The sequence below is a fragment of the Adiantum capillus-veneris genome, chromosome 22, assembly GCF_014529385.1.
Source record: "Adiantum capillus-veneris isolate H3 chromosome 22, ASM1452938v2, whole genome shotgun sequence".
NCBI lineage: Eukaryota > Viridiplantae > Streptophyta > Polypodiopsida > Polypodiales > Pteridaceae > Adiantum > Adiantum capillus-veneris.
In genome coordinates, this window is record NC_140952.1 from 83,892,001 (window position 1) to 83,964,089 (window position 72,089).

General features: G+C 41.5%; 3 pseudogenes; 2 read left to right on the forward strand and 1 right to left on the reverse strand.

The window, feature by feature from the left end:
- The first annotated feature begins 34,610 nt into the window (after positions 1-34,610).
- On the forward strand, positions 34,611-35,276 carry LOC147429698 (geranylgeranyl pyrophosphate synthase, chloroplastic-like; annotated as a pseudogene).
- A 926-nt stretch (positions 35,277-36,202) lies between these two features.
- Positions 36,203-43,693, forward strand: LOC147429699 (uncharacterized; annotated as a pseudogene).
- Positions 43,694-44,966: 1,273 nt separating this feature from the next.
- On the reverse strand, positions 44,967-48,706 carry LOC147429700 (uncharacterized; annotated as a pseudogene).
- Positions 48,707-72,089: the final 23,383 nt, after the last annotated feature.

A 72,089-nucleotide genomic window follows, 5' to 3' on the forward strand; every position in this document is an offset into this window, starting at 1 on the left:
ATGTTAATATTTTAACATGAGAAAATTATTTGGGTTGGTTAGATATTAGATTTTATGACATACTTTATATTCTAACATGAGAAAATTATTTGGGTTGGTTAGATATTAGATTTGGGTTGGTTAGATATTAGATTTTATGACATACTTTATATTGCATCACTGGTGTCTCATCTTGCATAAAAAACCTAAATTGAAGTGGTTTGGATGGCCAACAAGTATGTCTTGTCCATCACAAAGATAACCATCACAATATTGCTTAAAATCAGGGACCTTTGTAAGCACAAATGGAGCTGGAGATGAAGATGAGCTATTTCGTAATATATCCATCAAATGCGGCAAAGTATATGTTTGAGTCACTCCCAGCTTCTATGAAAACCTATTGAACATGGCATCTATGTCCTTGTATATGCTTGACCATCAAAAATCCTAGCTAGATGGTTTTGAAAATCCCTCTTGCAACAAGCATTGACAAATAGGCAAACAGATATTGATTTTTGTTTTCCACTGCACAATTATCTAGTTGTAGTAGCAAGTTCTCTGGTAGCTTTTGAAATGTTGACCTTAATTCCTCTTTTTCAATTTTTGATGGTTGCACAATGGGCTCTTTTCCATCACACAAATTGTGGTAGTCCAAAGCATCCCTTGAGCTCAAAGCATGTAGTAGTTGTGTTCCTTGAAAGTCCAATTGTTACTAGATCACCAACAAGATGCTTATCTATCCTCTCTAGGTTATGTAAACATCTAACAATTGAGCACAAACCATTGAAGACAAAGTGTCCGTAATGACCTTCTCCATGTCCATAAGTTATCATACCTATCAATGCCACCTGCAAATTGTATCGTGAATCCACACACTTAGGAACAATACGTAATTGAGGAATGGTAGTCTTCTTTTGTCCATCTTATCATGAGTTATACACACATAATTTTGTGGTTGAGTTTTTGAATATGTAGGCCATGCATAATGTAAGCTCCTACAGCTCTTCTATTGCGCCATGTGAATTTCTCTCTCTAAAGAGAAGAGCTCTCTCTTCAACAGAAGGTTTAGCTTCTAACCTTGCTTTGTTTGAACTATCAATATTGCACTTATAGAACTCACTCATCTTCGTTAAAGTGATGTGTGGTTATTCTTTGTTGGGGATTCTACCGAAGAAGACTGGGATAACTTCTTCTCACAACCCATTTGGTCAAGTGTCGTGTTGTTTTTGCTTAGAATGTCTACGTGATTGTACGTTGATGGAATCACTAATTGCATCTCTCTTGAGAAATCTAGAAGTGTTCTACTTCTATGTGGCATCTTTTGAGAGTTTTTATCCACAAACTCATTTAGCAATGCTCTTGCTAAACTAGTATGTTGAAGTCCTCTTCTCAATGTACATGTGTTTCCATGCACATATTGGCACACGCCAATTTCAAAATTTTCCTTGTAGCGGTAAAATGATGTCTTTGGTATTCCGTGTAGCTCATACCATGCTCTACAACAAACAATAGAGCCATTTAGCCTGAATTGATATCGCATCTTCTCATCTTTCCGATAGCAAATAGAAAGAACATCATAAACATAGTTAGTGCGTGCTTTTTGAGACTGTCCCCAAAATTCTTTGTGTAACCCTATCACCATATCACGATCTGCAATCTAAAAACATTTTTGTCCACAACAATCAATGCATGCAACCCTTTGAATTGACTCGACTGATAGATAAAAGGTAGCAGCTGGTGCTACTTTTGCTTTTTGAATCCTGTTGATGAAAGTGTATCGTCTCTTCCTTGACAAAAGGACAATGTTACTCCCATCAAGATTTTTACCAACATTATCATCATCGGATACATTCTCACATCTATCATGCATACCATTAATAGGAACAAAGAGTTGTAATGGGCTCCGATTCAACATTGTCGTTTGCTTGATGGGCCACTTTAGCAAAGTGATGCTACCCACTGCAACCATATTCTTAGTGATTGCATTTTCCCTTTCAATAACCACACCCACAAAGTCATTACCAAGTTCTTCAAAATTGACATAATCATGTGGAAATACGTATAGTATGGTCCCTTCATTCGCAGTTTGCATCATTGTGTCATCCTTTAATAGGACCCTTTGATTTCTTCAAGATTCTCGAATCAATATTTCAAATTTTTGGCTTGCTATAGGTATTGCATCTGTAACTAGAGGATAAGAATGATTCCCTTGTTCATCACCACTATAGTTTTTGTTTTCTTCGATTAAATTATCACTTATTATGAAAGACTGCAAGAGAATCTTAGGCCATCGAACGCAACTCCATAATGAACCGTGGAGAGATGTAGTATCCATTGTAGGAAAAGGTAGAACCACATCCTTCAAGCATTCCTCCATTAGTATAGATACATTTTGTTGTCCTATCTTTGTACCCCCGCAAGTGGAATTTGGATCTATTCTACACACACAACCAATACCAACAATTTCATCATCAAGTATCATATGCACTTTCTCCCCATATTCAAAATCCATCCTATAAGCTAAAAAGATGGCCTTGTCAAGTTCATAGTCATAAATAAATTCTCTTTGAACCAAAAAATTATAATTTCCATTTTACAAAATACATGAGGGTTATAAGCATCATAACTCCACTTAGTCTCAAAGCGATGAGCCCAATAAATTCTAGCTTGGACAAGTGGTTGACCTTGCTTCTATCCCTACATCAATGGGGCGTAGCTTGGGCTAGTGGGGGATCTCAAGTTCAAATTCTCCATGTTACAACATGTAAAAGATCTAGGTAGGTTGGACAAGTGGCAGCATATATTGTGATTAAATCACCCTTAATACACCAATAGATGAAAATCTAGCAATGGAATCAATGTTGAACAAGTGGTGGTCCAACTAGTTGTTCTTGAAACCAAGACCCTCTTTCTTTGTTAGACTATAGCTTGGACAAGTGGTGGACCTAGTTTTAATGCCATGTGCTTTTAATTTCAATACCCAAGGTAGACAACTAGAGGACCTTTCTTCTTAATGTCCAGTACTTGCTTCTCAATGGAAGCAAGGTTTGACTGGAAAAGTGGTGGATCTTGAAACCAAAAAACCTTCCCACCAATGTACAAGTAGCCCTTGCTTCTTACAATGGAAGCAAGGTTGAAAAAGTGGTGGAGCAAGTGGTGGATCTTGAAACCAATAGCCCTTCTCTATATTAGATTGTAGCTTTGACAAAGTTGTGGACCTAGTTTTAAGAGCCAATGCCTAAGAAAATTTATTGGAAATAGTGTTGAAGTAGGGGTTGGACCTGTGATGAATATTGAAATCAAAAGCCCCTTGGTATATTAGAATTTAGCTTGGACAAGTGGTGGACCTTGAAACCAACAGCCCTTTGCTATATTAGACTATAGCTTAGACAAAGTTGTGGACTTAGTTTTAAGGGCCAATGCCTGAGGCAAACAATTGGAAATAGTGTTGAAGCAGGGGTTGGACCTATGATGGATATTGAAATCAAAAGCCCCTTGGTATATTAGAATGTAGCATGGGCAAGTGGTGGACCTTGAAACCAATAGCGCTTCACTATATTAGACTGTAGCTTAGAAAAAGTTGTGGAGTTAGTTTTAAGGGCCAATGCCTAAGGCAAACTATTGGAAATAGTGTTGAAGAAGGGGTTGGACCTGTGATGGATATTGAAATCAAAAGCCCCTTGGTACATTCGGATGTAGCTTGGACAAGTGGTGGAGCAAGTGGTGGACCTTGAAACCAATAGCCCTTTGCTATATTAGACTGTAGCTTAGACAAAGTTGTGGACTTAGTTTTAATGGCCAATGCCTAAGGCAAACTATTGGAAATAGTGTTGAAGAAGGGGTTGGACCTGTGATGGATATTGAAATCAAAAGCCCCTTGGTACATTAGGATGTAGCTTGGACAAGTGATGGAGCAAGTGATGGACCTTGAAACCAATAGCCCTTCACTATATTAGATTGTAGATTAGACAAAGTTGTGGACTTATCTTTAATGGCCAATTCCTGAGGCAAACTATTGGAAATAATGTTAAAGAAGATGTTGGAAATATTGTTGAAGAAGGGGTTGGACCTGTGATGGATATTGAAATCAAAAGCCCCTTGGTATATTAGAATGTCGCTTGGACAAGTGATGGAGCAAGTGGTGGACCTTGAAACCAATAGCCCTTCGCTTTATTAGATTGAAGCTTAGACAAAGTTGTCGGCGTATTTTTAATGGCCAATTCCTAAGGCAAACTATCGGAAATAGTGTTGAAGAAAGGGTTGGAAATAGTGTTGAAGAAGGGGTTGGACCTGTGATGGATATTGAGATCAAAAGCCCCTTGGTATATTAGAATGTAGCTTAGACAAGTGGTGGAGCAAGTGGTGTACCTTGAAACCAATAGCCCTTTGCTATATTAGACTGTAACTTAGAGAAAGTTGTGGACTTAGTTTTAATGGCCAATGTTTAACGCAAACTATTGGAAATAGCATTGAAGATGGGGTTGGACCTGTGATGGGTTTTCAAATCAAAAGCCCCTTGGTATATTAGAATGTAGCTTGGACAAGTGGTGGACCTAAACTCCCCATGCCAATGCCTTGCTTGGAGACCCCTTCCACCCCCACCCAAAAAAAGGAAGGAAAAATACCATAGAATTGGAGGACTTTCAGAAGAATTCCATCAGGAGAATGTCAAGATTTAAGCTTGGTCATGTGCAGGAACAAATTTCAAAATGATTGAATGGATCAATGGTTGATAATAAAAAGAGAAATCCTCTTGCTAAAAACGTGCAATGAATCGACAAATTATGCATGTTAAAACCACACAACTACAATCAATGTATTTTCAATTGCCTTCACTCGAGGAGTTCACTAAAGTCAATGTAACATAGCACATGCGTCAAACAGAAGGGATTTTATATTCTTGTGGAGTTACAAAAACTTGTGTGCATAAGGTGTGTGAGGGGTACATATAATTTGTTTCGGTGGACAAAGCTCTTGGGGGTAGTTTTTGATAATGAACTTTTTTCTTTAAAGTGCATGTAATAAATGTTTAAAAATGGTTTTTAGTCATTATAAACACATGGAAAAATTATAGTTTTTATAAATTTTTATACTCTCTCTCTAAACATCTTCGAGTGCACCTTTTGTGTGCCAATTTTGAGAACATTAATGAAAGAATTAAAAAATGTTTCGTATGTACGAAACATAGTCCACCTAATGTAGAACAACTTTGTCTCTTTGAGCGTCAAAGGAATTTTTTATTTTGGGCTCCGTTTGATGCTCTAAAGTTTAGTGAAAGCAAAAAAATGCTTGTATTTTCTTCTCTCTCTAGACTTTTGAAAATTGCGGGCTAATTTTTGAGAAAGGAAAGTCAAAACAAAAAAGTTTGATCTCTCGATGATCATAGAACTTTTTTCAAGATGAACGTTTTAAGTTCTCACAAGCCTCTCCAAATTCTTGTTAAAATTTGAGTTATGGGCTCTGGAAAAGGGTCATTTTCCATGCCTTCAAATTTTTTTAAAAAAAACTCTCCTTTCTAATTTTATATTCGATCATGTTTTTTGTCGATTAAAACGTGATTTGTGCTATTTAAAAGTCACACGATCAAAAAATAAAAAGCACAAAAGCTATCAATATCAATATTACTATAAAACTGGTTTTGAAGCTTACGTAGCATTCTAGTAAGTAAACCCTATAGACAAAGAAACATGAGCACACAAAAAACACCAAAACACAAAAGAAGCACACAGACATCGCACGCGGGTACAACATTTATGCGCGCATAGGAATCGGCAAAACAGACCGCGTGCAACGCAAGTACTAGGCCATCATCCCGCACAAGGTACAAAATTGTCATCGCGGACAGGAGGCCATCAACATACAGCTTTGTACTAATGCGTGTAGTCAGGAAGACGCAACAGCTTCCTTAAAGGGCCATCCCTCTCTCTCTCTCTCTCTCTCTCTCTCTCTCTCTCTCTCTCTCTCTCTCTCTCTCTCTCTCTCTCTCTCTCTCTCTCTCTCTCCCCATGTATACTTAAAGGTTCTCTATCATTCTTTCTTGTGTTCAAAGAGACAGAGTTTTTGAGCAAAATTTTTGAATGTTGTTTGCATCCCTAAGTCACTCACACACAAATCAGTCAAATCTATCATTCTTGCTTACTATCTCTCTGGAAAATCGGAAAATTACATAGTCATAAGATTACTCTCTTGCTATCTTCATCCTTTTTCCTCTTGCATATATTCATCAACATGCAGATGTGTGTTATCTCATCATAATAGTGATGCATAATATTCATAGACATTTACATCTAATCTAAGTAGTAGACATAGGTATCTACATAAATAGCAAAGATAACTAAACCATTATAGTACTTGTAAATTTGAATCGACGGATGACTTACTTGTGTGATTTGTTGAGGCCAATTCTTGCCGCGAGTGATGGAGATCTCTGGAGTTTCCTTTCCTCTAATTCGTTTGTAAATCTGATTGTAATGTGGTTTTTCAATAGAATATTGTAGTCTACTAAAATTCCTACTCAACATAAAGAATTGAGACTAGGCCAAGTAAACAAACAATAGTAAGTGGATAAAATTATGATACGTTTTTGGAATGCAAAAAAATGATAGGGATGGGCTAGGGATTCCTCCCTTTTCAAGAGCTTATGATATACATGTGGTGGGTGTATGATACTCACATTTCTCTATGGGATATAGGTTGGACAAGTGGTGAACCATTGGACTTTAAGGACATCCAAAAAATACCTTGTACACTCAATCATTCTTGGTATGTAGGTTGGACAGGTGGTGTACCTTGTTTGAATACAACTTGCTCTGATATTGTACCAAATTTTAGGTAGGATAACTTGAAATCTATAAAGACTAGTATCAATTTAGACTCATTATTTTCAATTTGGGTGAGATTATCCAAATTTAAGTGACATAATTTAAATTTAGGCGGTATTGTTTGAAATTAGGTTCAAATATGTGATTCAAGATTAGCCACTTTGAATTTAGGCGGGATAATTAGTTTAAACATGGTTTAAATTTAGGTAGGATATTTTGGATTTGGGTGGGATAATCACATCTTCTTTAGCAAATTACTTGAATTTGAATTTGAATCTGGGTGGGATATTTTAAATTAAGGCTATCACATTTTAAACCTCGATAGAAAATTTCAAATTTTGGCGGTTGAATTTAAAATTTGCATGGAAAATGTTAAATTAAGGTGGCTAAATTTGAATTTGGGCAAGAAATTTTAAGTTTGGGCCATTAGATTCGAATTTGAGTGATAAATTCTAAGCTTGAACAAATATTTAGGTGGGAATGTTTTGATCTCGAACCAAAATCTCCATAATATAATGTAGTGTAGGTTGGACAAGTGGTGGACCTTTAGGCCAAACCATTTATGCTCCTAGACATAATTGGTGGAGTGTTGTCTGCATCTATGTTTAAATGGAGCTTGTCTCAGCAAAGGGTTGGACTTACAACTTGGATGAGTGGTTGATGGTGAAACAAAGCTCAACATGTACAACATATATTTGGGTTTTCCATGTTTCCCTCAAGCTTAGCTTAAAGAGATAATGAAGCCTTCTTCTCTCTAGGTTTACTTGCAAACTAGCTTGTCCAAGTGGTGGATCTTAGCTACTCTCCATGCTTCATGGAGCCTACTTTGGACAAGTGGTGAAGCTTTCTTCTCTCCACGTTTCAATGGAGCATGGATGGAGTAGGTTATGGATCTTTATATAGTCTTATAGGTTGGACAAGTGGTCAATGTTAAAACTAAATTCTTCATATTTTAGTAATGTATAGGTCAATTATACCTTGATACCAAACCACCGATGCTACAAGATAGTAAGTGGTGACTTTCTATTATTTCCCCATGTCAACCTTACAAAATGCGTTCATCTTTCATCTATAGGTCAATGGACCTTCAGTGCAAACCACATATTATCTATGTACCCTACCTTGAAGAAGTGGTTGGGAGTTGCTTCTCTCCATGCTCGAATGCATCCTAGCTTGGACAAGTGGTGGACCATGGAACCAAATTCCCATGTAGAATAAAACCATCATGGGGCTTACCTTGGACAAATGGTTAAGCCTACTTCTCTTTGTCTTTCAGTGGAGCTTGGCTTAGACAAGTGGAGGACCTTTCCTTCTCCCCATGTTCCAATGGAGTTAAGTTAAAGAAAAAAAAATCCTTGATATAGAAAACAACTAGGTTTTTCCATGGTTAGTTGGAGCTTTCTTCTCTTCATGTTTCAATTGATCCAAGCTTGGATAAGTGGTGGAGCTTATCTTCTCTCCATGTCTCAATGATTCTTGAGACCAAACATCCCTATCCCTAGCTTAGATAACTAGCTTTCCTTGCACCTCTCTCTAGCGGTTAGACAAGTGTTGGATCTTTGAACTAAATGAACTACTATCTATGAAGTTTAGATTGGACAAGTGGTAGAGCTTTTCTTAACACCGTGTTTCAATAGAGATTAGGTTGGACAAGTGGTGGATCTTAAAATAAAACTCCCCATGTACAATATATATCTTGTTTTTCCATGTTTCAATAGATCCTAGCTTGGACAAGTGGTGGACCTTGAAGCAAAACTCTCCATGTACAACATTTGTCTAGTTTCTCCATGTTTCAATAGAGCATAGCTTCGACAAGTTGTGAAGCTTGAAACAAAACTTTCCATGTACAACATATATATATATATATATATATGGTTTTTCTAGGTTTCAATCAAACATAGATTTGAGAAGTGGTGGAGCTTTTCATTGTCAATGTTTCACCAAATTCTAGCTTGGACGAGTGGTGGATCTTAGATGCTCTCCATTCTTCAATGGAGCCTAGCTTAAACAAGTGGTGGACCTTAGACCCAAAATCCCATGTAGAATAAAACCATCATGGGATTTTCACGTTTTAATGGGGCTTGGCTTAGACAAATGGTTAAACTTGCTTCTCTTTGTCTTTCAATAGAGCTTGGCTTAGACAAGTGGTAGACCTTTTATTATCCCCATGTTCCAATGGAGCTAAGTTATAAATAAATAAAATCCTTGATATTCAAAACAGCTAGGGTTTTCTATGGTTCAATGGAGCCTAGTTTGGACATCTCGTGAAGCTTGCTTCTCTCCATGTTTCAATTGATCCAATCTTGGACAAGTGGTAGAGCTTATCTTCTCTCCATGTCTCAGTGATTCTTGAGACCAAAAATCCCTATTTTTACTTTATATAACTAGCTTTCCTTGCACCTCTCTCTAGAGGTTAGGAGAGTGTTTGATCTTTTAACTAAACAACTATCTATGAAGCTTAGGTTGGACAAGTGGTGGAGCTTTTGTTCACACCATGTTTCAATAGAGATTAGCTTACACAAGTGGTGGATCTTTAAGCAAAACTCCCCACGTACAACATATCTCGTTTTTCCATGTCTCAATAGATCCTAGCTTGGACAAGTGGTGGACCTTGAAGAAAAACTCCCCATGTACAACATATATGTGGTTTCTCCATATTTCAATAGAACCTAGCTTTGACAAGTGGTTGTTAGCGGGTACACCGCGACGGACGATGGAGCACAGCGAGAACACAGACCAACAAACTGTCAATCCGAGGACGTAGCTAACCCGACTAGGGCATGGAGGCAATCTCTGGGTTGTCAACCCTGAGCTAGACACGAACAACACTCTACAGTCACTAATCCTACCACAACACTACCGTAAAGCAAAGAAACAGACAACGCATCCTACGAAACACTACAAGCTCGAAACAGTCTCAAATCATATCAGAATGACTCAAAATCGGAGGGCAAGACTCACAAGGACATATCCTATATGGCCAAACACCTAAACCCTGAAAATAATAATTGTAAGACCTCTAATCGTTGTCGCGATAGACTCAAAACAGCAATTTCCAAAGTGTCCGAAACTGATCTACAAAGACATCAACACGAAGAGCTTCTCGCCCTGATTCTAACGACTACTCGATCATTCAGAACGGATGTCGTTTGAGGTACTTACGACCAAATATAGCTCGTAGCAAGCGGGCTCACGATGTGGTCCTCGGCTTGCATTGCTTGCGTCGACGCGGAGAGCTCCTCGATGCTAACACGCTCCTACTCTCATATCTGCAATGTGATTAGTGTGCGCGACGGTGTGTGTGCGTGAAGCTCACTACTGTGTGTTGCAGAACCCACGACTGTATATTATTTGAGATAACATAATGTGTCCTTTACAAAGCCTTAGGTTTTAGCTTATATACCAAGCCTTCAAACCTAATGTCCGGCCAAGTGACCTGAATTGTCCCTAGGCTTCTATAGAGCTTAATTACAAGAAACTGAGTTGGCTTTACTCATTATACAAGCATCTGTGGCCAAAATACAAGTGCCGACTTAAAATGTGAGATTCCCGTAAACATTACAAAAGTGGCCGTAATGGCTCAGAATGATAATAACGGGATATTCGATGACATCCATGAACTCGTATCTTCATGTTGCAGCATCTATCTTCATCTTCATTACTTCATCACCATCTTCATGTGGAATCTTTATAGAATCTTTGAGGAATCTTTAATGGAATCTTTATGGAAACGTTGTTGAAAGGGCGTCCTTTCAACACTCTCCCCCTCCGGATTCTTGCCGTCCCCGACAAGACCCTATGTCTTTGCTGGCCTTGACGAGTTCTTGATGTCTTGGTGTTGGTTGAAGTTGTTGTGGCAGCCTCTTCTACAATTGGTTGCCTTGCGTGATGTTAAAGCTGCCTTGAAGTTGTACCTGTAGTGTATCTGAAGCCTGGAACTCTCCCCCTCCGATTGGTTGTTGTATCTTGAATTGCATGAGGTTAACTCGACTTGTTGGTGCAGCAGTTCGTTGTCATTGTAGCTCGAGTTTTCTTTTCCTGTGGTTGTTATTTGCAATTCGTACCTGTAAGTTGACTTGAAGCTTTGTCAAGCTGTTATTTGGCCTCTTCCTTTTGACTTGGGGATATCGTGGTTCTTCTTGTTTTTGTTGTTATAAAAAATAAAAGAGTAAAAGTAAAATGTAGCGTATATACAAAATGAAGGTCTTGGATACCTGGATAAGACTAATGGGAAAAACCCAGTGGGAAAAAATGTCTTTAGTCATAATTAAATGTGAGGCTATATGTACTTAGGTTCTGATGTTATAGAGTTATGCTGAGTTAAAGTACATATGGCTATATGGCTACTAGTATGGGCTTGATATACATGGATAAGTGTTAGTAGCTTGAAGTCCGAGTCATTGTTGTTGAGCAAAGGCTCATAAAACATGTTTCTGCTTGGTCATTGTCATTTGTTTGTGTAAGTGCATGGGTGGAATAAAAAAGAGTGCCGAATGCATATGTCCAATGATGGGACATCTATATGCTTGCACAGATTTATGCATGTTAAACAAGATGCGGTGCGAGAGAAGAGTATTGATGGGTTCTTCATGGAGTTAGTGTAGCAAGCAAAACATATAGCATGAGTGCTTCAAAAGCTTTCACTACTCACAAGAAGGGTTTTTGCTGTCGAGGTTTCTCCACTCTTCCTCACTGTGTCAAGTGCGTGAGTGTTTTTGTTTTGGACTACTCCGCCTTCTCCACCTTATATATTATATGGACTTTGACTCTTATGCTCACCTCTTCCAACATGAGCGACATGACTTTATGTATGCTCAACTCTCCAGCTTGAGCTTATACCTATTAGCTAGACTCATAGACCACAGAAAAATATTAACTTGAAGCTTGGGTCTGACACTTCGCTCATTTAGTGGCTTAGCTGCCCGACTCTAGAATCTTATGCCATGTAAGTTTAATGGTGACTTGGACTTACCTGATCGCGGCCTGAAATCCAATTCCATATGCTTTTGATGTTTAGGCCTTTCTCGTTAGTTTCTGTTTGAGATGCCATGTTGTCCAATACATTGGCATATATCTGCTCTTCATTCCTTGGTAGCAAATTGTGGTTGCTTGATGAGATAGGTAATGATGTTGAAGCAATGGTTGATGAAGTCTTCTTCTTCCAGATAGTGTTCTTCAAAACTGTGACCTCCGCATTTACCGTTGCTTTCTTTTTGTTGTTAAGAGGCTGTAAAGGATTTGTGTATCTTTCTTGTTGTTGAGCCTCAATCGCGGATTTTGGAACCCACATTGTTCTTGGGCCTGGTGTGATCTCCTTTGCCACTTGCCTTGTTTCTTCTTTGACTTGATGGTACCTTGTCTTTAATTTCCCAATATGGCTGTTACTTTTGTAAAATCCGTTCTCTTGTAGTAATTGACAAGGGATCCATCTATAGGTTGTAGTACTCTTGGGTGTAGCGGGTGGTTGCTCTTGATTTCTTGATGTTTCTTGCTTTTCCTGGGTGATTCCTTGATAAGCTACTACCTTAGGTAACCAGATTTGAAAGTTACCCTCATAGAATCCTTGTGCTTCGAGTAACTCGACTGGAATGAATCTTTTGACTTTCTTGGAGGTGATCTTCACTTGACTTTGTTGGGTAGTCTGGTAGAATTCTAATTTCATTACCCAGACTTGTCGTATGGTTTGTCCAGTGGAAGACCTTCTCTTTTGCTTTTTGTACCTGTCCTTTCTCTTGGTTGAGTTATGTGATTGACGTTGACGGCTTTGTTGATTCCTGACTGAGTGGTTGTCATGGGATGGATATCGCCAGGCTGTTATCTTGGGCTTGTTGACCCAAACATCTGAATTTCCTTTCTTGTAGCCTTGTGCAATAATTGACTCACTTGATGTGATCCATCCTGTTACCTTTGCTTGTTGAGGTTGTTCCTGTGATTGTATCCAAATTGGATCATTAACTTTAATATGTGCCTTGGATAGTAGCACTTGGTTGACCTGTTTTGACTTCCTTTGGAGACTTTCGGGCGATGGAAATTTCGGTTGATAGACTTTTTGCTTGGGTTTCCATTGTTTTGTTGATGGTTTGGCTTTTGATGTAGAGGCTTTGTCTTGCACTTGCATTGGCTGGGCTAGAGACTGTGGGCTTACTTTAGCTTTGCCTTTTTCAATAGCCAAGAATCTTTGAACTGTTGTAGGCTTGACCTCTGTTGCCACTTGATAGCTTGTCGTGATGACCATTGTTGAAGATTTAGGCTCGTTTTCAAAGACTTGTGCCCATGGCTTGGACAAAATCAAGTGTTTTACCATTTGTCGAGAATCTACCACCAAGAATTTTTCTTTGACATTCTGTGAGTGTAGTTGGAGAGTAGCTTCTGCAATCCCCATACTTATAACATCTACTTCAAGTGAGAGATTTACCTTTATCTGAATATCATAAAGCTTTGGCTTACCTAGAAGTAACCACATGACATTAGTCGTGGAATTTGTATCAATTTCTGCCCTAAAGTTCATCTTGACTCCGTCTTGTGCACTTAGCAAAACGTTGATCTTCTTTGGTACTAGATTGCCTGTGTTCTCTTTAGTGACTTGAGCAATCTTTGGCCTGGACTCCTTGTCGTCTTCTTCTTCATTGTTCACACTTGTGAGTTTGTCTGTGTGTTCTACCTCCAGCTTGACCACCATTTACTCTGATATGTCTTTTGGAGAGACAAAATCAGCATTTGGTTCCTGTAGAGTCATAGGCTCTTCTTCCTCAACTTCAGCTGTTGAAATGTCACCAATAGTGTCTGAACTTCCTGTCACTTGCTGCACCTCTTCTTTGATTGATTCCAAGTCTTCATATTGCTCATTTGTAGGCGCTGGACCTGAAGCATCTTCTTTGGATCTTAGCCCTTCTTCTTGCAACTTTTCTTTGTTGACTTGCAGCTCCTCCTTTGTACTATGCATTCGAGTTGGACAGTTTGTAATCAAGTGTGTTATCACACACTGAACGCAAAGAGCACCTATTTCTATATGACCAGTATTCGGGCTAGGTATCTGGTTTTGTGCTATCCCCATAGCTGATAACTCTGTTTCGAACTCATACTCAGATTTGTCATCTGTCTCACCCATAACCCTTAGCATGTAGTAGGGGACTGTGTCATTCCCATTCTCATCGCAAAATTTTGTTGGTGTGGTCTCATTAACACAGACATCCAAAGTAGCCAATATCTGAGTCCCCTCTAGCGGTTCTAATGCCTCTTCCGGAAAAGGTTCTCTTATGTAAGCATCATCTTCTAAGACCCTCTCTAAGGAATTCTCATTTCTCCCAAAGTCACTACACTCCGATGCTCCGCACATCCAGATTTCTTTCTTTTTTCCCATCCATGGATGGTCTGTTGATCCCTTTGTGTTGCAGAATCAAAATCTTCCACGGGCGTTCTAGTTACATCTTGGTAGCTATGATTTCTCATATTTACACGTGTTGTGGTTTCAGCATGTCTCAAGTATAGATAATCATAACCCCAATCTTGTACCATCTTGAGTTGCCTCATGAATGGTCTTCCAAGGATGATTTCATAGTTATTTTTCTTGCCAAAGTCAACTATGGCAAAAGTATGCGCATACTCTATACCACAAGAAGACACCACTATCGCTTCTAGCAATCCCATGGGTCTTTCCACATGGCCACCCGCTAACTTTAATTTTATTATAGTTGTTCTAAAGGCAGGCCTACCCCATTTCTCCCATATTCGTTTTGTTGCTATGGCAATTCCTGCTCCGCTGTCAAGTATAGATTTCGTTTCAAACCCATTGTACTCGACACGCAAAGTGGCATTACCATCTTCTCCTTCACAGTACTCTCCTACTTTGTTCAGAGGTACCGGTCTTACATTTGATCTAGGCTTCTCGATCTCATCTAGCTCTTTTTCCAGGAACCTTAACGGGGTTTTGATCCCAATTTTTTCCAAGCATTTTCCTATATCCGTCCACATACTTGGCCTGATTTTCAAAAGTTCTGCCAACGTAATTGTGCACTTCACTGGCGTGGATAGCAAGTCAGTCAAAATTTTTGTGTCCAATACTTTTGTCCCTCCTAGCCTCTGTGATGGAACTCTCACAATCTCAGACTTTGCCTCAAAATCTCCCATGTACTGTGGCAAAGTTCTTAACGATGCAGGTCTACTGTCTTCAGAGGCTATCGATCCTACGTCACCATGATATGACCTCGCATCAACACTCATTTGTGGTCTATCTAATGTGATTTCAGGAAATGGTGCTAGTCCAGCATCTTCTTCTCTTTTTTGGGCATCTCGAACAGCCTTCCATAACTCCTATGGCCATTGCTCCTCAACTATAGGAACATAGGGTGGGAAATCCCTCATTGATTCATCTGTTGTATTTTGGACTACCCTTGAGTCTTGAGACCTTGGCAGTGGTTCTTCCCTATGATCCACCTCTTCTCTAGGAAATTTGTCTACTTTAATGCTCTCATCTTTGTGCACTGGGATGACTATCCTATCCTTCACTTTTGGTGGAGGTGGTTCTAGCAATGCTTGAGCAGTTTCAATGAGCTGCTTACACATTTCTAGCCTCTACTTCTCTAGTTCAGGATAAGGATAAGTCATCCATCTTTGTTCTAAGGTCTGTCTATTTGCCAATCTAGCCTCATAAGCCTTTAAAATCGTGTCTAAAGGCTCATTCACTTTGTCCACTAGGACAGATCCTCCTGAACTAGCACTCTTGGGTGCTTCAGCTGGTTTAAGGGTTTCAGCTTCCCTTTGCTATGTCTGTTGCTCTTGAGTTGTTTCCAACTGAGCTGTAACAGCCTTTTCTTCCCCTTTTTCCCTTTCTAGTCTCGCTTTCATTCTAGTCCTTCTTGCTCGTCTAGAGTTTCTACGGCTTTTGGAACTCTTACTAGTCTCTCCATCTGTAGGCTTCTGCTCTTGCACTTTTTCTTGTGCTCTTGTGACAACATTTACTAGAGCAACTTGCTTACTTTCATCTTCTTGTTGTTTAAGCACCTGCTCTTTTGCAATGGTTTCTTGCTCTGTTGTTGTTGTCGTCTCTCCTTTTGTTGCGGCTCGTTCTTTCTCTGATTTTCTGGTAGAAGGAAAGGTAACATGTGGTTGCATTTTACCTTTCTTTCTTGGATTCTTAGGACAATCCAAAATCATATGTGTGACTGCACACTCATTACAATATACATTTATCATGATATCATGGTGTGCACAATCCTTAATCAAGTGATCACTACTACCACATCTGTCACATGGATGTATTGGTTGTTGTGGCAATACTTGATATTGACCTTGAAGTGGCCTCTGATCTACCACATTTCTTTCTATTTGAAGCTCATGACTCACATATGCATTTCTAGCAGCTATGGGTCTTTCACTTAAGAACACTTGTTCCGCTACAGGATGATATCTAGGAGGTTCAGACATAACATGCTCAAACCCTGGTGGAGTCTTAGGTCTATAGTCAAGACAATGTTGCGTCGGTTGGTCCTCTCCACATGTCATGCACCTTCGTCATTGAGAAACTCTATAGGCTGGTACTCTGTCAGAGTGGTTGATGCGTTGCATCACATTCTCTATGATTTACTCCTCAACATTTACTTGGTTTTGTTCTAGATTCCCTCTTTGATCCTCAAGATCAGCGGTTTTCTTTTTCTCACTCGCATCATTCATCTTCTTATGAACATCTTCATAGAATTTGCAATTCTCAACTAGGTCAACTGCCGCTTTGGTCACCTCTTCCAAGGTTTGGTATCTTTTCATGTATAGGTCCTTTTGGAGATTCTCATTCCTAAGCCCTCTGATGAAGCATAGGATCTGACGTTCTAGCGTGGGTAACTCTTGGGTAGGACATCTAGCAACATATTGCTTGAAACGCAGTATTGCATGTCGTAATGTTTCTGTTTCGCCTTGTTTAAATTCCTAAATCTTAGGAAGGGTGTTATGTTTTATGTCCCTCTTGGTGAATTCTTGAACAAATTGATCCAACATTTTCTCAATGGTTGTGAACTCTCTTCGTTTCAATAGTTCAAACCATGCTTGTGCATTGTCCTCCAATGTAAGTCCGAAACCCTCATACTGCGTGTGGAAGTCCTCTACTCATTCTGCTCGTAGGACTTGCTTGAAAGCCGAGACATGGGCGTATGGGTCTCCTATGCCATTGTACTTTCTATTTACCCATTTTCTTAGCTGAGATGGTCTGAAACTTTGGGGTGTAAAGTATGGAACCATACTCCTCTCTGGTATAGTTTCATCTCTCGTTATCTCTCTAGGAGGAAATCCAGGTGGTGGTTCCCTCTTTGGAATTCTCTTAGAGGTTCCTGTGTTTGGTGGATGTATCTGAGGTCCTTCATTGACCAAATATCCACTCATCTCTAATTTGGTTCGCGGATTTGTGCTTTTTACAGCTCTATATTCTCGTCCATACTTGTCAACAAATAAAGATGTCCATTGTCGGTCGACCTTGTACGTATAGACATATAAGAGCTTGTATTCTGTCAGCTCATCTGGGTAAGACTCTAAGCAACTGTAAAGGTTGAATTGATCTCCATTAATATACCTATATAGTCCTTCACTTTCATGGCTGTACGTCCAAACTCTCTCCACAAAATTGGTCTTTATGTATTGTAGGTTTGGAAGATCTATTCTGGGTGGGTGCTCATCTATCCCTGCAATCCATGTGCTTGTATAAGCTGAGTCTGAGTCTGATGTAGACATGACTTCTAGGCTTAATAGATCTAGCTTGTTGTAGTAATACCTCTCTCAGTGTGTTCAAGTGTTTTGGTCGGGGAAAATCCAAAACTATGTCCAAAACCGTGAGCGTTTCCTCACAATTCTCTCAAATTGTCGGGTTTAGACACCCCTGACTTCCGGATGCATTTTGAGGCCTTAAACAACGTTTTTTTCAAAACTGAAATGTATGCCGTTGGCAACCATTTTGGTCAATATACTCTAAGATCTGTAGTGTTGCTCTCAAGCTACGTTTTGATAAAAAAAAGTTTTGGAATCGGAGTCCGTATGTGAAAGTTATGACCAAAACAGTGAGATGTAATTTGGAAAGTTGCTCTATCTGATGTTTTTGCAAGTGATCAGTTTGAGCCCAAAATTGGTGTGTGCACTCCTTAGGCAATGATAAACCCAGTGGTCTACTTGGTTTCAAAAATTCTCTCAAAATTTTTTCCTCAGTTGTCTATCGCGATAGACTTACCAAGTACCCCTTGCAAATGTCGAAATGCACTCAAACTTTGTGAACCCAAATGGGCCTTCTGAACCCAAATATGAAGTCAGATTTGAATTTTGATTTTTCTACAATGAATTTCTGAGTCTATCGCGATAGACTCACCAGAGTGTTACTGGGATACAGTTTTTCAACTGTTTTTACAGATTTGAGTTCCCCCTTCTCTTGAGATACTACTCACCAAGTTTCAAGCAATTTGGAATACTTTTCCTTTGTAACTTGCATCAAACAACAGTTTCTTTTCTGATCTTGTGAAGTAATCCTCTTAGATGCACTTACAATACTCCAAATTTACTCAAATTTTAACCATAGGCTCACAACAACATGTAGAACAAGGCCCTAAGGTCAGTTTTCAAAATTTTCAATTTTTGTGAAAAAACCCTAGTCTATCGCGATAGACTCAACAGATTCTTCAGTTTTAAAAATTTTCCAGATTTCTCTTCACCATTGTGTTCCCTATGCTCTGTACACCTTGCTCACCACTTTTCACTTGTTTTGGACTTTTTCTTAGGTCTCTAACTCCAACTCTAGAATTATGAGTCTATCTGATCACTAGAAAATAGACATAGGATGACTTCCCAATGTCCAAAATCCACCAAATTTTGTGTGTAACCTCTTGAGAGGCTAAACAAGCTATGCTCCAGAGGGTTTTGAAAAATTCAGTTTCTTTGGCCCTGCTTTGAGTCTATCGCGATAGACTAAGCAAGTACCCCTTTTATAGGTCAAACTTGAACTTTGACTATACCACTGTGTTCCAACACCTCTCCTTAGTCCTCCTACCAATTTTCAAGTGGTTTGGACTTTTACTTTGTCAGTTAGACCAAATCTGGTGTTTTCTACAAGCTGAATCCTCTCAAATAGTATTAGACCCACTTTCTGATGTCCAAATGACTTCAAAATTTTTATGTGTCCTTCATAGCACCTTTCCAAGCTATGCCACAGAGGTTTTTGAAAAATTTGGTTTCTATCACTGGGTTCTTAGTCTATCGCGATAGACTAACCAAGTATGTCAAAATGACACTTTTTTCAAATTATCTCTTCACAGATGTGTTCCCTACCCTCTGTAGATCATGTATACCAAGTTTCATAAGGTTTGAAAATTTGGTCAAGTCCCTTTACCCAATTTGTCTCTGAAGTCTGACTCAAAACACTAGACAAGTGCTTTGGTGGTCTTCTTGATGTCCAATTTCAAATTTGAAATGATGGTTAAGGTCTAGGTGAGGAGTGGATTCAAGCTATCTAGTCACAATTTCCAAAAACTGTCCCACTCAAAATGTCATGAGTCTATCGCGATAGACACAGCAGATTGTGCAGGAAAAGTCAACTCAAAATTGTGACTTCACTTTTAGATTCCCCTTACTCTCTTGTGTCTATCCCTCAAATTTCATGCAATTTGGACACTTGTTTTGTGTTTTGGGCCATTTTTAGTGTTTTTGTCAGAACCTGAATCTCTATCTGGGCTTTAGATTCACTTCTAGTGATCTAAACACCTTGAAATTTGGTGTGTATGCTATGTAGGCTCTGCTTAAGCTATCCCTAGGAGGGATTTGCAAAATAAGGTCCACAGCTAAATATCCCCAACCTATCGCGATAGGCTCATAAAGTTTCCCAGTTTTGGTCTGTTTACAAAGTTCTCTTCACAACTAGTTTCCTTATCCTCTGTATAGTGAATACACAAAGTCGTGCAATGTTTGGACTATTGGTCAAGGTCTTTTTACCACTGTGTCTCTGAACTTAGACTCTAAACACCAGACTTGAGGTTTGGTGGTCAAGCAAGTGTCAAAGTACACTCATTTTTTGGGAGCAGCCTTGTATTGATGTGTTTTACCTGTGGCATGAGGGGTTTTGCCTGATTGTGAGTCTATCTCCAATTTATCAGTCTATCGCGATAGACTGGGCAGAGAGCCACTGGAAAGTATTTTTTTCTCTGTTTTTGGACAGTTTGGTTCCCAATGCCCTTAGAAGACTATCCCCAAAGTTTCATTGAATTTGGACTTCTTTTCCTTTGGATTCAAGTATTTCACAGTTCAGTTCCTTACACTCGGAAAAAGCAAATTCCCACTTAGATACACAAGCACTGATGCAAATGCTTTGAAATTTCACATACAAGCTCTAGAGCATATGCAAAACAAGGTCTTGAGGTCAAACTTTTTGTTTTTTGAAAATTGCATATTTGGTTTCATATTTTTGTTTTTTGGATTTTTTAGAGTTTTTTTTTTTTTGGTGGATTGGACCAAATCTGTGTTTTTCCCCTACCTTAAGGTCTCCAATGCAAAAACAAGCATTGATATCGGCTTTCAAACGACCATTTTAGAGCACTTTTACCATAATCAGCACAATTTCGCCTTTTGTGTTTTCGAGCACATTTTCATGTCAAAATTTCTCTAGATCAACATCAGATGTTCTACACTACCTAAAGTCCTACTTTGGATGGTTGAATGGTTGTTTTTGCTTTTTGGCAAGCAAACAGCCTTCTGCTTACCTTTAGCATTTTTCTTTGCGTTTTTTCTCTTTCAAGTTCTTCACAACCATAAGTCACAACCAAACACACAAACCATAAAACCTAATCTAAACACACAACAAAATAATATAACCATACCTCAACCTCATGGTGGACCACCTCGGCGAGATGCAGGCTCCTTGGCTATCCCTTAGTCAAGAGATCCACTCTCTGACTTCCCACTAAGAAGGCAAATGGTGACAACACTTTAGAAAACTCTAGAGAAACGCTATACTATCAAACACGAGTGATGCGGTCTACGCTAGTTTAGGCGCTTCGTCCCCAGCAGCGGCGCCAATGTTAGCGGGTACGCCGCGACGGACGATGGAGCACAGTGAGAACATAGACCAACAAACTGTCAATCCGAAGACGTAGCTGACCCGACTAGGGCATGGAGGCAATCTCTGGGTTGTCAACCCTGAGCTAGACACGAACAACACTCTACAGTCACTAATCCTACCACAACACTACCATAAAGCAAAGAAACAGACAACGCATCCTACAAAACACTACAAGCTCGAAACAGTCTCAAATCATATCAGAATGACTCAAAATCGGAGGGCAAGACTCACAAGGACATATCCTATATGGCCAAACACCTAAACCCTGAAAATCATAACTGTAAGACCTCTAATCGCTGTCGCGATAGACTCAAAACAGCAATTTCCAAAATGTCCGAAACTGATCTACAAAGACATCAACACGAAGAGCTTCTCGCCTTGATTCTAACGACTACTCGATCATTCACAACGGATGTCGTTTGAGGTACTTACGACCAAATATATCTCGTAGCAGGCAGGCTCGCGATGTGGTCCTCGGCTTGCATTGCTTGCGTCGACACGGAGAGCTCCTCGATGCTAACACGCTCCTACTCTCATATCTGCAATGTGATTAGTGTGTGCGACGGTGTGTGTGCGTGAAGCTCACTATTGTGTGCTGCAGAACCCACGACTGTATATTATTTGAGATGACATAATGTGTCCTTTACAAAGCCTTAGGTTTTAGCTTATATACCAAGCCTTCAAACCTAATGTCCGGCCAAATGACCTGAATTGTCCCTAGGCTTCTACAAAGCTTAATTATAAGAAACTGAGTTGGCTTTACTCATTATACAAGCATTTGTGGCCAAAATACAAGTGCCGACTTAAAATATGAGATTCTCGTAAACATTACAAAAGTGGCCGTAATGGCTCAGAATAATAATAACGGGATATTCGATAACGTCCATGAACTTGTATCTTTATGTTGCAACATCTATATTCATCTTCATTACTTCATCACCATCTTCATGTGGAATCTTTACAGAATCTTTGAGGAATCTTTAATGGAATCTTTATGGAAACGTTGTTGAAAGGGCGTCCTTTCAACAGTGGTGAACCTTGAAACAAAACTCCCCATGTACAGCATATCAACATATATATATATATATATATGTTTTTTCATGTTCTAATAAAACTTAGATTTGAAAAGTGGTGGAGCTTTTGTTTGTCAATGTTTCAACAAATTCTAGCTTGGTCGAATGGTGGATCTATTACTCTCCATTCTTCAATAGATCCTAGCTTAGACAAGTGGTGGACCTTCAAATCAAAATCCCATGTAGAATTAAACCATCATGGGGTTTTCACGCTTTAATGGAGCTTAGCTTAGACAAATGGTTAAACTTGCTTCTCTTTTTCTTTCAATGGAGCTTGGCTTAGACAAGTGATGGACCTTTTCTTATCCCCATGTTCCAATGGAGCTAACTTAAAAATAAATAAAACCCTTGATATTTAAACCGGTAGGGTTTTCCATGGTTCAATGGAGCCGAGTTTGGACATCTTGTGGAGCTTGCTTTTCTCCACATTTCAATTGATCCAAGCTTGCACAAGTGGTGCAGTTTACCTTCTCTCCATGTCTCAATGATTCTTGAAACCAAAAATCCCCATTCCTACCTTAGTGAACTAGCTTTCCTTCCACCTCTCTCTAAAGGTTAGGAAAGTGTTGGATCTTTTAACCAAACAATCTGCTATCTATGAAGCTTATGTTGGACAAGTAGTGGAGCTTTTCTTCACACCATGTTTCAATAGAGATTAGCTTAGAAAAGTAATGGATCTTTAAACAAAACTCCCCACATACAACATATCTCTTTTTTCCATGTTTCAATAGATTCGAGCTTGGATAAGTGGTGGACCTTGACACAAAACTCCCCATGTAAAACATATATCTGGTTGATCCATGTTTCAATAGATCCTAGCTTGGACAAGTGGTGGACCTTGAAACAAAACTCCCCATGTACAACATATATATATATATATATATATATATATATATATATATATATATATATATATATATATATAGTTTTTCCATGTTTCAATAAAACTTAGATTTGAGAAGTGGTGGAGCTTTATGTTGTCAATGTTTCAACAGATCTTGCCTTGGATGAGTGGTTGATCTCAATGGAGTCTAGCTTGGACAAGTGGTGGACCTTGGAACCAAGATCCCATGTAGAATAAAACCATAATGGGGTTTTCATGTTTTAATGGATATTAGCTTGGACAAATGGTTAAACTTGCTTCTCTTTGTCTTTCAATGGAGCTTGGCTTAGACAAGTGGTGGAGCTTTTATTCTCCCCATGTTCCAACATGGTTCAATGGAGCATAGTTTGAACAATTGGTGGAGCTTCCTTCTCTCCATGTTTCAATTGATCCAAGATTGGACAAATGGTGGAACTTATCTTCTTTTCATGTCTCAATGATTCTTGAGACCAAAAATCCCCATTCCTAGCTTAGATAACTACCTTTCCTTCCATGTCTCTTTAGAGGTTAGGAAAGTGTTGGATCTTTAAATTAAACAAATAATTATTTATGAAGCTTAGGTTGGACAAGTGGTGGAGTTTTTCTTCGTCCCATGTTTCAGTAGAGATTAGCTTAGAAAAGTGGTGGATCTAAAAAAGAAAACTCCTTGCATACAACATATATCTCGATTTTCCATGTTTCAATAGATCCTAGCTTGGAGAAGTGGTGGACCTTGACACAAAACTCCCCATGTAAAACATATAGCTGGTTTTTCTATGTTTCAATAGAGCCTAGCTTGGACAAGTGGTAGAAATTGAAACAAAACTCCCCATGTACAACATATATATGGTTTTTCCATGTTTCAATCAAACGTAGATTTGAGAAGTGGTGGAGCTTTTTGTTGTCAATGTTTCAACAAATTCTAGGCTGGACGATTGGTAGATCTTAGCTAATCTCCATTCTTCAATGAAGCCTAGCTTAGACAATGTTTCAACAAATTCTAGGTTGGACGATAGGTAGATCTTAGATGATCTCCATTCTTCAATGAAGCCTAGCTTAGACAATTGGTGGACCTTGGAACCAAAATCCCATGTAGAATAAAACTATCATGGGGTATTCATGTTTTAATGGAGCTTGGCTTGGAAAAATGGTTAAACTTGCTTCTCTTTGTCCTTCAATGGAGCTTGGCTTAGACAAGTGGTGGACCTTTTCTTATCCCCATGTTCCAATGGAGCTAAGTTAAAAAAAATAAAATCTTGATATTGAAAACAACTAGGGTTTTCCATGGTTCAATGGAGCCTAGTTTGGGCATTTTGTGAAGCTTGCTTCTCTCTATGTTTCACTTAATTCAAGCTTGGACAAGTGGTGAAGCTTATCTTCTCTCCATGTCCATTGATTCTTGAGACCAAAAATCCCCATTTCTACCTTATATAACTAGCTTTCCTTCCACCTCTCTAGAGGTTAGGAAAGTGTTTGATCTTTTAACTAAACAAACTACTATCTATGAAGCTTACATTGGATAAGTGGTGGAGCTTTTCTTCACACCACGTTTCAATAGAGATTATCTTAGACAAGTGATGGATCTTTAAGCAAAACACCCCACGTATTTTTCCATGTTTCAATAGATCCTGGCTTGACAAGTGGTGGACCTTGAGGCCAAACTCCCCATGTACAACATATATATGGTTTCTCCATGTTTCAATAGAGCCTATCTTGGACTAGTGGTGGACCTTGAAACAAAACTCCCCATATACAACATATATATATATATATTGTCTTTCCATGTTTCAATAAAACTTTGATTTGAGAAGTGGTGGACCTTTTTGCTGTCAATGTTTCAAGAGATCCTGCCTTGGATGAGTGGTGGATCTCAATGGAGCATAGCTTGGACAAGTGGTGGACCTTGGAACCAAAATCCCATGTAGAATAAAACTAGCATGGGGTTTTCATGTTTTAATGGATATTAGCTTTGACAAATGGTTAAACCTTCTTCTCTTTGTCTTTCAATGGAGCTGAAGCTTCCTTCTCTCCATGTTTCAATTGATCCAAGCTTGGACAATTGGTGGAACTTATCTTATTTTCATGTCTCAAATATTCTTGAGACCAAAAATCTCCATTCCTAACTTAGATAACTACCTTTCCTTCCACGTCTCTCTAGAGGTTAGGAAAGTGTTGGATCTTTAAACTAAACGAACTACTATCTATGAAGCCTAGGTTGGACAAGTGGTGGATCTTTTCTTCTCACCATGTTTCAATAGAGATCGGCTTAGACAAGTGGTGGATCTTTAAACAAAACACCCCACGTATAACATATATCTTGGTTTTCCATGTTTCAATAGATCCTAGCTTGAAGAAGTGGTGGACCTTGACACAAAACTCCCAATGTAAAACATATAGTGGGTTTTTCCATGTTTCAATAGAGCCTAGCTTGGACAAGTGGTAGACCTTGAAACAAAACTCCCCATGTACAACATGTATATGAGTTTTGCATGTTTCAATAAAACCTAGATTTGAGAAATGGTGTAGCTTTTTGTTGTCAATGTTTCAACATATCCTAGCTTGGATGAGTGGTGGATCTAGCTGCTCTCCATGCTTCAATGGAGCATAGCTTAGACAAGTGGTGGACCTTGGAACCAAAATCCCATGTAGAATAAAAATATCATGGGGTTTTCACGTTTTAATGGAGCTTGGCTTGGAAAAATGGTTAAACTTGCTTCTCTTTGTCTTTCAGTGGAGATTGGCTTAGACAAGTGGTCGACCTTTTCTTATCCCCATGTTCAAATGGAGCTAAGTTTTAAAAATTAAAATCCTTGATATTGAAAACAGCTAGGGTTTTCCATGGCTCAATGGAGCGTAGTTTGGACATCTTGTGGAGCTTGTTTCTCTCCATGTTTCAATTGATCCAAGCTTGGACAAGTGGTGGAGCTTATCTTCTCTCCATGTCTTAGTGATTCTTGAGAGAAAAAATCTCCATTTTTGCCTTATATAATTGGCTTTCCTTCCACCTCTCTCTAGAGGTTAGGAAAGTGTTTGATCTTTTAACTAAACGAACTACTATCTATGAAGCTTAGGTTGGACAAGTGGTGGAGCTTTCTTTCACACCATGTTTCAATAGAGATTAGCTTAGACAAGTGGTGGATCTTTAAGCAAAACTCCCCATGTACAACATATTTCGTTTAACATGTTTCAGTAGATCCTAGCTTGGACAAGTGGTGGACCTTGAGGCAAAACTCCCCATGTACAACATATATCTGGTTTCTCAATATTTCAATAGAGACTAGTTTGGACTAGTGGTGGACCTTGAAACAAAACTCCCCATATACAACATATATATATATATATATATATATATATATATGTATGGTTTTTTCATGTTTCAATCAAACTTAGATTTGAGAAGTGGTGGAGCTTTTTGTTCTCAATGTTTCAACAAATTCTAGGTTGGATGAGTGGTGGATCTAAATGGAGCCTAGCTTGGACAAGTGGTGAACCTTGGAACCAAAATCCCATGTAGAATAAAACCATCATGGGTTTTCATATTTTAGTGGATATTAGCTTGAACAAATGGTTAAAATTGCTTCTCTTTGTCTTTCAACAGAGCTTGGCTCAGACAAGTGGTGGAGCTTTTATTCTCCCCATGTTCCAACATGGTCTAATGGAGCCTAATTTGGACAACTGTGGAGCTTCCTTCTCTCCATGTCTCAATTGATCCAAGCTTAGACAAGTGGTGGAATTTATCTTCTTTACATGTCCCAAATTCTTGAGACCAAAAATCCCAATTCGTTATAGATTTCCTTCCACGTCTCTCTAGAGGTTACAAAAATTTGGATCTTTGACCTAAAAAAACTAGTATTTATGAAGCTTAGATTGGACAAGTGGTGGATCTTTTCTTCGTACTATGTTTTGATAGATATTAGCTTAGACAAGTGGTGGATCTTTAAACTCCCTGCGTACAACATATATCTCCGTTTTCCATGTTTCAATAGATCTTAGCTTGGAGAAGTGGTGGACCTTGACACAAAACTCCCCATGTAAAACTTATAGCTGGTTTCTCCATGTTTCAGTAGATCCTAGCTTGGACAAGTGGTAGACCTTGAAACAAAACTCCCCATGTACAACATATATATGATTTTTGCATCACATGGCCTATTTTTTGTCTTGTAAACTTTTCAATTATAATTTGAAGTTTTGTTAACATTAGATTGTCCTTGTTTAGTTTGGGTAAAAAATTCAAAGATTTGTGTATTTTGTCTTTGATTAATTCATCGATTGCCTCATTTTTTTAGAGTTCTACTCCATTGAGAAAGTTAGAATCTATCATAAACCAATTAAGACTCTTTTGGAGCCTAGATTAGATAAGTGGTGGACCTTCCAAAATTTATGATTGAGCTAAAGATTAGCTTAGACAAGTGAAAAGCCTTCAAATCAACACTTGAGTTTCCTACTTAGATCGTTTATTTGCACAAATGGAAGCTAATATTCAAAGTCCATGTAGGCTAACACATTAGATACCTACTTATTATGTAGGCTCACTAACTTGGATGATTAGTGAGTGATTCTTCTCATTATGTTTGGGTAGGTTCACCACCTATCCAAACCCTAGTCCATTGATGCTTGAAGAGAAGCAAGGTCCACCACTTGCCCAAGCTATGCTTTCTTAAAACACATAGAAACTAAATTCCATAACTTCTCCAAGCTTGAAGAGAAGTAAGGTCCATCATTTGTCCAAGCTATGCTTTCTTAAAACACATAGAAACTAAATTCCATAACTTCTCCAAGCTTGAAAAGAAGTAAGGTCCATCATTTGTCCAAGGTATGCTTCTTTAAAACACATAGAAAGTAAATTCCATCACTTCTCCAAGGGTTTTACTATGAATGACTACAAGATACACCATTTTTCCAAACTATCATCTCTAATAGAATGGCTAAGCGACTAATATACAAGGTCCCCCACTTATTGAATCTTGTCTCCAGTGAATAGAGAGGAGAATGGTCTACGAGTTATTGTATCTTGTTTCCATTGAATCATAGAGAGGAAAAAAGTCCACCACCTATCCAAGCAAAGCTTCATTGAAACATAGAGAGAAGAAGAAATCCACCATCTATCTAAACTAGTTTTTAAAGAGATACTCTACAAGGTCCATTACTTTTCTAGAAATCCACTCTATCTTGTATCATGAAAGAGGTCGGTTTCAAAGTCTCGCACTTGTCAAGCTAGGCTCTAATGGAGAGTGGAGAGAAGTGAGAGCCACCACTTGTCATGCTAAGACCTATTGAAGCATAAAAAGAAGAAAGGTCCACCACTTGTCCAAGCTATAAGGAAAATCACTTAATATAAGGTCACACACGGAGATGGGAATGGAGGGATATTTTACTACATTTTTGCTCAACTCATAATTTTATTTTTTTTAAGATCCCTCCAAAAGATCTATCCTAGAGCCAGCTTTTAGGAGGGAGAATTTTTCCTTCTCTCTCTCCATCTCTCTCTCTCCATCTCTCTCTCTCTCTCTCTCTCTCTCTCTCTCTCTCTCTCTCTCTCTCTCTCTCTCTCTCTCTCTCTCTCTCTGAGATCAGGCAATGGGAGACATTCATAGAGGGAGATTATAGACTTCTTTAGAGCAAGGACTCAACAGCCAGATGACCATGCCTCATAGAAAACTTCAAAGGGTACTTATAAGAGAGGTATATTAGTTGACACAGAGCCATTGAGCTCAGGAGAGCTAGATGCCCATGTCTACAAGGAAGACCGTGACATTAACGAAGGCTCCATCGGAGGATCAGGACTATTCTAGCACGACATGGGAGACATCCAGTATGACTATTTATAGACGTGAACATTGACGAAGCTCTTTAGAAATCGTTGCAGTACTTTCTCGGACAATGTTGGATGCTAGGCATCTTCAGGCAGTGATGATGATTAGGATGATGATTTTTAGTCTTTGGCTTTACTTCACTTTCACTCTTTTTTTTTTTGTACCCGGACATTGGATTAGATCCACCAACGTTGAATTAGTTTGTTCTCATAGTTCATTTTGGCCTTTTGAAGCCGTTTAATATAACATTTCATTTCATTTCATCTCTCTCTCTCTCTCTCTCTCTCTCTCTCTCTCTCTCTCTCTCTCTCTCTCTCTCTCTCTCTCTCTCTCTCTCTCTCTCTCTCTCTCTCTCTCTCTCTCTCTCCCCCGGAGAAGATGAATATGATTACTTCTTATCAAATTGCCTTGTTTTTTGGCCATCAATGATTATGGCAACTACTTCTCAATCCAGTATGCTTCTAGTGATTCAGATAGGAAGTTACATGCAACAAATCACATCAAACAAGTTAGCATGTCCTATTCTACTTCAGTTTGTAGCCACCTTTTAGGAATGTTTGAAGGGGCTCAAACACTGGCCTTGGGATTGATGACCATTGTACCCACTCCCAGTCATGGCATTTATCAGGTTCAAGGTTCTCAAGCTCTTGTGTTGGATCCAAGAGCTCTCCTTGCATGAAGATAGCAACATAATGGCAAGGCCTCGTTTCTTTCAACATGACAATGTTGGTAACACCTGCGAACTGGACGTTATGGATGACCAGACCGGTCTCTTCTAAAACCTCTCAAGATACGCATTCCTCCCACGTCTCTGATGGCCACCATGGAGGGCATATTTGGAGATGCCCATAGAGAATCGATGACGTCCTACAACAGCAGATGAATAAGCCTTGTTGACCACCAGCACGCCTACCCCCACTCTCGGAACTGGCCCCTCTGTTGTTGCCATGTACTGATCCTCTGCACTTGTTGTCTACGCCATTTCTCTCTATCTCCTGTAATGTTGTGAGGCCTCTTTACTATCCTCTCTCTCTCTCTCTCTCTCTCTCTCTCTCTCTCTCTCTCTCTCTCTCTCTCTCTCTCTCTCTCTCTCTCTCTCTCTCTCTCTCTCTCTCTCTCTCTCTCTCTCTCTCTCTCTCTCTCTCTCTCTCTCTCTCTCTCTCTCTCTCTCATCACCTGTCATAGAGGGCATTGACTGCATAGGAAGCACCTCTAACTTTGACTCCGCTTTGCCCTTCTCACGTGCCATGAACTCAATTCCAACATCGTCGAGCTCCTCCTCATCATTTGGCCCTTCAAGGTCAATAAGCACAACCTGCTTGTTCGCTTCAATTACCTGCTCTTCTACCATTGCATCCTCAAGCTCTGCCAAGGAAGAGAGAAACTCGTTCTCTATCCCATCCTCCTCGTCCTCTTCCATAGGTACAACTGCTCTAACCCTTTTGGAAAAATTTTGCACCTGCTGCACCACTATGGAATATTCCACCGCTACCTTCACCAACATGGCCATTAGCATGGCACCACACACCAGCTTTACCTGCACATCATCACCTGTAGTTCTAAACTGTTCCACTTGGTCTCCACCAAGCACATCGGCTTGCACTTCATGTTGCTCTTCACACATATTCACTGCCTCTCTACCCACATGCAAGAGGTCAAACTCATCATACCTGGATTGAGACGACTCCGTCTCCCAACTCGTGTCTGCGTCCATAGAACTACCATCACTCGACACAGTCTCCACTTTGGTTTCAAGCTCGAGAATCTCCTCTAGCTTCACCGCTTCGACCTCGTCTGCAAACCGCACACCTTGCTCTTTACCGCACTTCAATGGAGCTTCAACAGCTTCACTCGAACTTGGCAGCACATTCTTTGTCCACTCTGGAACCACCTGCACTTCTTCCACAATTGGAACTACTCTAGCCGGCATCTTCGGCATAGGAACCATTCTCTCTCTTTGCAGCCAAAGAACCCCTAGTTCTTCTCGCACGTGCACTTCACTTTGTACCACCTGCAGCTCCGCTACCACCGCATCACATTGCTTTGGCATCACTGCACCTCGCAAACACCGCCTAGCCTCGTGCTTCTTCAAAATCTTTTTGGTTCGCCCTCTCGCTAGAGCTACCGCCTCCTCATACGATGTTGGACCATCTATTTCCACCTTATCCCGCACCTCCTCATGCAGGCAATCCATGAATTTACCCAATTTCAAAAAACTGGCATTTTTTGGAGCAGTTACCTTGATCAATTTCCCCCAAAGGGCCTCGAACTCCCACTCGAACGCTTGAAAATCTCCCTCCAAGCTTTGCTTCAAACTGTCTAGCTTCCGCTTTACTTCATCTAGCTACGCATCCGCTACAAATCTTCTTCGAAAAGCCGCCTCCAGGACTTCGCAATCTGCCTTTTCTTCTTCACCAAGGCCATCGAACCATAGCTTTGCTTTACCACGAACCAGGAGTGGGAACACCTATACCGCACCATCTTCTCTCGATAAACCGCTTTCTAACACGAACAATCCGTAGTCTTGAAGCCAAGTTTCCGCACTCAACCCCAGTGAAAATGGGAAATCCCGCCCAAGCCATCACTAGCAGCACCTGCTCTTCAAAGGCCGCACCTTTGGTATCACCAAAATCACCACTTCAACCTCAACTAGGAGCATCAGCACCAGAAGATGGAGAGGGGGAATGGGGGAACACACCCGGCACAAACACAAGGGCCTCTCTATAGCTCAGGGTATTCACAGCACCCCTATCCTCTCGGAAAACACCTTCAAACACACAACTCACACTAGCAGACCACCACCTGCTCGGTTGCCACTGCTCACACACTCTACAAAACCACCACATGATGCACACTTGCCACCACTGCCTGTCTCCACCCTTACACACCCTCACAACCACTCAATCTCACTCTCTCACTTAAAACACCATTGGTCCGGGGGGGCACACACTTCCACACAGCCGGCACCGAAGAGAACCATGAAAGCAGGAGAAAGAGAAGGGGGGAAGGGGAAACTACAGCAAGGCGAGGCAACAACGACTCAATTGCACTCCACAAAACACTTGTACAAACTCACATTGCCATCACCATGGCCATTTACACAAGAAAAATGCAAAGGGCTTGACAGGCACACTCCTCTGTCCAAAAGCTCCCCTTTGCAGGCTTCCAAACGACACAAAAACTAGGCAAAAAAGCCCCTAATTTGATCAATTTTTGACTTTTATAGGGTGGGGGTTCAATTTGGGGAAACTGCCCTTTAATTGGTCCATATGGCACCCTTTTTTGGTATCTTTTCGGAAGGGGTGACCGCTTTGCTCCATCTACTCTCCTCTTCACTCTTTGCACTTGGGGGGGGGGGGGGGGGGGGGGGGGGGGGGGGGGGGATTAGCGATGTCGCTATTGCCCTTGGCATTTTTTATTTTTTATTTTTGACCTTCAATTTTTTTACCCTCTTTGGGCTTAGCCTTGCACTACTCAATTTTTGACTTTGACCTCCTCCCTCTATCCGAATCCTCCTCGGCCCCTTTTGCTCTTTGGTTCACTTTGTCTGCCTTGGCTTAGAGTTGTCCCTGCTCCTTTGGTCTTCCCCTTTGTCCGGCCACTTGGCCTTGCTTGGCTTTGCCCACTTGACGACCTCCGGGTTTTCCTCTCTCTCCCTCTCTCTCTCTCTCTCTCTCTCTCTCTCTCTCTCTCTCTCTCTCTCTCTCTCTCTCTCTCTCTCTCTCTCTCTCTCTCTCTTCTTCTCGGAACGAGGTAACCGAACCCATTCCTACATCCTTGAGCCCATCCCGTTGAGTGCGATCCGCACCATTGCCTCCATTCGTCTTAGCTCCCATTCTCTACGCTGCGAGACAGGACGTTGGGGCACTGGCGAGGAGTGTCATCGACTTTGCACCTTATGCCCTCGTCAAGTGCGAGAGAGTGAGTACCACACACTACTTGAGTGCTCAGCTTTTGACCACATTAGGTCCTCTTTTCCCCATATATTCAGCCATGAGCTCTCCCTACATACCTTCCTCTCCCAACCACGATGTGGACTCTCTATTGCGACGCTCATTTCAGCCATTTTTGAGCATCGAGAGTCACTTATGAACTCCACTCACACCACGTGACATGTTCATTTGGTCCCATAGGTCATATTTGACCTCCCAGGACGATAATAGAACTATCTATCTATCTCTCTCTCTCTCTCTCTCTCTCTCTCTCTCTCTCTCTCTCTCTCTCTCTCTCTCTCTCTCTCTCTCTCTCTCTCTCTCTCTCTCTCTCTCTCTCTCTCTCTCTCTCTCTCGCTCTCTCTCTGCTGTGGGACTCACTCCCTATCTCGAAGCAGGGGGGGGCATTAGCGATTCTCTCTCTCTCTCTCTCTCTCTCTCTCTCTCTCTCTCTCTCTCTCTCTCTCTCTCTCTCTCTCTCTCTCTCTCTCTCTCTCTCTCTCTCTCTCTCTCTCTCTGTGTGTGTGTGTGTGTGTGTGTGTGTGTGTGCTGTGGGACTCACTCCCTATCTCGAAGCGGGGGGGGGGCATTAGCGATGTCGCTAATGCCCTTCCCCCTTGGCTTTCCAAAATGGGGGCCTTCAAATTATTGGCCACGGGATCGGGCCCCTCCCGGGTAGTGCTACGTCATCACCAAGCCCATGGACGTTGAGGCCGTCTCCACAATTGGCACGCCACCTGCGCCGCCCCGCCTCTAGCCAAAACCGCCATGCTTCCGCCTTGAGCAGCGCCCACGGCGCCGTCGCCACCATCGGCATAGCCATGGAGCTCCGAGCTCCTCCTCGCTTCATACATGCCCAAGGTATTGCGCGCTCCAGCTCTTATACCCTACAATCCGCTGCTCTGCCACTGTATGTGGGCGCATTCGCCAGGCCACATGGCGGCTCCTCGTTCTAATGCACCCCCAAGGGTCCTCACTTTATAAGAAAATGTCTTTTTTTTCCACTTTGGTAGCACACTCCCATTGGCCCCTTCTTACTAGTCCCGTGTCCGATGGCTGAGCCACAAAACCGTGCCGGATCTCCACTGAGTTGGTTCCAGGATACACAAATCTTGTCATCTTTGGACTTCCCTGAGCTCACTACTCAAGGCCATCAAAACTGAGAAAATCATCTGCGTGTACTCAATCTCCAAATGCCCCCAATTTAATTTCACCATATCCTGCTGACCAAGTGTCTGTTTGATGAACCATTGATTCGTGCTAGCTCCACATGATGCGCACTACCATTGAGAACCTTGGCGAGGCCAAAAAACTGCTAAAAACTGACACATCCTCCAATGCAGTCCAATGAGCACAGACCCGGCCCCCGAAAAATCTTCAACTGACCATATCTTGCTAACCAGAGCTCCGATTTGCAATCCGAAAAGACAGGCATGCTCCATAACTCGAGCTCTACACATGTATGCAATGACATCAACCCAGACCACCTGTCCCCAGCTGCCCTATCCGTCGGGGATCTTCTACACACTCCAACTTTAAACTGCAATATCTTGAGCACTGGGGCTCCGTTTGATGAGCCATCTGGACCGGCTTGGAAAGCACACTGAAGACCACATTCTAAGGCACAAAATCCGCATCTCGGGCACAAAAGGCCACCAACCTACTTAGCTCTTTACAGCACACCTTTGGCCTAAAAAACTCTTCGAGCATACACCTCCGCTATCCTTGGGCTGCCTAGGGCCTTGGCACCTGCCCTAGCCTTCTGCACTGCACTCGACCGCACCCTTTGCCTGGCATATACCATCTCTTAGCTTCGACCAACTTTGGCTGCACGAGCGCCTCTCTCATGCTAATATTCAAATGAGCACTCGCCTCTCTCATGCTGCATCTCTCATGCTAATGTAGCGCTCACTTGAACATTAGCATGAGAGAGGCAGCATGAGAGAGGCGAGGCTCACTTGAACATTAGCATGAGAGAGGCACTAGCACTCACTTGAACATTAGCACGAGAGAGAGAGAGAGAGAGAGAGAGAGAGAAGATGACTCCTCACCGCCCATGGCTGCATCCTTTTCCACCATGGTACCCTCATCCTCCTTCTCATCCACCTTCTCCAACAGCCTTGCCGCTAGCCACACAAGCGTGGAAAGCCTACAAACCACAAGGTCTTTGCGAATACACATCAGTGATGGCCGGTGATGCATTGCTTGTGTTTGGATCCGAGCACATAGCTAGAGACACCAAAGAAGTTCTCTCAGGCAAAGTTGTCAAGGCAATTGGAGAAGTTTCCAAGGCCATTAGTCCTCAGGGCCTAACTGCAGGCCAGGTAGTCGATGTTGCTAATGAAAGGAATGAGACTATGTATCTTGATATGCTGGTGTTTATTCACCTTCACAAGACTGGTGCTTGATTGTGAGCGAAGCAATATTGGGAGGTGCTACAGATGAGCAAATGGAAAAGCTCATGATATTTTCTTGATGTAATGGACTTCTCTTTCAAGTGGTAGACGATATTTTGGATGTCACAAGGTCATCAGAAGAGCTCAAAAAGATAGTGGGCAAGGACTTGATTGCATACAAGGCCACCTACCCAAAACTCCTTGGGCTTGATGAATATGCTCTGGAGCTGAAACAAAAGGCTTTGTCTCAGATTAAGGACTTTGGTGAAGCCAAAGCGGCTCCTTTGTATGGACTCACATAATATATTTCCAACCAAAAAAACTAGATTGGTTATACAATTACTTTGTTCATTTGAATTTACCTTATTTCTTATATTACTCTGATGGAGAGAGAGAGAGAGTGGAGGGGGGGGGGGGGGGGGGGGGGGCCTCGTCACTATATGGCACGGTTGAATTTCAGAGGAGATCGAGGGCTGGGGGAGTAGGGGGGATGAGAGCCGTCCGATTGGGGGGGGACCTCGGTTCAGGGGATGGCGGCGCACTGAATGAAGGGGAGCATGAGCATTCAATGCTCTGGTGAACTGCGTCTCGGTGAACTACGCCTCGGTGAACTACGGGCCTGCTTCTTTTCGCCTTGCGTGCCTCCCTGCCTGCGTTCTCCTCCCCTTCGTATCCTGCGTGCTCTTCGTTCCTCTAGCGCGAGCCCCTGCCAAGGCAGTTCACCAAGGCAGCTAGTTGTATCCTGCGGGTACTGCGTCCTCCTCGGCCTCCAGCTTGAGCCCCTGCCAAGGTAGTTCACCTTGCACTACCGTCCGAGCCCCTGCCAAGGCAGTTCACGCCTGCAGCTCTCTATATCCTGCGGGTCCTGCGTCACTCCTACGCCGCCAACTCGAGCCCCTGCCAAGGCAGTTCACCTTGCACTACCTGGTTTAGCAAGTGTGCACCCCTAGTTCGGTTTAGCCACGGCACAACCTTGCTCCCATGGTTCAAAAACCAGGCTTTCCTCCTGCTCTCCATACTCCCGCCTTCGATGCCTGCAGGCCTCGCTTCATGCGCCCGTGCTTATTACCTGCTTATTACCTTATTTAAGCTTTACTTTATTTGAGCATTGAAGCATTGCAAATCATACCATAGTTTCATATGCTCCGGGAGCTCTGTGCATTAAGCCTAATACCATACCTTAAGCTTTAGGGGGAGTGCAATCGATTAAGCGTCCCGCTTCAAGAAGCTCGCAAATAAACAATCCTTGGAGATGGAAGATGCGAAGTCGCTCTATATCGAAATCGTGCGTGACAATGGGAGAAAAACTCGGCAATGCATTGCAACGGAAGAGTGCCGATCTAACAAAATATGTTACGAGAAGAGGGTTGATATGATGGACCATCTGCGAGATGATCATGGCATCGAGTGTGATATCCCTCTACGCAAGGGTGGTCGACCTCGAGGCCTGATGAATCGGACTTCGTCAAGGGCAAACACATACGAGAAGCAATCAAAGGTGCGCTTCAAGGATGCGGCTTATAAGTTTGATGTTGAAGATGATGAAACAGGAAACAGAAGGAAGACAGCAACTCAGAGTAGGAAGAAGATGGAGAAGGAGAAGACACAGAGCTTGTGTACGAGATCTCTGTAGTCTCTCTCTTTGTATTGGAATAATAGTATATACAAACTCAGAGCTACAAAGCTTATATGAAACCCTAAGAGATAAGGTGTCCTTTCACACCGGATGTCCAGGGGGAAAAACCCAATGGGAGAAAAGTGCCCCTGGTGAAGCGCGTATACACACTAACACTACTACATGTCTACAAATCCCCCCTGTAGTGATAGTGTGAATCCGTACAAGGTAGCAGATCATCATGTGTATGAGAGTAAGCCCAAAGCTTTTCGGAAAGCTTCAAACTTTTCTCGTGATAACGCCTTCGTAAATAGATCTGCAATGTTATCCTGTGTAGGACAGTAAGTTAGTGTGATCTCCCCTGCATGTAGCCTTTCCCTGACATAGTGGTAGTGAACCTCTATGTGCTTTGTTCTTGCATGAAATACTGGATTCCTTGCAACTGCCATAGCACTCTGACTGTCAGTGAAAATGGTAGTGGGTGCCTGTTGACACTCACAAAGATCTGCCAATAACCTGCGTATCCATACACAATCAACTGTTGCCGTGAAAGCTGCCCTGCACTCAGCTTCATAAGTTGATGTAGCCACTGTGGGTTGCTTCTTGCTTAGCCAAGATATACATGCATTTCCCAAGAAAAAACAATTGCCACTTGTGGAATGTCGTGTGTCAAAATCACCAGCCCAATCTGAATCGCTGTAACCAAGAAGCTGCATAGAACTGTGCTTTCCATACATATCCCCCCTTGGAAAGAACATGGCAAGATTAGGGGTACCTGAAAGGTAACGAAGTATGCGCTTCACAGCCTGCCAATGATGCATACCTGGGCTGTGCATAAATCTGCTTGCTTGTGAAACCCCAAATTGAATGTCTGGACGAGTGTTGCCTGCCAAATATATCAAGCAACCAATCGTTGCTGCATAAGTATGTACATCAAAAGTTTCTCCAGCATCATGCATGCTCAACTTTGATCCAGTTTCTACGGGTGTAGAGATTGGCTTACAATTTTGCATACCAAACTTGTCCAAAATTTTATGCAAATATTTTTCCTGCAACATGTATATGCCATCCTCTGATTGCACAAACTGAATACCCAAGTAATAATGTAGCAAACCAAGATCAGACATCTCAAAGGTTTTTCTCAAAGCATCTTTAAACGCTTCAATTTCATTTGCACTATTGCATGTAAGAAGCATATCATCCACATAAAGTGTTAGCATAATGAGAACTCCATCTCTCTTTTTGACATACAAAGTACTTTCTGTTGGACTATTCTGAAATCCCTGGCCAATCAAATAAGTATGTATCTTCTCATACCATGCTCTTGGAGCCTGTTTGAGACCATACAAAGCTTTACACAATCTACATACCTTTTGCTCTTGACCTTTTACAATAAAACCACTTGGTTGACTTACATAAACTTGTTCCTGCAAATCACTGATGCACTTTCCAACCATGATGAGCAGCAATTGCAACTAGTGATCTAACTGTGGACGCACGAGAAGTAGGAGCAAAGGTTTCATCATAATCTATGCCTTTCTGTTGCGCATAGCCTTTTGCCACAAGCCTTGCTTTGTACCTGTCGACAGTACCATCTTGTTTCCTTTTTACCTTAAAAACCCACTTTGTACCAATAGGCTTTTTACCTGTAGGCAAGTCCACTAGATCCCATGTATGATTCTTATGAATAGAATCAATTTCTTGCTGCATAGCATCTTTCCACTGAACACACTCTAAAGCTTGTTCAAATGAATCAGGCTCATCTGCATCACAAAGAGTGCTAAAGCAAGCCAAATCTACTTGCTCTCTGCCAAAAGTAGTACCAGCACGTGTTTTTCGTGGCAACGGTGCATCCAACTTGCTATCCTGCAAAGTTTTCTGAACCCATTTAGGCAAGGTTCTTTCTTCCCTGAGAACTTCTTGCTCTTCACGCACAATTTCCTCTACATCATGAGGTGTCACATGCTGATCAAAAGATTGATCAATATTATCAACCTGTTGTGATTCTTGATTCTCCACAAAAGAAGGAAGCAAACCTTCAAATACATCATGTGTCTGCATATGAGGTACATCAAAAGCAACCATAGGTTGAGCAGTAGTTTCTGCAAAAATTACATCACGACTTTCAAAAATCTTGTTTGTAGCAGGATTGTAAAGTCTATAACCTTTACTTCCACTACTGTACCCCACAAATATACATTTGATTGCCTTATCATCAAGCTTCCCACGTAACTGCTGAGGGATGTGAGCATAAGCAAGACAACCAAAAACACGAAGATAACTAACTGAAGGTTTTTTGTCATACCAAGCTTCATATGCAGTAATGGTCTTCAAGGCACGAGTAGGACACCTGTTCAAAACATGTGCTGCACAAGCAACTGCCTCCATCCATAGCTTATGAGGCAAACTCTTAGCCTTGAGCATACATCTAGCTGTCTCCATTAAAGACCTGTTCTTCCTTTCTGCAACACCATTCTGTTGTGGTGTGTATGGCATAGTGCATTGGTGTTTAATGCCTTTCTTTCCCAAAAAATCCTTAAATGCACCTAACATGTATTCACCTCCTCGATCGGTACGAAGAGTCAGTACTTTGCAACTTGTTTCATTTTCAACCATGGCGACATAATGTTGAAAAACTGCAAACACGTCTGACTTTGCTTTGAGTGGATACACCCAACAAAACCTGGAAAAGTCATCAATGAAGGTCACAAAATAAAGGTTGTTTCCCAAAGATGGCGTCCTCATAGGACCACATACATCACTGTGTACAAGCTGCAACTTTCGTGTCGCTCTAACTGAACCATCTTGTGAAAATGCAAATCTATGCATCTTTCCAAGAACACAACCTTCACATACATGTCTTGGTGGCATCTCCAATAAAGACAAATCATGCACCATATTATGACGTTGTAAAGTCATCAAACTGCCATAACCAACATGCCCAAATCTAGCATGCCACAACTCAGCATCCTGCATGGCCTGAGTCTTTGTTTCTGCAATACATACCTGAATCTGCTTTTCATAACGATCTAGCACAAATAGTCCATTGTCCAGCGTACCTGTAGTGATAATAGAATAACCATTCTCTCGATCTCGTACAACACATCTGTCATCCTCAAAAATGACCCAAAGACCATTTTTTGCAAGAGAGGATACAGATAACAAATTCTTCTTGATCCCTGGAACATATAAGACATCTGGCAAGCATAAATATGAACCATCTGAAATGGTAATCAAAATCTTACCAACGCCTTTGATTGGATAAGAAGCATTATTTGCACATGTCACCTTCTTTCCTGCTGGAGCTACATCCAATGAACAAAACAAATCCTTCCTTGAAGTAATATGCCTGGATGCACCACTATCAAAGTACCAAATCATTTGTGTCTTGTCAACACTGTAAGCAGAAAAATCTGAACATACTACAAAAGCATAAGAATCCTGCACAAAGTTTGCAGACTCTTCTTTAGCTGTAGAAGAATCACCAGAAGCTGAAACAACCAAACTTGACTCTTTCTTCTTTTCTTTAGCAATTCGCTTTTTACACTCACTAATGTAGTGACCAGGTTTCTTGCAGTAGTGACATTTACCTTTCTTCTTGGACTTGTCGGAATCACCTTTAGACTTCTCTGAAGACTGTCCTGCACTAGACTTGGAGTGATGAGCACTCTCTTTACCCCTGTTTTTGTTCTGTACAACAAGAGCATGATCCATACCATCCACCTGTAAAGACTTGTTCTTACGTGATTGATCCTCCTGCAATAGCAAAGCCACTAACTCTTCAAAATGAAGAGGGTCAGGATTAGCTCGCAAAGACAGAGTCAAAGAAGTCTGAAAAGTCAAATAAGATGGTGGTAGTGAATTGAGTGTTTTGGAAACCAAGTCCTTCTCTGGAATCACTTCATCAATGCTAAGCAATTGCTCTTTAAGATCCCTGATTTTTGTAAGATGCTCGACAATATCGTCACCTTCATCCATCTGTATTTTGTCAAGTTGTTTCTTCAAAAACTCTATTCTGGCAGCGTTTCTTCCTCCAAACATAGCTTACAGAGTGTTCCAAGCATCCTTAGAAGTTCTGCAAGATCTGATATGTGGTGTGATTGTCCTCTTTATGGTTAAGGCAATCACAGCCATAGCCTGTGCATCTTTAGTATCCCATCTCTTTTGCTCTGGAGTGACTTGTGAGGGTCCTGCACCAACAGCTGCACCACGACCAGGCGTGGCATGTGCAATGCTACCTGGACGAACTTCATCTCCAGATACATAATCCCACAATCCTTTACCAACCAAAACATTTTTGGCCATAAAAGACCAAAGAGAATAGTTGGTACCATCCAATTTGTCTTCGGATGTAAACGCACCAAAAATCTCTTTCTCCGTAGATTGAGCCATACTGTAGATGCACACAAGAGAGCAAAAGAACCTCCAAGAGATTCACAAATCTCCTCTCCAATCCAAGCAAAACTCTACTCAAAATCTCAGCACAAAGCTAAGACAAGCTGCTTCCCAAAAGAACTGTTTACCTGAAGAAAATCTGTCAGAAAGCACACCCTCTTGATCTAAACGCCTCCGAAAAGTAACTTCTGCTACGCTGCTCAGAACAAAATTCTGAGGGCTTGAACGGCTTTGAAAGGGGGGTAAAACCCTAGGTCACCTGCTCAGAATACTCCCGGAACGTCGAGGATGCTCCCACGAACAAATTTTCCGAAAACTGCCTGAAAACTACGATTGCGCGCGCGGACGCGAAAACGCAAGTAGAGGCTCTGGAAATCACCTTGCTCTGATACCAATTGTTGAAGATGATGAAACAGGAAACAGAAGGAAGACAACAACTCAGAGTAGGAAGAAGATGGAGAAGGAGAAGACACAGAGCTTGTGTACGAGATCTCTGTAGTCTCTCTCTCTGTATTGGAATAATAGTATATACAAACTCAGAGCTACAAAGCTTATATGAAACCCTAAGAGATAAGGTGTCCTTTCACACCGGATGTCCAGGGGGAAAAACCCAATGGGAGAAAAGTGCCCCTGGTGAAGCGCCTATACACACTAACACTACTACATGTCTACATTCGAGAGAAACAAATCAAAGTTTTTACAAGGGAGGGAGAAGTCCTTGCTCCGGAAATGGAATGCTTTCGATGAGAGTGAGAAGCTAGCAAATGGATCGAAAAAAGCTTTTGTACAAATAGAAATGGCCAATTCATTAGGGGACTACATGAGCACAAAAGATGCACGCATGGCGGCTATACAAAAACGGATTGATGGTGGCTTTGAAATGAATGTAAGCATATATATCGCAATCATCAATTTTTATTTGTTATAAGGATTAAGTTTTTTTTGCTCTACGCTCTCGACTCTTTTTAGAAGCGTAACCCCGGTGGAAAAATACATAAGGAAGAGGAAAACGTAGAGGACAAAAAGGTAGAAGAGAAAGTTGATATTGAGCAAGCATGTACTCCGGTATGTCGCATGTAGTGTCGTTATTTAAATGACTAATTGTATTGCATGATGTTTTGGTGTCAAATGAGTTGCATGTCTTGTAGCCAAATCTCAAATTGGATGATGATCATGGTCCTTTGTTTGCACTCGTGAAGCAAGGAAAAAAAATGAAATTCATAGAGGGTACTCCCATACCGCTAGGTGCTTCCTTGCTTGAAAATTCGTTGTCCATTCAAAGAGGAAAACGGGTAAAACTTTGTTCGTGTAGTCATATTAATCATGCATATAGTAAATAATGTTACTTAGCTTCTCTTGATCTGGTGAATATACTTTAGATTCGGGTGACCATTGGTTCGTCAAAGCAAATCCAAATTAGTGACTCTCCTCTTTGCAAAGGTGACATGCCACTTGCTTTGGTGATAAACAACGGGGGAATTAACTTGGAAGGAAGTAGTAGTAATGGCAACGAGTCCATAAAAGCAAGGTGAATATTACCATCCTCTAAAGGTTTGACATTCTCTATCATTTGTTAATGTTTGAATTTGCTTTGACATATAGTTTTGAAAGTGGATCATCGATTCACTTTATATCTCATCAATTTAATATAATTTCGGAAGTGGACATGAAAATGCTTGAAGATATTTCTCATGCCAAAGCTTCCACAAAAACAATGAACTTGTTTATGATGTAAGTATAGCTTAAAGCTCATTTCTATGCTTTCAAAAATATTTCGTGTATTATGCAAGTTTTCAACGCAATGTCTTTGTTTTTTATGGTGATAGTTGGATAGAAAACACATTGCCTAAAGAGATTTTAGACAAAGTCTAGTTCATGGATAGTTTATGGTATGACTATGTTACACTACGTCACCATGAAGACATTGGAGTTATCAAGAATTACTTGCAAGGTTTAGATATGTCTCAACATTGGTTCCTTTTTCTACCAATAGTTAGTAGGTATTCTTTATTCACTTTCTTTTAGCTTGAAAGTGATGTGATGTACCTTTGGTTGTCATGCTTAATTTGTTGTATATTTATGTCTTGTTTAAGGAACCATTGGGTCCTTTATGTCATCTTCAACAATCACTTCAAAAAGCTTGACAAATTTCCATGGGATTCACATGCTATCATGTACTTCAATTCATTGCCGGATTCTAATGGCACAACCTATCTTGCTAGTGTTTATAGGTATGTATGTGGTAAGGAATATAAAGGTTATTGGGTGAGAGTTGGATCTAAAAGCTTTCCTTGTAGGGTTCTTGAGATTCTATCTCACAATTGTTCGAACGAGGGTTTGAAAGAGTTCATGGCAAAACCAAGAAAAGGACTTTCACCACTAGAAATACCTGAGGTGTGTCAATGGCTCAAGTGTTGTACGCATGTGTTGTCATGTTGATAAGATCAATTTATATGATTTTTCACTATTGAAAATTGATGCATGTCTTTAGGTTCCTCGTCAACCAAATTCCCATGATTGTGGGTTTTATGTCATGGCTTATATGAAGCATCTTATTGCTGGGGCCTTTGGCAAACGATCAAAGAGCTGGGTATGTAAATGTTTTTCATTGAAAAAACACTTAACTTTATGTGATGGTCTATTTTTTAGTGATTTACATGGTTCACTAACTCTCTATGTTTGATGTACAGCTCACAAAGACTTGGTTCAAGCACCAATCCGTTCAAAGGCTAAAAGAGGAGCTTATAGCATGGAGCAAAAAGTCTCTAGGACTTGATGGAGTGCAAGGATGATGTGTTTTGGACACCCCATACTAGGATATCTATGCAGAATCTCTTTTTTATCCCATGCGTTGGAAATCGCGTTATTATATGAAAAACTTTTGTGATGTAGCTTTTGAGATGTAATTTTTGAGAGCATAGTGCAATATAATCCATCTTGGTTCCTCCAATATGTCTCTCTATGCATCTACTCTTGCTATGTGAGAAATGATGTGTTATGATGTGAGAAATGATGTGTCCAGATATGAGAAATGATGTGTTATGACGTAAAAAATAATATGTGAGCATGTAAGAAATGATGTGTTAAGATCGATTCTAATTCTCTAAGAGTGAAGATCAATCTTGCGAGAAATGGGGTGATCAACACAAAATGATAGACCGATTATTGTAGGGGTAAAAGGCTCAAATGGTAATGAAGAATTGCTACAAACTATAATGAGCCGAGTCTTGAACTAAGGTAATGCAAATTACATGACAACGATAGACCAATTATTGTAGGGGTAAAAAGCTCAAATGGTAACGAGGATATGCTACAAAATATAAGGAGCCAAGCCCTGAACTAAGGTAATGCAAATTACATGACAACCAAGCCTCCATTTGTGATACAAACTAGGCATAAGGGATGACCCAAGGGTGAGCTAAGAGTGCACAAAGGGTGAACTAGGGACCAGATCAAACTGCAGTAAGGTGAACTAGGGGTGAACTAATGGTGAACTAGGGGTGAACTAGGGAGGAAATCTGAGAATAATTCCCGAGAGGATGGTTTTGGGCCTAGCAATGGTGAACTAAGGGTGAACTAGGGGTGACCTAGGGGTGACCAAGTCTAACTGCAGTATGGTGAACTAGGGGTGAACTAGGGAGGAAATCTGAGAATGATTCCCGAGAAGATGGTTTTGGGCCTTGCGGTGGTGAACTAAGGGTGAACTAGGGGTGAACTAGTCTAACTACAGTATGGTGAACTAGGGGTGAACTAGGGGTGAACTAGGGAGGAAATCTGAGAATGATTCCCGAGAGGATGGTTTTGGCCATGTAGTGGTGAACTAAGGGTGAACTAGGAGTGAACTAGGGATAAACTAGGGACCTAATCTAAGAATGATTCCCGAGAGCATGAGCTTTTTCCCTACAGTGGTGAACTAAGGGTGAACTAGGAATGAACTAGGGATGAGCATTGTTTTTGGCCTGACAAGGGTGAACTAGGGGTAATCTAAGGGTGAACTAAAAGTGAACTAAGGGTGAACTAGGGGTTGATTTGGTGTGAGCACCACAAAAATTCCTAGAGCATACCATATCACAAAAATTCCTAGAGCATACCATATTGCAAACCAAATGTAAATTCATATATTGAATGGAAGAGTATCAAGACAAGTGTAACTAGAAGTGAAATAGACATAAACCTTGATTAAACCAAATAATATACATGACCAAAATGGATCCATCATACGAGCACAAGCCTCCATTGGGATGCAAACACATTACGGAGAACTTCACCATTGTCTTGAACCATTGTAAAGTCTCTCTCATCTGTTGGGTTTTCTCTCGATGTACAAGAAATAATCTTGCATACTACATTTGTTGGGATATCACATATTCTCACATGTTTATCTATTAGGTAGGTCTCTCCATCTGGAAGGGTATGTTGTGACAATAAAGGCAATAATGCATGGCAAGTTGCACATGTAATGGTAACCCTAGGGTCAACCATGAATGTTTTGGTGCAACAATGTGGACACCAAATTCGTGGTGTCTCATGAAATTGGACTCGAGACCTGCCACGTTGATGTTTCCTTCACAATATACCAGTTACGTGAGTTCGCTTTGTTGGTTGGGATGTCCCTGCTTCATAAACCTCTATATTTGGCTCCACTTCTTGTGGCCTCTTCCCATGCCCAAGTCTTGTTTGAGTCACATGTGCTTGTATTTGCCGTATACTTCCTCTCATAGGCATCTCAATCACCTTCAATGGCGAGGTCTTTAGTAAGGTATCCTTGCAAATGTTGAGTTCACGTAACAAGACTGCTTTTTGAGCCGGATCATTGTCCTTCAAGCCTTCTTCAATCCTTGTAAGTATGCTTCTGACCTCGCTTACACATTTCAAGACCTCATTATCATCAACCCCATCCTCAATTGAGTTGCCTGCAAAATATTCATTGATATCTTCTGTGTTCTGGAGATCTTTATCAACGGCATGCTCATTATCCACAGTTGGAATGAAGGGATACAAGTGTGGAAAGTACTTTTTTATGATTAGGTGAAGTGCATATAGGTGTTTACACCCGCTTGCCCAATCTGGGCAATCACAGTAGTTGCATTGCATGCTCACATGATGCCAGTGGCTTGTATTAGAAATACTTCGAACCTTGAATAATAGTGTCATCTCATTCACAATTTCCAAGGTGGAAGGATCACCCTCGTACTGTTGTAGTATTTTCTCCCCACCATGTAATCGCGTAGTGTGTTGCTTTGAAGAGCCCTGGATGTTGTAGTGGCCCGAGTCAACTAGAGTAACAATACCAAATCAAGTTTAGGGTTCCTCTTTCATAACAAAGAGAGAAATCAATCCATGAGGGCTTGTCTTACCTATTTCTTGTTTTTGTTTAAAGAACTCTAATAAAGTACCACCCATTCTAGTGCCTGTTGTTGAATCACCCACAATAGCATGCAAGAGATCCACAATCCATCTATTGATCCGCGCGTCTAATAAGGTATACTTTATGTATTGCCACAATCTCTCCACTAAGTTGGTAGTGTCAACATTTCCATAGTTGAATAAACGACCAAACTTGGGCCATCTTTTGCGCCATGGGCAGTCACGTCCACACCAACCATTTGTCACATACCTCTACACATTAACATGAGTTGCATAGTGTTGAAGAAGTTCTTGGTAGTGATTCTCAAATTCTACTTCGTTGAAGGCATGCATAAGTGTTGTCATTGATGAATAAAGATGATCTTGGAGCTCCTTTGGTACCTACAAAATAAAATAACAATTGGTTATCAAGGTGCATAGAGACCCACACATGCATTGCATTCACAAAGAAGAGTCCACAAACCTTTGGAAGAAGATTTTCCACCCATGCTTTCTTTGTGTGGAACCAACACACAATAATGTGGCAAAAACGTTGCTCTCGGGGTCCCATTTCATAAGAATGCCAACAATATTCATCTCCACTCATGACCTTTGAGAATGCTTCAAGCTCTAAAGCAGATTTGTCAATGACAAGGGCGGTAGGTCTAACATTCCCCATTCTAGATAGGATTGTAGATAATGTTATCTCTAATGCTATCCTCTCATGGTATGAGCCTGGGTCATTAGAGCACATCATAAACCAAATTGGAATACCCAAACCATGTTGGTTTGGCAAGACAGCGGCATATAGTGGTAGCCCAAATGCATTTGTCTTAAAAGTGCTATCAATAGCCCATGAGTTATGCTGAGAGAATCGCATAGCCATTTCCAACATCCATTGGTCTTGAATGATAAGAATAAAGGGCTTTTCACTATCATTTGTTGCATGAGGATTGTAAGGTTGGTAGTAGCACACCTACATGTTTTCACAAAAAAAGCTTCAATAGGCATTATGCTCAAACAGCTTTTGGTCACTACAACTCTCACAAACGAGCACAATATATTATGGATACCTTTCCCTGCTTCTTTAGCATTGTAGCCTCGGTCAACATACATGTCCAATCATCCTTAGAAAGTTTTCCTTGGAGCACAAAATGAGAAGTATACATAAAATGCATTAGTTTCACCACTAGAAATTACAAAGTGTACTTGAATCAAAGAGATAGCCCAGTAAATACCTTGATTTCGTATTTGAAATGACATCATTGAAACTTCCCTTTGTATCATAAAGAATCTGAAGGTCACTTGATCAACAAAAGAAGACCGTTCATAATGTAATTGCTCTTTTGATAAGGACATCTTTGCAACACTTCGTGCATTTCCAACATCAAAAAGATCTTCCATACAACACTCAATCACATTTGGGTGGACAGGTAAGTGGTATAAATCCTCACGACTACCAGGGGTATGTCCTTCATGAAGAGGAAACAACAAAATGGATGCCTTTTTGTTACCATCAAGATATTCTACTTTGACTTTGAAAGGGCATCCACACTTCTTTGTTTTTCTAAGCCTCTTTTTGGTACCTTTATTATGGGGTTGTCCACCTCTATGACAAATGTAATCGATAGTGGTCTTAGAGATACCATGGTTCTTACTCGAACGGACCATAACAAGTTTCACTTTATGCTCAACCATAATATCCACCAAAGCTGCTTTTACTTCTAATACATCTACACTTTTGTGATGCGGAAAACGCACATATGTATGCTTTCTTTTGGCACTATTGCATTCCTCTAAGTATTCCTTCCATATGTTACACTCACAAGCACTGAGAAGGTCCTTCACATAGTCAAGTGGAATCCCATGTCTTCTAATGTCCACACACCACTCTAACTTGATCGTTCTAATGGTATCTTCTATCCCCAAGTGATTTTGTTCATACCCCTTTGTGTGGCAACCTTGGACAATGTTCCCCCATTCTTAGAGATAAGATATCTTGAGCTTTGAAGATGATGAGGGTAAACAAAGAGAACTCATGCCATCTTCAAAAGGTCCCAAGCACAAACCTTCCTTCATTTTTCTCCATCTACCCAAATCTAGAACCCCTCTAGCATCACAAGATTTAAGAGCTGCCAAGGTGATTAAAGTGTCATCCCTAATCACATTCTTCATCAACTCATAAGTACTCCTTTAAAAAGAATAGAAAATAGGAGAAACATATGCTAGTGGATCGAAGGAAGGTAACCTTGTTTGTGTCCTCCGCGATATGACTTCATCACCTTCAAAGGAGCTCGGAGAGTCACTAGCTTGATCACATGTGTTGCTACTGCTTGAGTCACTCTCCCACTCTAGGTCCGATATGATCTCGTTGCCCACATGGTCTTCAAGTGATTCCATATTGTAGGAAGCCGAGTTTAGTTCATCCTTAGTTCACCTCTGTGAACCCACATTTACAGGCGAGGCCAAGTTCACCACTAGTTTACCCTTAGTTCACCCCTAGTTCACTATGGTGAAGTACAAAAACCTTAGTTTACCTCTAGTTCACCCTAGTTTACTGTTAGTTCACTAATTTCAAAGCTCTCTCTCCTCACTATACGTGCACATTAGAGTCCCCCTATGTGAAGGTTTGGCTTTTTAAAGTGTGCCTTCTCAAAGTAATAATGAATGCCCTTTAACTATCCTTGGATTATGTGCAAATCTACTTTTCAAGCCTAGTTTACCCCAAGTTCACCTCCAATCATTAATCAATCTTCCTAAAAAGACATGCAATTTGCTTTTCCACCCCAGTTCACCCCTAGTTCACCATATCCTAGTTCACCCCTAGTTCACCGATTCGCCGGACGGCTAGGATTATGTTTCGCTTCCCGCTTTCCTTTCCCACCATAGATCCCCTCTGGAATTTAGCCGTGCCACATAGTGACGAGGAGGGGGGGGGATGCAGCTACACTAGAGGTTTCAAAAGAGGGAAGTACCTTCGGGGACTTTAGGGAAACTAAGGTTGTGGTTGAAGGAAGGCTTTAGGAGCCTAGAAAAAGGGGGGCCAAAGGATGGAAGAAAACGAGGTTGCAAGGGGCTGCTGTAGAGAATAGAAGGAAGGCTATTTATAGGGGATCCGCCAAGGCTAAGAAGGGTTGTGAGTTGGGGGTTGTCTTGTAGAATATGCCATGGGGCATGAGCCTGAGTGCAGGAGAGTGGAGTAAGGCATTGCAAACGAAAGGTGAGACTGAGAGAGGGCTAGCCATGAGTAGATGATAATGAGAGAGAGAGAGGAATATATATATGTATGTATGTATGTATGTATGTATGAGAGAGAGAGAGAGATAGGGAGATAGAGAGAGAGAGATAGGGGGAGAGAGAGAGAGAGAGAGAGAGAGAGAACCTCGCTCCAGAAGGGAGCTTCTTGAGAGAGATTTTTATTATTTTTGTTCAGTTGAGTAAAAATATGGGAAGAGCTCCCTCAAAAAGATCTCTCCATATCTCAACCTATCCCACACCTATGCTATTTTACAAAATGGATAGTGTTTTTTTCTATCATTTGCTCAACTTATGATCTGTTGTAGTATGGGGGGTTCAATTTCAATGTCCATCATTTATCTAAGTTGGGCTCCATTGACACATGGATGGAAGCAAATTCTACCACTTATCCTATCAATGAATGGAAACAGAGAGGAGATCCACCACTTAGGTTTCACATGTGGTGGCATTGTATCGATAGGTTATGCCTAGCTTGGACAAGTGATGCTCATTGATTCTCTTCACGATAAAAGTAAGCCTAGCTTGGATAATTGGTGCACCTTCATTCTCTCCATACTACAACCATGGACAAGGAGTGGTCCTTCAAACCAAATTCCCCATGCAACAAACAATCATAAGTTTGCAAAAAAGTGGTGGACCTTGAAATCCATAGCTCATTTACCCACATGGGCTCTAGCATGGATAATGGGTGATGTTTTTGTCATCATTGTTTAATAAATCCTAGCTTATATTAAGACTAAATCCCCATTCTATAATTGTGAATAGGGCCGTGGACCTTATATTAATGTCCCATGCTTAGGTTGGACAAGTGGTGGACCTTGATTCTATATATGCTAAGATTGAGTAGACATTGTCAAAATCCTGTGTTACAGGAATCAAGATTTAAACTTTATTTGCTAATTTGCACAAGTGGTTATGAGTTTCTCTTTCCATATCCAAATGGATCTTATATTGGAAAATTGGTAGACTTGATACCTAAGCATCTATTCTATAGTAGAGAATTGGTTAAGAACTTATGCACTTCGAGCATACCTTTGACAAGTAGTACCTACTAATACACTTAGATCTAGTTGAAGTTTATGATATTGAGACTAAGAGAGAGTGCAAATGTAAACATTTAATGGCCTAAAAACTTGTGTGTAGTGGAAAATAGCATAAACATAGTGAGCATTTCATTATATTAGATTCCTAATGAGCATAGAAAGAGTGCTTGGATGGAGAGAGAGCAACAAAAAACATAACACCTAGTTAGATAGGCATGAACAATACTTCAAAAGAGAGAGAAATTAAGCTATTGAAAACATTTGAGGATCGGATTTATATGGAGACGGTCCCCCCTCCAAAAGGCTTTGTATTATAGGTTTCCCCCATCAAGGGAGACATATTACAATACAACTTTTTGTGTTCCTTCAATAACTAGCTAGTGCAATTGAAGATGGAAGCTTCAAGCACTAAGCAAACACTTTAAAACACAACATCAATTCCCTCACGGTCTCAGACCCAAGACCTCACACACCTTCGAAGATGGTGAGAGTTAGCAGGGTATGAGAGTAGATTGAGAGGAAGAAGGAGTATTCTTACCAGAAACAAGTATATCTCCTCACATAATCACTCATAAAATCTTAGCATAGCTTAGTAATTAGCATGGGAGAGGAGATGAGCATGCATTGGAGCTTGGCTCTTGGTTGGATTTGCATAACAAAGCCAAGAATTGTTGGTATAGGCCTCCCTTCTCACAAGCTTGGAGTAGATGATGAGCTTTCCATTAAATCTTGAGAAGGAGAGAGAGTCTTTTTTGCTTCACACATGAGATTGTGTGAGTGTGTGTGTGTTTCTCTCTCATCCCCTACTAAGAGGGATCGCCCCCATCAAGATAGCGATGTGGGAAGACTTTTGAGTCTTCCCACAAGCATCCAATTTTACCTAGGGTTGAACCATTGGACACAATCTTTGAATTTGGAACCTTAGCATTTTGGAAGTCTTAATGGGCTGAACCTTAGGGTCTTTGAAGCCCATTATTTGCACATTTCTCTTTTGCAGATGGGCCCCCCTTTGGATCCCTATTTTCCCTCCTTTGGATCCCTACTGTGGCCGGTCTGCCAGCTTAACCAATATTCTAGCCTTTTCTCCCCTAGTACTTCCCCATATTAAATGATCAGTTTAACATGAGAAAATCATTTAGGAGAATTAGATATTAGTTATTATGACATTACCTCTCTCTTGAAATCATAGTCGTCCTCGACTATGGGGTAGAGAAGATAAAGCATAATTCATTAGTATTTTTCCTAGCGGGTAGAGGATCCCTATGTTACCCTACGACATCGTTCCAGAATGGATGACTAATCCATTTGGCGCTTGAGAGCCTAAGGTGCCGCAAGCATGTCTGCACATTAGTCCTATCAATCTTCCATAGTAGAGAGACAAGCTCTACTTGGTGTTTGGGAGACGTTGTCAGGAGTTTTTTGGAGCAAGGGATTGAGCATATGTACATACACATGCATGGTGCATCAAATAAAGAATTGCCCATTTTCCAGAGCCAGGTGGTTACGTGGGGCCCACATGTGTACAGGTAAGATAGCATGTACATAGTGCATCGATTTTCATTATCACCAGTACTAGTATGTTTTTTCTACAATAATGAGGATTTTATAGTGCGTAAAACTTCTCGAGGAAGCTATCCGCGGGACGACGACATGAGGTAAGCAGGTGCGTCAGATGGCATCTAGTGGCTTCAGGAGGGCGAACGGGGTCAATATTTGCATGCGGATGAGGACGGACACAACGTGGGTGTTTTCTTGTGAGAGTTATGCAAAAAGTTCATCATTAGGACCACTTTTTGGGGCCACTTCACGTGGTTGCGAGACGCATTATTGAAAAGAAATGAGTGCCAGGTGTGCGGATGATGCAAAAAGGTGACAACTATGCACTGCGAGGTCAGTTTTTGGCTTGTTCAGGGTCCGTTTGAGGTCATCTAAAAGGCCAAGGGTGCCCAAGTAATAAAGCTAAGTGTGGGAACTGAAAAAAATAAGAGAAGACCAAAAAAAACGTGGAGAAGAGAGGAGGAACGGCCGCAATTGTGTTTTTGGGGTTTTTGGAGCCTGTTTTGGCTGTAAACTGCTAATCCGAGGTCGGATTTGAGCACTTTGACATTGTAGACTTAGGTTTTGGGCCGTTCTGGGCGCGATGGCGCTGTCCATTTTGCCAAATTCCTCACTCTTTTCCTGTTTTTTTTTCTATGTAAGTTTCTCCTATGAGCGAAGTTTCTGCTCTAGTTTGTGATTGTATCTGGCTTATTTTACCCATATTGTGTGAGCTATTTGCCCCATTGGTGTTGGCCCAAGCTCAATTGTATCTAAACATCAGAAATTATCCTCTTTTGAGCTGAGTTTTTTGGGTGTGTGTGTGTGTGTGTGTGTCTGTGTGGAGTGGGCAAGTGGATAGTCTCTCTCCTCTCACTCCAGAGGTGTGTTCCCTGTCTCGGCCAGGTGTGTTGTGTAAGCCGAGTGGTGCCCCATAGTGTGTGTGTGTGTGTGTATCATTCCAAGAGTGTGTGTCGGGTCATTATAGAGGCGTTGTGTGTGTTTTCTCTGAAAACTTGATCCTAAGCATGCATACTACTTAACATTTGTGCACAATAAAGAAAAAGAGAGTCTTATAAGACAAAATCTTTGTTCATTTTAAACATTTTTACATTTGCTTACTCTAGGGAAGCATTGTAAGCATTGACAAAGATTTAGATTATCCTTTAATTGTATGCCTTGCATCCATCTAGCATCTTCAAAGGATAGTTCTTAAACTTAATAAGATACCGTCAGATCATCTTACCACCTCTCAATACCTTGTCTTCATGTCGAAGGATGGACTCGGGCTGCAACACCTCTTCTTGGTCCTCAATCTCCGGTGGGTCTTCAATAGTTGGTTCTTGAGGTGGCTCTCCTTTGTAAGGCTTTAGTAGGCTCACATGAAAATCCTTGTGTATGAGCCAATGACTGGGCAACTTGAGTTCATAGTCCAATTCATTGATTGGTCTAAGAATCTGGAACGGACCATAATATGTTTTTGCTAACTTAGCATAGTACTTTTGGTGTCCCATAGGATTCTTGCCCGTCGTGTGCCTTAATCAAGCCTTGGGAAATTTAAGCAAGACCCAATCATTTTCTTTAAAGGCTTGGGCTCTTCTATGCTTATCAGTAGAAACCTTTGCCTTTGTTATGAGATAGAGATGGCATCCTTAAAGTTTTGGAAAGATTCTTGTAGGTCTCAGCTATACTCATCTGCAGCAAAGATCTTCTTGTGTACCTTAAGTAGCAGGAGACTTTTAGATCTTCCCTCAATTACCTCAAAAAAGGTGATTTTCTCGTGGAGGTGTGTACCGTATTATTGCAGGCGGCTTTTAGTAGATCAAGAATTGTTAGGTTAGCTATTTCACTTTGGCCATCCATTTGCGGGTGATAGGCCGAAGAGAAGTTTAGCCTTGTCCCTAAATCCTCAAAGAGGCCCTTTCAAAAATTACTGGTCATTCTAGGATATCTATCCGACACTATGGACATTGGCAAGCCATGGTACTTGAAGATTTGTGATATGAAGAGGGTTGCCATTTGATGGGCTTTGATAGTCTTTTTGACAGGTATAAAATGAGCTTGTTTGTTGAACCTGTCTACTATCGTCCATATTCCTATATTCCCATGGATAGACTTACGCAATCCAAAGATAAAATCCATGGATATGCTCTCCCATGGTGAATTAGGGATTGGCAAAGGTTGAAGCAATCCAGGTTGCTTCCCTTTATCAAGCTTTGTCTTTTGGCATACCACACATTTAGAAACATACTCTTGTATGTTTGCTTTCATGGTAGGCCAATAGAAATATGTTTCAATCCCTTTTAGGGTAAATTGAATTCCTCTATGCCCCGCATAAGGAGGAGCATGAGATTCATACATTACTTTCTCACGTAGTTACATAATCTATTGCCATAGAGAAGAAAACCATCTTGTAAAGTAAATGGTTCCTCTTACTTCCCTAGTGCAAGGGCTGAAATCACATCTCTAAAATCGAGATCAATAGCATACTCGTCTATCATAGAAGATAGATCATTGCGAGTTGCTATGGAGACCGCATTCACTCTTGGCCGTCTTGAGAGTGCATCAGCTACTTGATTATGCTTACCAGCACTGTGAGAAATATGAAAATGAAATTGTGAAAAGAAATTTGCCCACCTCATTTGTTTGTCGGAGAGCTTGCTCTGCGTCATGAAGTACATAAGGATTTGGTGATCCGTCCGCAGAACAAAAGGAGTCTCCAATAAATAGTGCTTCCACGAGTCTAAGGTCTGTAGAACTGCGAGGAGTTCCTTTTTGTATATGCCTAGAGCTTGCTCAACAGGGTCGAGCCTTCGACTTTCATAGTCTATGGCGTGCCCTTCTTGGAGCAAAACAGCTCCAAGGCAATCACCACAAGCGTCACATTGAACCTCAAATGCTTTGAGAGATCCGACAGTGTAAGCACAGGTTGAGAGATAAGCTTTTCTTTAAGCTTTTCGAAAGCATTGTTCTCCTTGGTAGACCATGTATACCTAACGTTTTTCTTTGTTAGGGCATATAATGGTCCCACGATTTGTGAGAACTTTCTATGAAGCGTCTATAGTATGCGCACATACCTATAAAGCTTCTTAGTTCATGAAGATTCCTTGGATTAGGCCATCCTTTTATTACCTCTAGCTTTGATGGATCCATTTGGATACCATCTTGAGAGATAATGTGACCTAAATATTGAATCTCTTGTAAGAAAAACTCACTTTACCTTCGATTAATATAAAGTTTATTCTCTCGTAAGACTTGGAATATTACCTGGAGATGTTGCTTGTGTTTGTCTAATGAACTAGAGTATATGATAATGTCATCAAAAAACATTCCAGTAAAGGTATGGTGAGGCCTAAATAGCTTCTCCATCAAGTGGTTAAATGTGGCTGGTGCATTGGTCAAACCAAAAGGCATGACAATGTATTCGTAAAGACCAAACATAGTGCAAAATGTGGTCTTTACAATGTCTTGATCAACTATCCTTATTTGATGGTAGCCACTTTTTAGGTCAATTCTACTGAAGTAGGTCAACCCTTGTAGCTTATCAAATAGGTCTTCTACCCGTGGAACGGGAAACCTATTCTTGATAGTGTGATCCTATTTAGTGCTCTATACTTGACACACATACGATATGTGTTGTCTTTCTTTTGCACTAATAGCACCGGTGAACAAAATGGAGATGAGCTAGGCCTAACCATGCCCTTCTCAACTAACTCATGCACTTGCCGCATAATCTCCTCTTGTTGAGCTTGAGAGACTCTATAAGGAGGTTTATTAGGCGGTGAACTTCCTGGAAGAAGTTCAATTGCATGGTCATCACTGCCTCGTTCAGGAGGTAGTTCACAAGGAATGTCGTCAATAAAAACATCTTGAAATCCCTTGAGAAAATTGGATAACTCTAATTCCTTGTGATTGTTTATATTTTCTTTTGCTAAAGCATTAGGTTCATTTTGAGAATCTTCAACAAAAATCATGTAATGGAAATAGAGCTCTTTATTAACTTATTGAAAGCTTGCATATGCACAATGGGTATGGTGTTACCCAACTCCTTGGCATCTATGTACATATCTTTTTCCCTGAACCTAAAGTAGATTTTTAGGGAATTTAACATTGGCAACCATGCGATCAAACCATGGTGCCCCTAGGATTACATCCTCGTGCTTGAGAGGAGAGATAAAGAAGTCCTCTTTGTCCACATAGCTTTGGACATGGAGCCTCAATTTCCCAATTAAGGGAGTGACTGAAGCTTCTTGCCCCTTGAAAGCACCATCGGCGGGTAGGACATCTCCCATCTCATAGGCTTGGATGCCTAGCTTGGTGGCCAACTCTGTGGATATGAAATTATGAGTAGAACCAGGGTCAAAGAGAATAAAAGCATCATGTTCTCTTACCTTTCCCCAAGCATGGCATAAAGGATATCCTTTGTGGTGAGCTTCCTCTTCTTCGATTTGACCAAGGTAGCTCTAGGAGGCTTGTTTCGTGTATTCTTGTGGGGGCAAGCACGATAAGCATGCCCTTGCTCCCCACACTTGAAATAGAGGTTATCTTTATGATAACGCTCAAGCTCTTTAAGAGAGAGTTTATTTTTGTATTTATAAACTCCCTTATCCTTAGCTTTGTTGTTGTTGGCGTTGCCTTTAGGAGACTTTTGGACATTATCCTTCTCCTTAGGCTCATTGTTACGGTCCTTGTTCTCTATGGGCTTAAAATTTTTCTTAGCCCCTTGTTGGAAATGGATTCGTGAAGCCACCATAGTATGGTGTATGACCACAGATATGGTGCGTGGCCTTTGGGAGTTGACATACTCCACCATATCTTCAGTTATTAAGCCGACAAAAAATTGTTGTTTTTGCTCTCCAAAATCCATGTTTTTGAAGACAGTGACTTTGAGATGTAAGTCCCAAAACTTGTCTACATATTTGTGAATGGGTTCGTTGGGAGAGAGCTTCAAGATTCGCCATTCGGTGAGTACTTTGTCTTTGGCATCGGTAACCAAAAACTGGTTCATGATGGAAGCTCTTAAAGCTTTTCATGTTTGTGGAGCTTCACCGTTTACCCGTAGGCTAGACCACCATTGACTGGTGGAATTTTGAAAATGCATAGCTACATGGTGTAGCTTTGAGGACTCCATGAAGCCCTCATCTCCAAACACCACATTGAATTGTTGAAGGAAGGCCAAGACTTTGTCTGTAGCACCAAAGGTGCCATCGTAGGTAAGGAAAGAGATGTTCTTTCCTCCTTCTTTGAACTTCTTGATCTTGGACGACCTTTTCCACACGACATTGGATTTCCTATGGCCTCTTCTTTTTGGTGGTTTGAATTGCCATTAGCATCTCAAATTGGAAGCAAATAAAAAGTTGCTAAAAAATGAAACAATGAAGCAAAAAAGTGTCAAGAAAAAGTAGCAAAAATGCTACTAGACACTTGAAAAGAAAATTTATATGTTATGTTGTGTCTATGTGAGGCCTAGCACCTTATTAGCACTTGGCAGTCGAGGGAAATCACCTTGGCTCGCTTGGTCAAGGCCCTAAACCAATGCCCTGAGCTGATAGGGGTTAGCCATCGCCTTGGTAGGCTAGTTTATGCACCAAGCTGTGGATATTCTATAGTGCACAATGTTTCCTTTTCATTGTATAGGGCCTTGGGCTCATTTAGGAGTTCCAAAGTTGTAGAAGTCTAGGCTAGAGAGCTCAACTTTATCCCATAGTTGAAGGGTTCGAGGCCCAAAGCTATAAAAGAGCCTTATGCTTAATGAGAAGTCATTCTTGGGTGAGTTCTCCTCTTTGTAGAGTGGATGGTCATGAGGCTCATGGGCTTTCCATGCCCATGTAGCTCTTGATTACTAATAATCAATTACACTTTCTTTCTTATTAGTCTTCTTTGTTTCATTATGTGGAGTGAGATTGTATTAGTGTGATGGTAGATCTTCTAATCCCTTTTTTTGAGTTAATTTATTCTCTCCACACCATTGGCCATGGTGTGTGAGGGCTATACCTTCCTTCTCTTCATCTCTCTCTACAAGGTGCGGTTAGTGTCTGTGCATACGTAGTTGCATTGAGGGGTTGTGCCGGAATGGACACACTAATGCGGAGTAGGTATGTTAATTGCATGCTTGTGTAGTTGTGATTAAGAGTTGTGAATAGAGTGATTGATGTGAGAGGTTAATTTCAACCACACGATTATGTGCAAGTGATTAGTAAGTAGGAATGTGTTGTTGATTAGAGGTAGCCCTTTCCATGGCTTCTCTCTATGATGAGTAGAAGGATCCCTTGAATCCTCTATGTCTATACATCCTAGGCTCGTGCTTCCATGCCCTAGCCGGGTTACCGATCCACGATTTGACAATTTTGTGGGTTGCAATTAGGTTGTTCTACAACGCCTCCCTACACTTCTATGATAGATGAGTATGCTATTGACCCTGACTTCAAAGACATAATGTCAGCCCTTGCTTTGGGGAAGAAAGAAGAACCATTCACCTTGCAAGATGATTATCTTCTCCATGGAAATAGGCTATGTGTTACCCACTCCCTTCGTGAGAAAGTCATGTATGAATGACATGCTCCTCCCTATGCGGGGCATAGAGGCATTCAACCTACTCTTTGAGGAGTAGAAACATACTTCTATTGGCCCACCATGAAAGTGGACATACAAGAGTATGTTTCAAAATGTGTGGTATGCCAAAAGACCAAGTATGATAGAGGGAAACAACCTGGATTACTCCAGCCATTGCCAATCCCTAATTCATCATTGGAGAGTATATCCATGGATTTTATCTTTGGATTACCCAAGTCTATCCATGGAAATACGAGAATATGGACAATAGTTGATAGGTTTAGTAAGCAAACACACTTTATTCCTGTCAAAAAGACTATTAAGGCACCCCAAATGGCAACCCTCTTCATATCTCAGATTTTCAAACACCTTGGATTTCCAACATCCATCGTGTCAGATAGAGATCCTAGAATGACCAATAATTTATGGAAAGGTCTCTTTGAAAATCTAGGTACAAGATTGAATTTCTCTTCGGCCCATCACCCACAAACGGATGGCCAAATTGAGATAGCCAATCTTACGATACTCGATCTACTAAAGACTTATGTTACAGAAGTCGATCAACACTCACAATGGGCAAAGTATTTACCTCTTGTAGAGTATGCATACAATAATACTGTCTATACTACTACAGCAAAAGTACCTTTTGAGATCATAGAGGGAAGACCAAAAAGTCCCTTGCTACTTAAAGTACATGGGAAGATCTTCGTTGCTGATGAGTATAGCTGTGTCCTACAAGAATCTTTCCAAAAGATTAAGGAGGCTATATCCATCTCTTGACAAAGGCAAACAGTTGTTGTTGATAAGCACAGAAGGGCCTTAACGTTCAAAGAAAATGATTGGGTCTTACTCAAGTTTTCCAAGGCTTGATTGAGGCAAACGACGAGCAAAAATCCAATGGGCCATTACAAGTATTATGCTAACTAGAAAAAAGATATTATGGTCCCTTTCAATTCTTGAAGTCAATCAATGACATGGCTTATCAATTCAAGTTTCCCAACCATTGGCTCATACACAATGATTTTCATGTGAGCCTACTTAAGCCCTACAAAGGAAAGCCACCAAAGGAGCCAATTATTGAAGACCCTCCAAAAATCAAAGACCAAGAAGAGGTGCTACAACCCGAAGCTATCCTTCACCATGAGGACAAGGTACTACGACATGGTAAGATTATTCAAAGATATCTTATTAAGTTCAAAAGTTATCCTTTTGAAGATGCTAGATGGATGCAAGGAATACAACTTCAAGATAGTATTAACCTTGTCAATGCTTACAATGCTACATTAAAGTAGAAAATGTAAATGTTTCTTTTAAATGATCAATGTTTTTGACTTATAAGACTAATTCTCTTTTTATTGTGCACAAATTTAAGTAGTATGCATGCTTAGAATCATGTTTGAAATGACGACATCTCTCAAACACCAAAAAGTATTTGTCACTCTACTTTGGGAGAACGAAATGGACTTAAGAGTAGACATTGACGGGAGCAAAGCGAACCCGAACCCCGAAGGCCTCTAAAACACCAGGGACCGAATGGCGCGCCTCGAGCCTGTCATGGTAAAGCAAACAGGGGGCACCACCTAGCTTCAGCGGCTAGGAAGCAAACAACACACCACCATAACAAAGTTTTCATCCAAGAGAGATGGATGCTTGGGAGTAATGATGAAGAGGAAAGGGAATGAGATCAAGTGAGAGAGAGAGAGAGAGAGAGAGAGAGTGAGGGAGGGGGTATAGCGGCTTAGTACTTAGGCACCACAAAAGGATGGCGAATCCACACACCCTTCACACATACACAAGCTCACTCCAAACACAAGACTAGGTGGCGATTCCGCACACCTCACATGGGAAAAACATTGCAAGAAAACATACTCACAAAACCTCAAGCTTTATTTAGAGAATAAGGCGATGAAATGGGGAGCATAGGGTAGGGTAATGAGAAGGGAGAGCGTGGTAAAGCACATGGCGGATAGGTGGGAGTTGATGGCGAAGATTCGCACGAGGGTTATGGCCATCATCCTTCATTTAGTTTCCCTTCATCTTCCATAGCCCAAGGGTGTAGAGGTCATGCTCAAGACGAGCATGGTGATTGCGGTGATGGTGATGGTGTGTGTGTGTGTGTGTGTGTGCACTAGGCACACACAGTGCATAGTGTACTCTTTGGTGATAGTGTGTGTCCTTAGTGTGATGGTGACCCCTCTTTATATAGGGGAGGAGGGGGGAGAAATTCTAGAATTTAGAAATGAAGAAATCATTATCTACATAGGCCATGTGATTGTGGGCCCCACTTGTCTGGCTGTGTGTATATGTGCCAGAACAGCAGTCTCATGAGAGAGAGACTAAGAGAGAGAGATGGGTTGATGAAAAAAAGTGAGAGGTGACATGGAGAATAAAGTAATTACAAGAGGGGAGAGAGGGGAGTGTGTTCAGAGGTGAATCTGTGTGCAGATGTGTGTGAACACAAGAAAAATCAGGTAACCACCGGGTGGGGATGGGTCTGTGGGCACCTTTTTCAGTGAAACTGAGTGTGTGTGAGTGTGGGGGAGGTTATTTAGCTACAAGACAAGAGACATGGCGTCCTTTAGAGAGAGGGGGGGGTATTTGGGTCATGGGATATGATAGGAGAGAGAAAGAGGGGGTGGGATATACTATTTTGGAAGATAGGGTAAGTTGCATGTGAGTTAGGGTGCATTATTGGTGAGTTATAATGCATTATTGGTGAGAGGTGGGGTAGCTTGAGGGGAGAGAGAAAGGAGAAAGGACAAGGGGAAGAGAGAGGGGGTTGACCTTTTGAGTGGAGGAGAGGAAAAGGGACACCCGGCGGGGCAATAGTGAAGAAAAAGGAGGCAAGGTGGGGATGGGCTACCCCGCAGGCATGAGGTGGCATATTTTACATTTCTTATATATTTACATAATCATACTTTTTTTTTTCTTACTTTTTCCAATGCCTTTTATCACTCCCTCCGTAAGAGGGGGTTTTCATGGGGTGGGGATGAGAGAAGAGGAGTATGGGAGCTTGGCTTGTGAAAAGCCCCCATCATTAGCCCTCCCCTTTTGGCTAGAGGCATTCATGTCTCTAGCTCATCTGTTTGATCATTATCGTCGGAGGTGGTGGCTGATGGTGTGTCCTCATCTGGAATGTCAATTGGTGGAGCCTGGTCAAATCGAAGAAAATAAGGTTTAAGTCGCCAACCATTTACCCTGGTTTTATGAAGTTTTCCATCAGCCTCCATAAGCTGGTAGCTTCCATTGGCATACTTTTTCCTGATGATGAAAGGGCCTTCCCATCGGAGCAGGAGTTTCTTATCCTTGCGCGTGTCGAAGCGATTGTCGTAGCGGAGCACCAACATTCCTTTCTTCAATTCTTTTTTCCGGAGATGCTCGTTAAAGCTAAGCCATCTATGCTCTGCTTGTGCTGCATAATAATTTATTGCTTCTTCTTTGTCCAGCTGCAGTCTTTCCAAGTTGATGATGTGATCTCTCAAATGCATGTTGGGTTGTTGAAGTTGGCTTGCCATTACTCTGAGACTTTGTAGTTGCACTTCAATGGGCAAGATTGCTTCCTTACCAAATACTAGATGATACGGTGTGAATCCCAAGGATGTACGAAATGAAGTTCTGTAGGCCCATAAAGCTGGTAGTAGATACTTATCCCAGTCTCCGGGATGATTGTTTACCTGCTTGGTAATAATTTTAGAAACCATTCCATTTACCTTTTCAACTAGGCCATTACATTGAGGGTAATATGGTGAAGAGTGCCTCCTTGTAATGCCCAGTTTCTGCATTAATTCTCCTACCAAGTTTGCTCTGAAACCTGGCCCTCTATCAGAGATGATCTCTAAAGGTGTGCCAAACCTACAGCATATGTGCTCGTAGATAAATTTAGCTACCTCTACCGTTGTGATTCTAGTGGTGGCTGTAGCCTCTGCCCATCTAGTCATGTAGTCGACCCCCATGATAATGTAGAATTTTCCTGAGTTGGCCTTAGGTAATGGCCCAATGGCATCGATACCCCATTTTTCAAATGGGCCATATGAGAGAATAGGTGTCTGTGGTTCAGGCATAAGTGACCTAGTGCCGGCCTTTTGACACAACTTACACGTTTTGCACCAATGGTGTACATCACGGTTGAGGCTAGGCCATATGAAGCCTGCCTGCAAGATTTTCCTACTTGTTATGTCTAGGGCAAAGTGACCACCACAAACCCCGTCGTGACAGCTAGCAATTACTCCCGTGATTTCGTGAGAGAGAGGGACCTTCCTGAGTATTTGGTCCTTACCCTTACAGTACAAACCATCATTGATGAGTCGATACCTTGTGGCCTTCCGCGTCAGCCATTACTTCTGTCCCTTTGTTAAATCTGATGGGCATTCCCCTGTTTCCAAAAAATGCATGATGTCAGGCAAGGCATCACTGCCTTGAAATAGAGAGAGCTTTAGTTTTATTGCTCCAACCACCACTTCCTGTAGTCTTTCACTTGCTAGGACATCTGCTTCTTGGTTTTGAGCCCTTGGGATATGGTGTATTTGAACTTCTTCAAACTTACCCAACAAGGTTTTTACACCACTTAAGTGAGTCCTTAAACTAGGATTCTTGCATGTCCATGCTCCATTTACTTGCCTTACCAGAAGTAGAGCATCCCCAAATACATTAAGGCGTTGTACACCTTGCGAGACGCACCATTGTAGACCCTTGGTTAGTGTTGCATACTCAGCTTCATTGTTAGAATGTGAATCTAACAATTGGCCCAACGAAAATACCTTTGTCATCAAAGACCACTATGCCTGCAGCTGCTTTGTCGGACGCTCGCTTGTAGGCTCCATCAAAGTAGAGAGAGTATGCTCCTTCTACCATCGGTGGTACTGGAGGTAATCGAACTTCTCCTTCCTTAGATTGCTTCTCCTTCCTTTCAAAGACTTGGTAGGTCATGAGTCCCCCCAAACTTGCCCTTGTCGTGCTTTCTACTGTACCGTGTAGTCAAACTCTTGCAGACGAACTAGCCATTTAGTAATTCTAGTAGACACGTCCATGTGTTGTACAACATAGGGAAATATTTCATCCGTGGTTAGAATCACAAATTGCTTAGGCAACAAATATGACCTAAACTTTGTAGTTGCAAATCTAAGAGCTAGGACTAAGTGTTCCACATGGGTGAAACCTTTCTCTCCTGCTATCATCATGCGACTAGAGAAGTAGATTGACCTCATGAAAGATGTCATCGTATCCTTTTGGAGTAGCACAACCCCCAATGAGTCATCACCAACACTTGAGGTGACATAGAATTTTTCATCCCACTTAGGTGTGAGATAGTTGGCAGAGTGGCTAAGACCTCCTTTACCTTGTTGTAGTGATGTTCGCTTTCCTTGTCCCAAGTGAAAGTTGATCTTTGAGTGAGTTGTTGCAGTGGTAGAACAAGTTGTGATAGTAGATGTATGAATCTACTTAAGTACCTCACCTTCTGTAGAAAAGAGACCAGTTGACGTGCGGTCGTTGGTGAAGGTAGGGCTATGAGTGCGGACACCTTACTTGGGTTGGCGTTGATAACTTTTGCTGAAATTTCATGGCCTAGTAGAATGACTTTACTCTCCCCAATGTGGCATTTATCCACATTTAATTGCCCACCTAGGCTCTACAACCTGGTCAAACCTTCAGTTACCTTTTCTAAATGTGAAATACGGGATCTATATATACAAAAATCATCAATGAACACTCTTATGGATGTTCCAAAGAACGGTTGAAAAACATATGTGACATATCTTTGGAATGTGGCAGGTGCATTTGTGAGACCAAATGGCATAACCCTGTATGCAAAACAACCCCATGGCGTGATAAAAGTGGTTTTTAGCTGATCTTCCAAGGCTATGCGTATTTGAAAGTATCCAGAATAACCATCAGAGACGGTATAGCATTCAAAACCCGCTACTTCATTCAGAATTTCATCCAAGAAAGGGAGAGGAAAGTGGTCTCTCTTTGTAGCTGCATTTAGTGGTTTGTAGTCAACACAGACCCTCCACTTACCATTCTTTTTAGGCGTCACCACTACGGGTGACACCCATTCTGAGTTTTCTACAGGATAGATTAATTCCCCCTCCAGCAGTTTCCTTACCTCGGCCAAGAGTGCCTTTTCTTGTATGACCCCCAGTCGTCGTAGCTTTTGCACAACTGGTTTTACCCCTTCCTTCAGCTTAATATGATGTTCCACCATTGTAATGTCTGTGATTCTTTCATAGTTGTCAATGAACAGGTTAGGAAATCCCATCAACATTTGCAAAAAACTATCTTTCTCATCAAGTGTTAATTCCGTAGACAACATACCCTTCAACCTACTTCCTCCTAGGCCAGGTGATTTGCTCTCCTCTTCATTGGGTTGCCCTTTTGGTGATGGATCACCAGTTGTGCTTACCCTTTGTGGATCCTTCATAATGATACCCATCACATCAATGGAACTGTCACTTTCGTCGGTGGATGTGGTCTCCTTTTCAGAACTGAAAGATTCGCTAGTGGTTTCATCTGCCGATGTTTCCAGATTCATTTGCTTCTGCTTGCCAATCCTCATGTCGTAGTAGATTGTCTCCCCTTTCTTACCGGTCATACGTAGAAGGCCAGTACCCCAGTCCTGTTTTGCCTTCATGGCCATCAACCATGGCCTTCCCAAAATTAGTGGATAGCCCTCCCCCTTAGTAGGCATTACAAAAACATCTACCTCTACCTCAGTGTTGAAAGCTTTGATTTTCACGGCACTTACCACACCCACACACTTTACTTTTGCGTTGTTTGCCATCTTTGCCTTGCATGGAGAAGGCCTGTCAACCTCAAGCCCTAATCGAAGCATCATAGCTTCGCTCATTACACAGATTTGTGCACCTCCATCAATGTAGGTGTTTCCAACCCTCTTTCCTTTTATGTTTACGTCGACAATTGGAAGGATGTCATCCATGTTGCATCCCGAAATTGCTCTGGCTACCTTTGTTTTGGAGCGTCTTGTACTTACCATTTTAGACCATTGTCGCCTTACTTTAGGTACAAGATGTAGCAGCTGTGGCCATGTAATCTTCGGTCCTTGCTCTGCCACATCCAATGTTAGATCATAGGGCTTAGAACTTTCCCCTAGCTGGAAGTCGGTGATGCCCAATTTTCGTCGTGGCCTGGATGGCCTCTTGCTAGTTTCTCCTCTCATGCTTCTCTCATCATCTGATTGTGTAGCCTTCTCCCTCCTAGCTCTTTTCACAGTCATGGCCTCAAGTGGTTCTAAAAAGGTTACCTTCTCCTTACCCTTGTCCCTCTCCTTTGCTCTGGGTGGATCCACTACTACGGCTTTTCCTTTCTCTTCTAGCCTTATGATGTTTACAGGGCGATCAGGTGGTGGGGCTGGTGGAAGAGGTGGAATGGATGCTTGTAGTGGTGTTTGGGGTGGACGTAGAATTTGTGTTGGTGGGGTTGGTGCTCGGGGTGGGGGTGTTCTTTCTCTAGGGGGTGACAATTGGTTCCTCCTACCTCCTCTATTATAGTTTTGTCGTGGTTTGGGACAGTAGTACATATCGTGACCGTCTTCTCCGCAGTTATAGCAATGATACTCCTTGTTTTGTCGCCGTGCTCTTCCAGGGTCTTGATCTCTTTCTTGACTCCTCCCTTGTTGTATTAAGTGGACAGACAAATTCTGTAGTTGGTCAGTAATATGGGCCAACATATCTTGTTGGTCATCTCTTACCCCAAGAGCCGGTGGTGGTGGTGGAATGGTGGTTGTCGTAGTTGCTGGTCGACGTGATGTTGCTGTTTCTGTTGACTCGGTTTCTTTGGCTTTCATTCGCAGCTTCTTGTCCTTAAGGCGAGCAATCTCAACGGCTAACTCGTACGTAGCCGAGAATCTACCTTTCACCTTCTCCTTGAGAAGCGGCCATAAGCCATGCGTGAACCGATCTTTTTTTAGGAAATCGGGTGCAGCTTCCCCCCTTGCCAGTGACTCAACCCACCGTTCCCACAAATCCACAAATTTGGACTCATAGGTGGCATATTCTAAAAGACCCTCCTGCTTCAAGTCTCTCAACTTGTCCCACAACTTTTCTGAAGTGGTACCTCCCCCAAAGCGCCTTTTAAAAGTGGTTTTTAAGGGTTCCCAGTCATCCTTGGTTGCTTGTGGAAGTGCATTGTACCATGATCTAGCTTCTAGCTTCATGAGATGCTTAAAGATTCTAACCCGGGATTCATCCGTATCTTTGTTGCTCACTACACATGCTACTTCAAAGTCATCTAGGAAGTCTGTTACCAAATCCTCCCCCTTCTTTCCTTTAAATGTTGGAAATGCTACACTTGCCATGATTACTGAGAGAGAGCTAGAAAGACACACTGCTTAACTTGCAAAAGTTTTTTTCTTCTTTATAAGGAGGCGTATATACCCTCTTATACTAAGACATAGATTAAAACTTCAAACGGTACATTGCCTTGTACCAAAGGTAGGACAAATGGTTGATCTGATGCCAGAACCTCAAAAAATCGCTCCCCACCCAGCATGGTGTCAATGACGTGCTGGTAGTGAGCCTTCAAATCCAGTATTACCTTGATTGAGCGTACACGTGTTGGTATGTGTGATCTGTCTTAAGGTAGATTGTACTGATTCATGTGAAGCTTAGAGGTGCTTAGTCATTGTCCAAGCTTGTGGGAGAGGGTGGTGTTCTTTCGTGAAACAAACTCAGTAGATCCCTAGTTTCTCTAGTGAGAGTGTGAGCCAATGATTCCGTTATCTGTGCTGCAGCATCAGGTGCGACTTGAAAACTGACTGTGATAATTACCTCGGTGACTTGAGTTACCCGATTCTCAAAGTAGAATAGTGTTGATTCTCTATTGTGTAGAGCTCCTTCCATTTTGTTGTTGTGGGTTGGTTGTAGGTTGCGGACATGGTTTCGACCTTCTCCTTCTTCTTCTTGGCACTTGGCCTATGTATATCCACTAGGTTTGGCGTGTTCGTTGACTCTCCCATTGCAAATCGATTACTGTTATGCCTGGTACTCGAGCTTCGATGGAGATGCGGAGTTCGTCTAGTTGTGCTTGGAGCTCTTCTTCTTCTGTCGTCCAATTAGCAAATCCTGCTAGCCATTCATCCATTCACAATAGTTTAGGGGTTTCAGTCTTGTAAACTGAAGGGTTTCATGAAAATATCCTCAGTGGGGACACCAAATGACGGGAGCAAAGCGAATCCCGAACCCCGACGGCCTTTAAAACACCGGGGACCGAATGGCGCGCCTCGAGCCTATCATGGTAAAGCAAACAGGGGGCACCACCTAGCTTCAGCGGCTAGGACGCAAACAACACACCACCATAACAAAGTTTTCATCCAAGAGAGATGGATGCTTGGGAGTAATGATGAAGAGGAAAGGGAATGAGATCAAGTGAGAGAGAGAGAGAGAGTGAGGGAGGGGGTATAGCGGCTTAGTACTTAGGCACCACAAAAGGATGGCGAATCTGCACACCCTTCACACATACACAAGCTCACTCCAAACACAAGACTAGGTGGCGATTCCGCACACCTCACATGGGCAAAACATTGCAAGAAAACATACTCACAAAACCTCAAGCTTTATTTAGAGAATAAGGCGATGAAATGGGGAGCATAGGGTAGGGGAATGAGAAGGGAGAGCGTGGTAGAGCACATGGCGGATAGGTGGGAGTTGATGGCGAAGACTCGCACGAGGGTTATGGCCATCATCCTTCATTTACTTTCCCTTCATCTTCCATAGCCCAAGGGTGTAGAGGTCATGCTCAAGACGAGCATGGTGATTGCGGTGATGGTGATGGTGTGGGTGTGTGTGTGTGCACTAGGCACACACAGTGCATAGTGTACTCTTTGGTGATGGTGTGTGTCCTTAGTGTGATGGTGACCCCTCTTTATATAGGGGAGGAGGGGGGAGAAATTCTAGAATTTAGAAATGAAGAAATCATTATCTACATAGGCCATGTGACTGTGGGTCCCACTTGTCTGGCTGTGTGTATATGTGCCAGAACAGCAGTCTCATGAGAGAGAGACTAAGAGAGAGAGATGGGTTGATGAAAAAAAGTGAGAGGTGACATGGAGAATAAAGTGGGGATGGGTCTGTGGGCACCTTTTTCAGTGAAACTGAGTGTGTGTGAGTGTGGGGGGGTTATTTAGCTACAAGACAAGAGACATGGCGCCCTTTAGAGAGAGAGGGGGGTATTTGGGTCATGGGATATGATAGGAGAGAGAAAGAGGGGGTGGGGTATACTATTTTGGAAGATAGGGTAAGTTGCATGTGAGTTAGGGTGCATTATTGGTGAGTTATAATGCATTATTGGTGAGAGGTGGGGTAGCTTGAGGGAAAAGAGAAAGGAGAAAGGACAAGGGGAAGAGAGAGGAGGTTGACCTTTTGAGTGGAGGAGAGGAAAAGGGACACCCGGCGGGGCAACAGTGAAGAAAAAGGAGGCAAGGTGGGGATGGGCTACCCCGCAGGCATGAGGTGGACTATTTTACATTTCTCATATATTTACATAATCATACTTTATTTTTTTCTTACTTTTTCCAATGCCTTTTATCACTCCCTCCCTAAGAGGGGGTTTTCATGGGGTGGGGATGAGAGAAGAGGGGTATGGGAGCTTGGCTTGTGAAAAGCCCCCATCAACATGCTTGGGGCAACTAAGTCTTCCAAGCCCCAAACGTATTAGTCATCCATCTTGGAATGATGCGTAGGGTAAAAAGGGATCCTCTACCTGCTAAGAAACATTGACTAGTGACTATGGCTTTATCTCATCTACCTCATAGTCGAGGATGACTATGAGCTCAAGAGAGAGGTAATGTCATAAAATCTAATATCTAACCAACTCAAATGATTTTCTCATATTAAATTGATTCTTTAATGTGGGGAAATAAATGAGAGCAAGAGTTAATATATAGACATGTGCTTATGGATGTATCTCAACACGAGGCCAAGAAAAGGGGTCCAAATGAGAGATGGTCTATCAAAGAGAAAGGCTAACTAATGGAGCTTAAAGACCTCCAAAGGTTAGTGTTAAAATTCCTTTTTGACCTTAGGCAAGCTAGGGATGTGTTTGAGGTGGGAACTCGCCCCAAGCTTAAGGTGCTTGTCGTTCTTGCTGACTAAGGTGCTTGAGGTGCTTAATAATTAAGGTGCTAAGGTGCTCCATGACTAAGGTGCTTAAGAGTCTTGAGGAGTTCCAAAAGTCAAACTAGATCCCTACTCAAGGGGGGGTGAGCCCTCATTGTAGAGACATGAGAGAGAACACACACACCCTCACACAAGGGAAGCTTAGTCTAAAGAAGCAACAAGGACACTTGTCAAGTTCCTCTCCATGTTGCCCTCATGGTGTTCCTAAAGCCTATTGGTTGGCCTCTCAAGGGGTCCAATGATAATTTAGCTAAATTAATTAATTGTTTATGCATTTATCAAGTCCTCTCTCTCAAAGGGGAAAGGGGGACACTTGTCCCAAGGCTAGCATGGTTGCTTGATTTAACTAAACCATGTGATTGGCTAAACTTGAAGGGGTCCAATCAAATTCTCTCATGAGCTACAAGGAGGGGTCGACCAAGTGAAGCTAGGGGTGTGCTTGGGGGGTATACTCTCTCTCTCTCTCTCTCTCTCTCTCTCTCTCTCTCTTCAAGAGGGAAATGGCATAACCAATCTACCACACTTGGGTGATAGAAAGGTTATACCATTTTCCTTTTTTTATTAACACACTAACACACCCACATACCTGAGAAGAACAGGATTTTAACGTCGTAGGAAACTATCCCAAGAGACCTCAAAGATCTATCCGACGCGAGTTGAACTCAAGACCTATTATTCAAGAGGGAAATGGCATAACCAATCTACCACACTTAGGTGATAGAAAGGTTATACCGTTTTCCTCTTTTATTAACACACTCACACACCCACACACCCCGCCCCCCCCGAGAAGAAGAGGATTTTAACGTCGTAGGAAACTATCCCAAGAGACCTCAGCCGACGCGAGTTGAACTCAAGACCTATTATTCAAGAGGGAAATGGCATAACCAATCTACCACACTTGGGTGATAGAAAGGTTATACCGTTTTCCTATTTTTATTAACACACTCACACACCCACACACACACGCCCGAGAAGAAGAGGGTTTTAATGTCGGATAGATCTTTGAGGTCTCTTGGGATAGTTTCATACGATGTTAAAATCCTCTTCTTCTTGGGTGTGTGTGTGTGTGTGGGTGTGTTAATAAAAAGAGGAAAATGGTATAACCTTTGCATCACCTAAGTGTAGTAGATTGGTTTTGCCATTTTCCTCTTGAATAATAGGTCTTTAGTTCAACTCACGTCGGATAGATCTTTGAGGTCTCTTGTGATAGTTTCCTACAACGTTAAAATCCTCTTCTTCTTGTGTGTGTGTGTGTGTGTGTGTGTGTGTGTGTTGATAAAAAGAGGAAAACGATGAAATCTTTCTATCACCCAAGTGTGGTGGATTGGTTATGCCATTTCCCTCTTGAATAATAGGTCTTTAGTTCAACTTGCATCGGATAGATCTTTGAGGTCTCTTGGGATAGTTTCCTACGACATTAAAATCCTCTTCTTCTCGGGGGTGTGTGTGCGTGTGTGAGTGTGTTAATAAAAAGAGGAAAACGGTATAACCTTTCTATCACCCAAGTGTGGTAGATTGGTTACGCCATTTCCCTCTTGAATAAGGTCTTGAGTTCAACTCGCGTCGGATACATCTTTGAGGTCTCTTGAGATAGTTTCCTACGACGTTAAAATCCTCTTCTTCTCGGGTGTGTGTGTGTGGGTGTGTGAGCGTGTTAATAAAAAGAGAATAATGGAATAACCATTCTATCACCCAAGTGTGGTCGATTGGTTATGACATTTCCCTCTTGAATAATAGGTCTTGAGTTCAACTTGCATAAAATCCTCTTCTTCTCGGGTGTGTGTGTGTGTGGGTGTGTGAGCGTGTTAATAAAAAGAGAATAATGGTATAACCATTCTATCACCCAAGTGTGGTCGATTGGTTATGACATTTCCCTCTTGAATAATAGGTCTTGAGTTCAACTTGCATCGGATAGATCTTTGAGGTCTCTTGGGATAGTTTCCTATAACATTAAAATCCTCTTCTTCTCGGGTGTGTGTGTGTAGGTGTGTGAGTGTGTTAATAAAAAGAGGAAAACGGTATAATTTTTCTATCACCCAAGCGTGGTAGATTGGTTATTCCATTTCCCTCTTGAATAATAGGTCTTGAGTTCAACTCGCGTCGGATAGATCTTTGAGGTCTCTTGGGATAGTTTCCTATGACGTTAAAATCCTCTTCTTCTTCTCTCTCTCTCTCTCTCTCTCTCTCACACACACACACACACACACACACACACACACACTCACTCACTCAAGCTCATTCTTGCTTGGCAAAGTGCAAGAGCTC